The 60948-nt window shown below is 46.2% G+C and overlaps 3 protein-coding genes across 4 annotated transcripts; 1 reads left to right on the top strand and 2 right to left on the bottom strand.

Annotated features, from left to right (window-relative positions):
- The first annotated feature begins 4634 nt into the window (after positions 1-4634).
- On the top strand, positions 4635-32563 carry GABBR1 (gamma-aminobutyric acid type B receptor subunit 1). 2 transcript variants are annotated; one of them, XM_037519227.2, is made up of 23 exons: positions 4635-4948; positions 5348-5435; positions 6090-6293; positions 7032-7217; positions 8594-8614; positions 10064-10224; positions 13647-13781; positions 14170-14340; positions 15371-15472; positions 15904-15969; positions 16428-16619; positions 22280-22522; positions 23126-23189; positions 24486-24563; positions 25840-25990; positions 26480-26612; positions 27801-27917; positions 28007-28114; positions 28514-28607; positions 29299-29426; positions 29961-30089; positions 30286-30429; positions 31047-32563. In XM_037519227.2, the coding sequence occupies exons 2-23, from the start codon at positions 5348-5350 to the stop codon at positions 31218-31220; spliced, it is 2889 nt and encodes a 962-aa protein (XP_037375124.1). In that variant the 5' UTR covers positions 4635-4948; the 3' UTR covers positions 31221-32563. The 2 variants fall into 2 exon arrangements, with proteins under 2 accessions (XP_037375124.1, XP_054554429.1); XM_054698454.1 differs by lacking the exons at positions 4635-4948; positions 5348-5435 and having other exon boundaries at positions 5455-6293.
- A 6882-nt stretch (positions 32564-39445) lies between these two features.
- Positions 39446-40487, bottom strand: LOC119253146 (olfactory receptor 2H2). The gene has a single exon (XM_037520790.1). It carries the CDS (start codon positions 40463-40465, stop codon positions 39533-39535), a length of 933 nt encoding a protein of 310 aa, XP_037376687.1. The 5' UTR covers positions 40466-40487; the 3' UTR covers positions 39446-39532.
- Positions 40488-53720: 13233 nt separating this feature from the next.
- On the bottom strand, positions 53721-54659 carry LOC119253145 (olfactory receptor 2H1-like). The gene has a single exon (XM_037520788.1). It carries the CDS (start codon positions 54657-54659, stop codon positions 53721-53723), a length of 939 nt encoding a protein of 312 aa, XP_037376685.1.
- Positions 54660-60948: the final 6289 nt, after the last annotated feature.

Below are 60948 nucleotides of genomic sequence, written 5' to 3'. Positions count from 1 at the left end.
GCTCCCCTCAGCAGTGTACTTCGGTCCTTCTGCCTGCTCTGCTCCCGGCTCTGGCTCTGGTGAATTCTCTCACCCTCCTGCGCTTCTGACTGTACCCAGTGCTTGTATAAATAAAATAAATAAATCTTTAAAAATTATTGAATATTAAGTTATGAAAGAATGCTCATGATATGTTAAATAATAAGACACACCAGAAATTTATGCACACATAATTATTTTAAAATAAAACATGTCCATAGGCATTTTCATTCTTGAAGGAAACATCTTGAGTCTTAGTGGTTTTTAAAAATGTTCTTTACTTTTCTATAAGTTATCATATTCCAATGGTGAATATGTATAAGTTTATAATTAGCTAAAAGTTATTATAAATGGAATGTATCTACTTATATACTAGAAGCAATATATGCGTTCTCTCCCCCATAAAAAAAACCAAACAAAAAACCCCAGTGATATCACTCATATGTGGAATATAAGGAAACAAAGCAAAGGAACAGGTAAAACCAAATCAAAACAAATCCTTGAAATCTGACTGCAGAACTGAATCTAACTGAAAAGGAGGCCAAGGGGTAGGGAGTAAACATAGGAGGTGCCCAATGGGCTATGGTGGACTACAGTGGAGGGTTGTTAGTGCTTGTGTGGTAGGCAAGTTATGGTAACATACATTAGAACAGACCCCTAAAGCATATAGAACATTGCAAACTAACATTACCTCAATAAAAATAATTTAATTAAAAATGTCCTTTAGAATATGGGGTCAGCAATCTGGGAGGTGACATTGGAGAATGAAAAGGTGTGAAAGGAGCAAGTTGCAGTTACTGGTGGATAAGGGCTTGTGGTTTGTATAGTTGATGTGATTAGTGGGGGCCTCTCTGTCCATACCCTTAAATGTCTATATAAATGAATAACAGATTCTGGCTATGCTGTTTCAATTTAGGAATGTTAAAAACAATCTTAAGAAATGATAATAAAGATAAAGCTTGTAAGAAATTTCAACAAAAATTGAACAGCAAATATAAAAAAGAAAATCATCCAATAATTTATGCCTCCAGAGGAAATCAATTTACATTTTGGTGTGTCTTATTCCAGATTTTTAACACATGTACAGTCATCCTCAGTATCCGCTGAGGGACTGGTTCCAGGACCCCCACAGATACCCAAATCTGAGATTGCTCAAGCACCATATAAAAATGGTACAGTATTTGCCTATAACCCCAGCACATCCACCTGTATACTTTAGACTCTCTCTAGATAACTTGTAGTACATCTCACAGTTGCAAATGTTATGTAAATAGCTGTTATGTTGCATTGTTTAAGGAACAATGATAAGAAAAAAAAAGTTTGTTTATGCTCAGTACAGACTCAGCCACCATAGGTGGCTATATAGTACCCATTCACAGTTGGTGTGGAGTCAACTGAATACATATATCACAGTTGTACAAATTTTTTTTGAAGATTTATTTATTCATGCACACAAGAACTGGGGTACAGGCCAGATGTATGGGAGGGTGAGAGGATTCACCAGAGACAGAGCGGGGAACAGAACAGGCAGATTGACTGAAATAAACTGCCTAGAGGGGCAGTGGGCGAGACAGGAGAGGTCTGCTGCCCCATGTGGGAATCTCCCCGGCCGGCCAGGATCGAACTCATGCTGCAGAGGCTGGGGACAGTTTCACAGCACTGCGTTCAACTGCCTGCACCACCAGGGGAGGCCCAGTTGTACAAATTTTGTATGCTGCTTTTTCTTTTCTCAAACTCTCATTTTCCCATGTCAAAGTCCTTAGGTTCTCTTTTAAACTTATTTCATAACTATGCCTTTGAATGGATATATTCCAGCTTATTGGATCAATACTTATGATTTGGACCTTCCCTTTCTGACTTTGCATCAACAATGTGGCAATGAGTATCACCAAGGCAATGAATATCAATTTCATAGAATCATAGACTTCTCTATTCCAGGAAGGATTCCATCCTTCCACCCCCCTCATTTCAGGTAGAACTTAAGGGAGGAGAGAGACAAGTTGCCAGAATGAAAGGCTAGACATGACCTTGATGGCTTGTTATGCTCCCAAGAATGTACCTACTCAGATACCCCCCTGGGAATGGTCCTACTGGATCTGGGGTGTCTTCTGGGCACTCAGCCATGCCTGGATCACACAGGAACACAGAGGGAAGGTGTCTTCTTGCTCAGATAGCTGAACTAGCCCATAGACCAGACACAGAGTCAGGAAACTCTTTTTCCCAAAACAGTCTGGGAAACTTCTCATCCTTATAATGTTTTTGCTGATGTCAGTAACTTTATTTTAGTTGATCTCACAAGTTTTGGTTCTACCTGCTGAGGATAGGCCATTCCCAGGAAAGGCAATTGTCATTTTGAGTGGTAAGGAATCCTGTCTCCCTCTCTTCTACTTTTCTTCCCATTTTCTAGCTCAGTGGTTCTCAACCACTCTCTAGGGAACATTTTGAAAATTTGTAGGCTTTCTTTTTGTAATTATAATGATGGAGAGGGGCACTTGCCATTTATGGGCAGGGCAGGGGTATGAGAGATTCTTCAAAGCGCAGCCTGCACAAGGAAGAGCTGTCTCTCATCCAGATTCTCAAGTGTCCCCTAGGACACTCTTGTAGGTGAAAATCTGTGTTTAATTATCTGAGCCTAGAATTTAATACAGTTTTTTTTTTTTTTAAGAAACGTCTTTAATATATAATGAACTTTCTAGGAATACAATTACAGTTCTTTGTAAATTTAGGAAAGATTGACTTTGCTACCAAGAGTTGTTCAACATTTCATTAAATCACTTCTCTGATGGCAACATGCTGGAGGTAGTTGAGTCACCGACTCAGCACCTGTGTAAGTCTGTGTTTGTAGCAGCTCCATCCCCGCGATTCTCTGGATAAATGCAAGCATCTGCCTACTTCAGTGTGACTTTTAGAGTAGTCAGTCAGGACTCACACACACACATTAAAATATTGATGTTATTTTACTACAAATTACTTTTTTAAATTTCCCCTTTGTTACAGACAGGAAAGCGTGCTGGTTTTTAAAGAGTGTGTGTAGGACCTCCATTCTGGCACAGGGATTACAGTGTCAGTACTATCAAGCTATGGCCAGCCACTAAGGCATGAGGCATGAGTTCAATCCTAGCCAGAGAGCTAACCCACATGGCGCAGCAGACATCTCCTGTCTTGCTCACTGCTCCCCTCAGCAGAGTATTTTTCCTAAATACTCTGTATTTATTCATACAAGAACTGGGGTACAGGCCAGAGGTGTGGGGGGCAAGAGGATTCACCAGAGACAGGGTGGGGAACAGAACAGGCAGACTGACATAAATACACTGCTGAGGGGAGCAGAGGACCAGACAGGAGAAGTCTGCTGCACCATGTGTTTAGCTTCCTGGCCGGCCAGGGATGGAACTCATGTTGCAGAGGCTGAGGATAGCTTCACAGTGCTGTGCTGTTACCCCCTTGCACCACCAGGGAGGCCCACAGCAGTGTATTTCAGTAGATCTGCCTGTTCTGCTCCCCACTCTGTCTCTGGTGAATCCTCTCATCCCCCACACACCTGGCCTACACCCTAGTTTTTATATGAATAAATAATTAAAATAAATCTTAAAAAAATTAAAAAGTATGTGTAGTAGGTTACGTTATCCATGAATTTCAATGAGCACGGTAAAGGAGTCATTACAAAGTATTAATTATAAAAAGGGTTGGGGATTGAGAATCTCGGTTCTAATCAGTCTCCAGGAACTGGTTTTCTCCTCCACCTGTTTTCCAGGACCAGCCAGAAAAAAAGCTTTTTTCTTTTTTTTTTAACCCCGTCCCTTCAAAAGGAGCCTCTTTCTTCTCTAGCTCAAACTCACTATCGTGAACAACACACACATAGTCACACACCACACCACACCCACACACACACCTTCCACCGCCAGACAATAGCCAGGAGCTTCTGCAATTGTCAAGAGGCCGCACTTCTCCCGTCCCCAGAGCTGCCAGCTCTCCTTCAGTCAAAAAATATTGATTGCCAGACCCAGTAGGAGTATAGCAGAACATGTTGGCTCCAGTCCACTTGGAGGCTCTTCCCCGCCCCCCTTTTTTCCGCTACTACTTCAGTTTCTCCCCTGGATGCCCAGTTCCCAGTCTTTTGCTCCAACCCTGCTTCCCGCGGCCGGCAGCAGCCATGCCGCAGGGCCCACGGGGTCGCGCGCCGGCCCCGGCCCCCCTCCCCGCCCAACGCCCGCGGCGCTCAGGTGGCCCTGGGCCTTCATCCCGCCCCTCCCCGTCCTGCTCGTTCCGCCCGGGGCTTCTCCTCGCGCCCCCCCAGTCTCCTCCCGGCCCTCAGCCTCTGCCGCTCTCCTCTCACCCCGATCCGGGGCCGCCTCGCCCGTGCACCCGCCTCTCCGCACCTGCCCCCCGCCCCCCCGCGGCGCGGCCACTCCTCCGGCCGGCCCGGCCGCCCGCCCCACCCAGCGCCCCGGCGTCGAGCCGGGTCCGCGCCGGCGAGCGGGTGCCGGGCGCCCTGTCCTCGCGCGCGCCTCCCCGCCCCGTCCCTCCGCGGGCGCAGTGGGCGGTCCAGGGCGGGGCCGGGATCCGGGGCGGCTCCCGGGGCTCGGGTTGTGGGAGGCGCCCTCTCCCCGGTCTCCCCCCTTCTCGCCCCCCCGTCTTCTCCTGCACCCTCCTTCTTCCCTCCGCCCGGAGCTTTCCTGGCCCCGGCGCCGCCTCCTTCCCTCCCGACTCTCGGCTCCCGCGGCCGCCGCCGCCCCGGGGAAGGGGACACGGGTGGGGTTTGGGGGCGCGAGAAAGGAGGGCGAGACCCCGACGGGGCCGGAGCGCGGACTCCGGGGACGGGGGCGCGGGGGGAGGGGAAAGGTGGAGGAGAAAGGAGGGGGCAGCGGGCGGAGCGGCCGGGTCTGGGGCCTTGAGGCCCGGGAGAGCCGGGGAGCTGGGCCGGCGCGCCGAGGTAAGAGCCGGGGCCGGGGCGCGGGGTTCGGGGGGGCGCGCGGGGGAGGCCGGGCCGGGCCTCGGGCGGCGGGGCCGGGCGCGGGGCGCGACTCGGCGGCCGCTCCCGGGAGCGTGGGTAAGCGGGCGCCGAGCCGCGGGGGCCCGGGCGAGGAGGTGGTGAGAGGTGGAGTCCCGGGAGGGTGGGGGGCCGAGGGAGGCAGGAGGAGGGTGGGGACTGGCGCTCCCTCCTCCCCCCCACCCCGCCGGGCTCCGCCCCCGCCTCCTCCGCGGGGCGCTCCTGTGTCCCCTGTCGGAGCCGGGTCGCGCCTGGGAGGCACCCCGGGGAGGCCGGGCTGTCTCCCGGTCCGGCTCGCGCCAGCGGGCCTCGGGCCGGTGCTCATGGCCGCCTCTCACTCAGATGCTGCTGCTGCTGCTGCTGCTGGCGCCGCTCTTCCTCCGCCCCCCCGGGGCAGGCGGGGCGCAGACCCCCAACGCCACCTCAGAAGGTGCACCCTTCCCCGTTGACCTCGGGCACCCCTTCACCTCATTCTCCCTTTCTTTGCACCACCTCCATTCTGGTGTTCACATTATCCCGTCAGCCCTACAGAGCATCCCCGCCTGCTCAGCCCCACTTTACTACTCCTGACCTCCTTTTTGTTACCCCCACATTATAAACCAGCACCCCTTTTTCTCTGCCCCACATTGCTATACTAGGCCCCGCATTATTTCCTCCACCTCACCCCTCTTTCCTGGTCCCACATCACTACCTCAGTTCCTCCATTGCCTTGATCCCACGCTGCAGCCCAGGTAGCCTTGTAAGACCCCCTCCCCCCACGACCCTCCATTCTAATTCACCTCAGACCCCTCCCTTTAGCCTTTGTTGCCGGCCCCACTCACAAATCATACCCTTTCACGATTTCTTAATTACTTTTCTCCATTACCTGCAACCAACACTCCGATGGTGTCTCTCATTATTATTCTGAACCCTGGCTCATTACTCCGTCCTTCAGCCCAGGGTTCTGTCCCCATCCTCACTCTGACCATCTGGCATCCCGTCCCTTTCCTCTGTCCCCCACCTGCCCACTCCCCCTCTGTTGCTGACTCTGCCCTTTCTTTTCCCCACCGTTGCTCTCTTTCTGCCTGGGGGGCTGCCCCCTCAGGTTGCCAGATCATACACCCGCCCTGGGAAGGCGGCATCAGGTACCGGGGCCTGACCCGAGACCAGGTGAAGGCTATCAACTTTCTGCCGGTGGACTATGAGATTGAGTACGTGTGCCGGGGGGAGCGCGAGGTGGTGGGCCCCAAGGTCCGCAAGTGCCTGGCCAACGGCTCCTGGACAGACATGGACACACCCAGCCGTTGTGGTGAGTAGCCTCAGAAGCCCCTCCTCTCTTTAAAGTCATTCCTCTTCCGCTTCAAACTTAGCATGATTGCTTGCAAGTCAGCACTTTAAATCCAGTGTAACTAAATTCACAAATACATTTATTAAATGACTGCTATGTAAGAGGGACTGATGTGTGCAGTTGCACCCGCTAAATTTAGCAGCCTGTACATATCATCTTCCCTTCATTAGGCGGCTATTTGGTAAAATAACTTGATTATTCATCCCATGAGTTATTCTCTTGGAAGATCACTAGAGCAGATTTGCAAAAACATTCTAAAATGATTTCATCATCCATTCAAATACCCCTGTCTCCAACCCAGAGACCGTGTTCTCAAGGAAAAAAAAACACCCAATTTAATGTTAATCTAAGTCAATTATAATAAGAAAGGCACATTTGACTGTGCATTTCAAGTTCCATACATCGACTTGTCTCACTGGAGAACCGCCCACTGAGGCTGACTTTGAAGAGATCCCATTTTATGTGCTTATAGCTCCATCTTGGGTTCCTACACTGGAAATGCTTTTTCCTTTTTTCTTTTGGGAATATGTAGATGCTTACAGAGTTAAGGGAAGAATGGAAGCTGGCGAGACATTCCTTTTTACACCTAGTTTTCTGTAAAGTATATGTGGACCCAAACCCAAATTGAGCCCCCTGCTCCCTTAGAGGAAGGAACCTTCGCCAACTCACTTCTCATTTTATTTTCCTGTCTCTTCACAGTCCGAATCTGCTCCAAGTCTTATTTGACCCTGGAAAATGGGAAGGTTTTCCTGACGGGTGGGGACCTCCCCGCTCTGGACGGAGCCCGGGTGGATTTCCGATGTGACTCCGACTTCCATCTGGTGGGCAGCTCCCGGAGCATCTGTAGTCAGGGCCAGTGGAGCACCCCCAAGCCCCACTGCCAGGGTGAGGGGAACAGCTGCCTGCATGCAGCTGATGAGGACTCTTGTGAGAGGATGGGAGCGGGGTGGGGTTGGATGTGGGAAAGAACTGGGTGCTATACAAAATGTGGGTTTTGGCGAGGTGAAGGTGAGAACCCAACTCTTTCCTCCTTTAACCTGCCTCAAACTTCCGCCAGCAGTCCCCAGTGTCCCCTTTTTGTACTCTGGGCGCTTCCTTCCTTTACTTTTCTGATTTTTCATCTTCTCCCTGCTCCCAATTCTTGATTCTCATATTTTATCTTTTCCCTTATGAATTCCCTTAAGCCTTCCTAAGGCTCACTTACACCTTCTATTTCCCCCTAGCCTCAGTCACTTTCTCTAAATTCAGAGCTTTCTATGCATCATCCTCTTCTAGAATGGATCCCTCCCTATTCATTATATAATTGAATTATCATAAAGACTAAGAAATAAATCATATTTAGAAAAATACATCCTATTTAGAAAAAGTGATAAAATTGGAAAGAACACTGGGTGGGGGAGTATCAGTGTAAGAAGACTTAAAATTGGAGGCCAGAACTATCGTAGCATTAAGAATAACACAGCCCTGGGGGGTGGGGTGTGGAGGACAGTTCTTTCCTGTATTTCCAGACAATCTCCAACATTTCCCAGGGAATCAATCTTGTGTCCACCACCTATTCTGCCATCTGCAGGTCTGCACACCTCTCCCCTTCCTGGGCACCCACATTCTCCCTCTGCTGTCTTCTCTCCTGGCATGTAGGCGTACCTCCTCCTCTATCCTTGTAGACGCTTTCAAAATCCTCAGATCTGACTTTCCTCATATATTAAATTATTCTGCTTGTAGTTCACCATTCCATTCTAGAAGTTGGGAGCCCCACCCAGCCGAGGGTTTACAATGAAGCTAATGAAATTTAAGCCTCAGAGTTTCTTGCTTACACAGGCCACTTCCTGTGCTATAATGTAAAATTCTAACCATGTGTTCTCATGGTCATAAGTCTTTGGAAAAAATGCAAAAGTAAGATATTTTAACAGTAGTAGTTTGTAAAACCAATTGTATTCATAATTTGTAAATTTTTTCTCTTAAAGAGAGGCCTTCAAATTTTATATTTAGGTCTCATAAAACCAGAATCTGCCCTTGTCCTAGCTATTGGCACTCCTGTCTCAAATTCTGTTGTCCTATGAAAAATAAAAGAAGAAAACCACCAAGTCCTGACCCACAGCCCCACCTTGCTCTTATCCCCAGGCACCCTCCCCTCAGAAACGCAGGCATCCGCTGTCCCCGTTCTTCGGCATGGACAGGTGTGGGAGGGGGCTGGGGATCAGGCCCGGGAAGCTGGGCGCCCGTGGTAACTCTTCTCTGATCCCCGTCTTTCCTGCTGCCAGTGAACCGAACGCCGCACTCAGGTGAGACCAGAAACCCCAACCGCGTGCACTGCAACCCCCTCCCTTACCCCTCACTCTCCATCCTCCACCCCAGCGATCCTGGCCCTGGGCTCTGGGGTCTCGCCCTTCTCCCACCTTCTCCCCCACCCCTGTTTGCGGCCGACCTACCTGTTTCTGTCTCCGGTCCCGGTTTTCTGCGAGGCTGCGTCCCTCCCATCTCCCTGCTTGGCTGCACTTGCCTCAGCTCCGCCTCCTCCCAGACTCTACTTCTTCCAAATGGCAGAGCCCCAGCAGGGGGCGGCAGGGTGCTGGGAAGCTCCCTGAGCTTCCACCCCGGCCTCCCCTAGGGGGTTCCTCCCGACCTTCCTTTCCCTGCCTGCCCCCTTCCAGGGATTTCACCTGACCGTTCCCTCGGCTCAGCCCGCCCGCCTCTGCCCCGGGCTGCGCTACCCTCTCTCAGCCCTCCCAGCTGCTTCCTTTCCCTTCTGTAATAGCAGTTCCCTCTCCTGACACCCCTTCTCCTGACACCCCTTCTCCTGACACCCCTTTTTCTGACACCCCTTCTCCTGACACCCCTTCTCAGGCTTCTGCCTGCCCAGCCCCAGCTCCTTTCCTCTGCCCCTATCACTCTCCTTTAGAACAGTCTCCCCCTTTTCTCGCCCAACTTTCTCCAAAATTGTTTCCATCGCTGTCGCCTCGCCGCCCTCCGGCCCGTCCACCCCCGTCCCCGCGGGAGACCCTCCCTGGCCAGCCCCTTCTCGCGCGCCCCGCTCTCCTCCACCCCTTCTTGCTCCTCGTTGCGGGGTTCCGGCCTCGCGGCTCCCTCCGCCCACCCCGCCCTCGGGCACGCCCCTCCCTCCCCCCCTGCTGTCCTCAGACTGGGGACCCCTCCCTGGGTGGTGCGTTCCTCTCCTCCCCCACCCCGCCCCCTCCCTCCGCGCCTCTCCCTCCTCTTTGCCTCTCTTCCTCTCCCCTCCGGTTCCCACAGCGCCGCTCGCCGCCATCCCGCCCCCTTCTCCCTCCCCAACTCCTGCCGCCCCTCCCGTTGCCGCCCGTGACGTCAGAGCCCCCCCCCAGCCTCCTCTCCCTCCTCCCCTCGGTCGGTCGGTCAGTCCGCGAGGAGAGTCCGCGGTGGCCGGAGCCGGAGCCTAGGGGGCCGTAGGAAGCCAACCCCAGCCTTGCCTGCCTCCCCGGCCCTAGCCTCCCCCTCTCCACAAAACCAGGGATGGAGGCGTCTCCCCGACACCCCCTCAGCAGCCCTCCCCAGGAAAAGTGTCCCCCCTGAGCTACTGCTCCTCCCCAAGCAGCTACCCCCGCCCCCTGCCATGGGTCCGGCGGCCCCCTCGGCCCCGGTGTGGTGGCCGCTGCCGCTCCTGGTGGTGATGGCGGCGGGGGTGGCCTCGGTGTGGGCCTCCCACTCCCCTCATCTCCCGCGGCCTCACCCGCGGGTCCCCCCGCACCCCTCCTCAGAACGGCGCGCAGTGTACATCGGGGCGCTGTTTCCAATGAGCGGGGGCTGGCCAGGGGGCCAGGCCTGCCAGCCCGCGGTGGAGATGGCGCTGGAGGACGTGAATAGCCGCAGGGACATCCTGCCCGACTACGAGCTCAAGCTCATCCACCACGACAGCAAGGTAGCCCGGGACTTGGGAGTGGGTGGGAGGTGGGGACTTGGGGGGCAGGGGGCCAGCTGCTTGCGCCTCAGAGTTGCTTCTAAGATTGCTAGTTGGACCCCTCCCATGTGTGACTAGCAGGGGATGGACTGGGGTGTAGGAGCCTGGGGAGCTTTGCTGGGGCTGGAGGTTCAAGATGAGGGTCTCCCTTGTTCAACGTGAGGGTCTCTGGGGTTCCAGATGGTTGGTCGGTCTTTAAGGCAGATCCTAGTGCTCCTGAGACCCATGGAAGTGGAGGTGGGGTGGGGGTTGGGACACTGGTGGTGGGTTTAGGGTACCCGCTGATCCTGATCCTCCAGGGAGTAAACTAACCCTGGGAAGAGTTGGGGGATGGAGGGAATGTCAGAGGTGGGGACTGGATCAGGGGTTTACATTTACCATGTAACAAGGCAAATCTTGGCAGCAGGTTGAAGCTGGAAGGAATAGGGACAGAATGAAGAAAATTTTGAGGGACTTAAGTGGTCTAGTTTATCACAACAAATAACTAGGTAACTGTGAGTCCTACCTGACCCTTCATTTCTCCATCCCCAGCCCTGTTGAGAATTCGTGGACTGTGGGATGCACGGTACATGTTATGTTGTGGTTGGGAGGATTAGTGGCCAAGGCATGGGCAGAGGCACTGGGAAAATGAACTGGATTAGAGGCTCACACTGGAGCATCCCCTCCCCCTCCCCCACAAGAGCAGGGGGAGGGAGAGGAGTCAGGATATAAGGATGAGAAAGGAAACTGGAATGAATGGCGGTGGGAAGGGGACCCCAGATTTGTGTGCATGATGAGAGATCCTTGGGTAACATGTGGAAATGGGTCCTCTGAAGCATTGTGCCTCTCACATGGGGGAGGGGAAATGGGTATAGGGTTAGGGAGGTAGGAAGAGGGAGAAGGAGAAGGTAAGAAAATTTGGGCCCAGGGGTAGTAGAGGATGGTAGTAGAGGTAGTAGAGTAGAATAAGATTCTTCTCCCCTATTTGAATAATTGGGAACACGAGGAAAGATGTGGGACAGGGAAGGAAGGAGATTTGGGGCCTCAAATTTATCTTCTCTGACAAGTGGAAGTCTCTGACTGAGACTTAAGGGATTAGGGGCGAGTGAAAGAGAGTACAGAGGTGAGGGCTTGGTGATCTTACATCTAGAGTGAGGATTTATATTTATTCTTTAGAATAACAGTCGACACCTAGAAATAGGAATGTGAGGGAGTTGGGGGCAGAAGTTGAATTGAAAGAAGGGTGCTTGGGGAGAATAGAGCACAAGGACTGCTAGGAACTTGGAGAGGAACTTCAAGTCCCTTCTGACACTTCTACAGAAATTCTTAAACTTCAGTGTATTCAAGAATTACCAGAGGAGTTTGTTAAGACAGATTCTAACTCCTTGGTCAGGGATGAGTCCCACGTATCTGGATTTTACCAATAAAAACCGTGCCCGGGTGGATGCCCGTGTAGCTGATGCCCATGGGAAGAGCAGCAGGATACAGGAAAAGAATGAAGAATTCAGGTGGGAGAAATAGGAAGAAATAGAGGGTCAGATCTGATCGAGCAATCAAGCTCAGGAGAGTAAGAGGGGTAACAGGTTATGGCGTGTGGAAGTAATGGGGAGAGAGACAGGGAGGGATAGGTGCAGGCGTTTTGATTGGGATCAGAGGGAGCCAGCAGAGCCCTGTGTGTGAGCTCAAAATTATCCACCATGACAGGTGATTCCCTAGAGGTGTCATGGAGCAGATGGGGGGACCTGAGAGAAAAGAGATGGAGAGAAAATAGCAAAGGCAGCAAGGGGGAGATGGAAAGGCAGACAAATTGGAATGTGTCAACTGGAATGTGTTGTTTCCTGCCTGCAAATCCAGATCCTTTCAGAGCAGAGGAGAGGGAGGAGAAAGGAGGACTCTATTGGGAAGGGGGTGAGAATCCCATGGGGGGAATCTGCAGTGATGTCTGGGGTGTGGAAGGGGGCTGGGATGGAAGGAAGGGTAGAGGGGGAGTGAGGAAACAAGAGACTTTGGAGAGCATGGCTTGCCTAGATGTATATGTCTTATAGAATCTCGTATGTCCTTATTGCTCCTATGAAGCTTTTCTTCACACAAGAAGGGGGGCACTGAGGGGTCTTGGGAGAAGCTGGGGGTAGAACTGGTGTAATAGATGCTGGGCCAGGCCAGGGAGGTGGGGCTTGAGAATGGTAGAGATAAACAGAGATGCCCAGGTGGAAGCATGAAGAACCTTCAAAAAAACAGCACCAAACAGAATTTCAGTGCTGCCCTTAGCAGGGGGTGGGGGTGGGTGGGCACCAGAGAGTTCTGGGTGCGTGTTCATCAGACTCAGGCAGCCTCCCCGGCTCCCCCTTCTCCAACTTCCCACAGTGTCCCAAATGTCAGGCCTCAGTGGGAAGCAAGCACTAGAGCACGCTCTAGGGGAGGCTTCTTTATTTGCTGGCCACTTGCCCTCCCCATTTCACCCCCTTCAGTCTGCCTCTGCCCTGGTCTGTGTCGCCTCTGCCCTGGCTCCCCACTGGCTTCCATTTCTTCTCTACTTCCTTTAGGCTCCAGCAGCTTCTGAAATGTCATATTTCAGCAGGAGGGGAACAGGCAGTGGGAGACCCGGCTGGCTCTTCCTCCCCCACTTCCCCTCCTCCCTTCAATCCTTTTCTCTGTAGCTTTCTGTGTTGTTTACTTTCCAGGACTCTGTGCCTCTCTTTCAGGCACCCCTAAAAGCTTTTTGGCTTTTGAGAATCGCATTCTGTTTATTCTCCCTAATTCTTTCTGCATCTCATCTCTTCCCCCTTCCACTCCTGAGTGTCTTTTTCCCTAATGGACCCTTCAGATCTAAGGACCCAGCAGGAGCTTGCACAGGGCCAGCCACCCCCCAGTGGTCTTGTTTCTGCTCCCTCTTGTTTATTTATCACTAGCCCTAAAAAGAGAAGAGGGAGGAAAAATTGCAAGGTGTGGAGAGGGAGTTTGCAGAGGCGAGGGAGAAATTTTCATATCTTTGGGGAGGCTGTCTGGGATCTTGGGAAGGGTTTATTCATATTCCTGCCTTTTTTTCTACTCACAGCTATTTGGAGCATAGAAACCTGGGGTAAGAGTCAGGGGTGATAGAGGGAAGTTGGGCTAGGGAATGTCTGAGATGAACTGAGAGGTGGGAGAGCTTACAGGCATTCATACTGAGGGAGGGGTGTGCAGGAGAGTGCGTGGGTAAGTCTCCAGGTGGAAGGCACAGAAGGGTGTTTAGGGGACGAGGAGAAACAGGAGACTTGGCAAGAAGAGATGTCAGGAAGGAGGAGACAGAGGAAATCATGACAAAAGGGCTTCAGTAGAGAGATGGGTCATTGGAGGAAAAAAAGAGAGTTGCAGGGAGAGGAGTATAGGAGACCCTGCTGTCACCCCACTATCCCCCTATTTAGTGTGATCCTGGCCAAGCCACCAAGTACCTGTACGAGCTGCTCTACAATGACCCCATCAAGATCATCCTCATGCCCGGCTGCAGCTCTGTCTCCACGCTTGTGGCCGAGGCCGCCAGAATGTGGAACCTCATCGTGGTAAGCAGCCCATGGGGGTCTGTACTAAAGGACTGTACCAAAGAAGGTGGGGCTGTGCTAAAGAGGGGGTGTATCGCGGGTTTGGTTTGTGAGGATTGCGGAGGACTGGCTGCCAGGATGCCAGGTCCTTTGCAAACCTGGGCCTCCTAGCAACAGCGGCCTGAGCGCTGCAGCCGACCTTCACAAGTAGCTGGAGCTAGATCAGTGCAGAGCCCTCCTATTGTGAGGGCCTGTGTGGGCCTTTGAGAGCCTCTTTTCCTTTCCTAGAGCAGAAGTAGGGCTGGGAGAGAGTGGGAGACTGAACCCAGAGGGGAGAAGGGTCAGAGAAGCTCTCAGTGGTTTATATCTGTGATGAACATGCGCTGTGCCTCCTCCCTGTCCCTCTTAGCTTTCCTATGGCTCCAGCTCACCTGCTCTGTCAAACCGGCAACGTTTTCCTACATTCTTTCGAACTCATCCATCAGCCACACTGCACAATCCTACCCGTGTGAAACTGTTTGAAAAGTGGGGCTGGAAGAAGATCGCCACCATCCAGCAGACCACTGAGGTCTTCACTTCGGTGAGGAACGGGCGAAGGGTTAAAGGGGATGTCCCCAAATCCCAGTGACCCAGGTCATTTCGAGGGGAAGATCTTGATTCTTTGTCTAAAGAGAACATGGGTTAAGGGCATGCTCTTTTTGTAGTCAGAGAAATGAATGAGTTGACTTTTCAGAATTCTCTCCAACTTTTGGGTTTTCGAATTATTTTTCCTTCTTTGATGCTCTGTTTCCCAGTCAGATATGCCCCAAATGACCCAGATATATTAAAGTAGGTTCATTCCAAAGTTGAAATGAAATTTGGAGAGATTATGGGATAGGAAAGCAGGAAGGTAGCATATCCCAGAGGCACTCAAGGGGTTGGTGTGTGTATGTGCAAATGGGAACAGAGGGAATGGAGCAATAGAGCTGGATACAGGGACAGAGAGGGGGAGCGAGAGGGGGAAAGGAGTAAGAAGGGGAGAGGAGAGACAGACAGACACTTGGTGCAAGGATGATCTGGTGGTTGACTCAGAAATGCAACCAGCAAGAAGTGGAAGGAAAAAGGGAGATGGGAAGAGGGAGATGGAAGGAGTCAGGGAGGACATGAGCACCCTGCTCCTGAAGACACTGTTCTCTCTCTTATTCTGTTTGCATCCTCTCTCTGCAGTGTGCTTCTTCGTCTTCCCCCCACTCTCTCGGTGCTTCAGGCCCCCCCCACCCTGGCCCTTTTGTCTCTCACTTGCCTCTTGAGGTTGGCATCATCCTGTCTTTTCCAATCCTGCCTCCTTTTCTCCTCTGTTTTTCTTTCCCCCACTTCTGCTCTCTGGTAGGAGTGGGGTGAACGAGGTGACTTCCCTTGACACAGATCCTCAAGAGGGACTCACCATGCACTTCCCGCTTAGAAGCACATCACAAGAGTCCACATGCTTTCCTTTGAGCTCTGCCCTTCCCGGGCACGGAAGCTGTGAAGGAAGGTTCAGAACTGTTGCTCCCTTTGCTCTGAATATGCAACCAACAGGTAACAGCTCTGTCTTTGCCCCATGTTTTTTCTGTTTCTCATCCCTACTCAAGACTCTGGATGACCTGGAGGAGCGAGTGAAGGAGGCCGGGATTGAGATTACTTTCCGGCAGAGTTTCTTCTCAGATCCAGCTGTGCCTGTCAAAAACCTTAAGGTGGGATGGCCGGGAGTCATGGGCTCAGCCTATAGAGGGGCCGGGCTGGGGCCAGTGGTGGGTCGGAGAGAAGGACCAGGTGTGGGCAGGCTGGGTTTTTGTTTTTTTGTTTGTATTGAAGTATAATTGACCTAGAACATGGTGCAAGTCTAGTCATATGTGTTGATGTGATACATTTATATATCATAGTGTGGTAGCACAACAACATTAGCTAACACCTCTATCATGTCACATCACATCGAGTCTGAGGCAGTAGCATCTCCTGGGGAAGTTTAGCTTCCTTTTGCAGTTGCCATTTATCCACAACCCAGTGAACAGAACCCCGCACTAAGCACTTTGGGACAGGAAATCAAAGCCATGAAAGTGCTTTGCTTAGCTCCTTCGGTGTTTCCAGGTGTCCCTCAGGACCTCTCTTTCTCTCCATTCTGTAGCGCCAGGATGCCCGAATCATCGTGGGACTTTTCTATGAGACGGAAGCCCGGAAAGTTTTTTGTGAGGTGGAGTTGGAGTCTGAAGAGGGAGGGGACTGGGGTGGGGGCTCTTTCCCTTGGGAGTCTCGAGGGAGCTCCTCCCCAATCCCTGCTCAAGTAGAGAGCAAGTGATCTGGGGGATGGTTAATATTTTGACCCTGCCTGCCGGCTCTTGCTCCATCTCTTGCTGCTTGCACAAGTGACACTTTATCCAGACCTCATTTTCCTGCCAGTTTATATTTCCCGAGGAGCCCTCATGAATTCCATCTTTCTTTGCTGACCGGAAATGTCCACTCAGAAATAGACACTTAGAAAGGGAGGGACTTAGAAGGAGAAGTAGTTGAGCCTCTCCTATTACCCCTAAGATTTGTAGAATTTTTTTTGTAATTCTCTGCTCTTATCTGATTCCCATGAGGCTGTATAGTGTCAGGCCAGATAAGACAAAAAAAGAAGATAAAGACCCAGCTGTTTTCCTTTGCATGCAGGTGTACAAGGAGCGTCTCTTCGGGAAGAAGTACGTCTGGTTCCTCATTGGGTGGTATGCCGACAACTGGTTCAAGATCTATGACCCGTCCATCAACTGCACGGTGGACGAGATGACTGAGGCGGTGGAGGGCCACATCACCACTGAGATTGTCATGCTGAACCCTGCCAACACACGCAGCATTTCCAACATGGTGAGAGTGTGGACACGTAGAGGCTGGTGTCCGGGCAGGTGCAGAGGATGAAGTGGGCCTCACGGGGAGGGGAGCAGGCGTGGAGTTTGGAGGTCCAGGAAGAGAAGGGGTTTCTGCCCACCTTGCGCTTGCTTGCATTGTTTCCTGTGAATTCCACCTCTGCTGTGACTTCCTTGGGCAGGAAAGAGAAAGAAATGAAAGTGGTATCTTTAGTCAGTTCCTGATGAGTGGAAAGGCTGTTGCCATGGAAACAAGGAGCAGCTGGCAAGGAGTCAAATGAGGGAGAGGCTTTAATGATCAGACAGATGCTGCGTGTGCAAGCACACCTTTACAGAAACGCTGTTCGTGGGCTGAGATGCATTTTGTTTTCTTGGTGACTTCAGAGTACTTTAGAGTTGCTTAATATTCACTCCTGAGTGATCTTCAATTAGCTTGTCTGCCGATGATTTTTAAAATGATTCTCTTTTAGACTTTTAGATGTAAAATGGACTTTTGAAATTGGTTAGCACTGGAGAGCTAGTTAGTGACAGACCTGAGCTAAAAGACACCTTCTCTGATTTGGGGAGACTGGGGTAGCCCTGCAGGTAAGGGGTATGAATGAGTAGGGCATGGAGCTTGGTGGGGGGCTCCTTTTTTTGCTCAGCAGTATCTTTTGAGGAGTACAAGAATCTTGGGTGAACTTGGTAAGGCAGCCTGTGTGTCTGCCTTTTATGCTCAGGGTAGCCCCAGGTATCAAATACTTGCTTTGGAGAGCATGCTGAGGGAGAGTTAATGGTTGTAAAACCCCTGATTATCTTATTTTAAAAGATAGCTTGCTTTTATGTCATAAACTAGCAGCTTAGGTGTATGCTTTCAGTGATCTTCACAGCATTGCTCTGAAGTAGATTTGTCATTTTCACTTTATGAATCAGGAAATGGAGACTTGTCCCAGGCCTTGCATTCAAGCTGGAACTGAATCATAGCTGACTCTAACTCCAAACCATTCTTCTCCAACCATGAAGTCTGACTGAAAAGTTTGTACACCTATTGGCTAACACTATTTTTAGACAGTGGCAGTTTTTGAGCAAAGGAGAGAAGATTTAGTAGGTTGTGATGAAAGTGTCTGTTGTCATGTAGGTTCTGAACATGGACTCTGTCCTGGGACATCTTAAGGGACCCTGTGTTTAAGGTATCTTGGTTGAAAAATGTGGTGGGAAAATTCTGGACGGTCATGTCCTTGTAGAGCACCTGAAAGGTGAACATTCCCAAGAACCTGGAGAAATAGAGGAGCTGGTATGAGGCTGGAATGGCTTGTTGCTGCTGAGTCCTGGTCCTGGCCCTTGGGACTTCTGCCCAATAGCCAGAAGCTAACAGAGCCCCTGACAAGAGGCAGGGGTTTGGTTGGAGGTATAAAAGGTCATCAGAGATTTGGAGCAGGATAGTTGGAGGAATTTTTTGACACTTGGTCTCTAGAGAATGATGATGCCTGCCTTTAAGGTCTGGAGTTATCACTAGGCTGCTTGGTTGATTAATACATCAGGTGAAGCAGCCACGGTTTTTCAGAGAATAGAAGCAGCTTTCACAACTGACTAGGGAAGAGATTATAGATGATTTAGATAGGGCCAGAGAAGTGGGTCAGACATGAGGGGTTGGACTGAGGGCCCAGAGCTGTGGAGATTTAGAAGAGATCAGAGTTGTCTTTAATCTGCATGGATGACCTTACATTTACTCAGCAGTTCTGAAACTTTCGCTTCTATTAGAACTTACTAGAAAGGTTAATTAGTACACAGATTACTGGGTTCTTCCCCTGATTTGGTAGGAATGGGGCTAGGCCTCAGAATTTACGTTTCTATGAAGTTCCCTGGGAATATTGATACTGTGGTCTGAGGACCACGTTTTGAGGACTATTAGTTATTGAAGGTTTTCAAATAGAGGTTGTAATGTCTAGGGGCAATTTTGGCTGTCACAACCATGGGTAGCAGGAGGGATAGATGCTCCTGATGTCTAATGGATAGAGGCCAGGAGTGCTTCTAAACATCCTACAAATGCACGGCAACAAAAAATTATCCTGCTCCCAATGCCAATAGTACCCAGATCGAGAAACCCTGGTATAGAAAGCATCTTTAAGAGTTAGAGATGAGAGAGTAGGTTAGAGTAGTTTTGGAGAAATGTTATAGCTCTGGACTGGAGGAGAAGGTGGGGGTGGCATACCTGGGGATAAGAATGTGAGTGAATTCTGGTATAACGCCAAAAGTTCCCTTGGATGTACATTTTAGATCACTGTTTGAGTGTCTTTGCCACACATAGAGACAACCAGACAGGGCTGTTAAAAAATAGGATCATAACTTTATACTTGGTTACTTCACTAATTTTTATAGGTTGTGAAATTTTTGTCCAGTTTTTCTTAACTGCCTGGTAACATTTGCATTTGAAAATTTACAACCATATCTTTGGTGACCCAGGGGGAAGTTTTTTTGTATCTTGATTTGGGGGTGCAGTGGTTTCTCCAGTGGCCAAGATTGTAGTGACCTGGAGCCAGCAGAGAGCTTAAGGGTCTAGGCAGGGGACAGTGTTATGCAGAACAAGTGACTCCCTTTCCATATGGGTGACTTCCTGAAGCAGTATTCACTTTTTTTTTAAGATTTATTTATTTATGCATATAAGATAGGGGTATAGGCCAGAGGTGCAGAGGGTGAGAGGATTCACCAGATACAGAGTGGGGAACAGAACAGACTGACTGAAATACACTGCTGAGGGGAGCAGCGGGCAAGACAGGAGAGGTCTGCTGTGCCATGTGCGTAACTCCCTGGCTGGCTGGGGATTGAACTCATGCTGCAGAAGCTTCACAGTGCTGTGCTTAACCTGTTGTGTCACCAGGGAGCCCCAAGCAGTGTTTACTTTGAACTGAAGGCCAGATAGACTTGAGGTTGAAAGCCTACTCAGAAATTCTTAACCTAGCTGCTCTCTCCATAGCAGGTGCTCTTAGAGAGAGAGAGGCTTTCCAGTTTACAGAGGCGGTGTAGGGTAGTTGGGAAGAGTACGGACTTTGTCTGGGTTTGAATCTTCCATGCATTAGCAATGTAACTAAAGGCAAATTAGACTTTTCTGTGCCTCAATTTCCTTATCTCTAGAATGCCATGATAATAGTATCTACTCTATTGGATTATTTAAGGATAAATTAATTGACATATGTACCTTAGAAAAGTACCTGACATACAGTAAGGACAATATAAATGTTAGATATTTTTGTTATTAAGTGTTAATATTATTATTACTAACATTATTCTGTGTAGGAAGGGATGATATTAACAAACATTTCAGTAATAGAATTAAGAAGAATTCTGTTTGATTTGAGAAGCTAAGGTGATTCCAAGATTTCAGTCACATGTACTGGGGAATATTGAGAGTAAAGAAAGATTGAGTTTTATGTTAGATATTTTGAACTTGAGATTGTTTTTCGTATAGTCATAAATGCCTTAGAAATAGTTGGAGATACAGGATTTCAAATGCTGAGCTGGAATTACAAATTTTAGTATCAGTTACAGAGAGAGACATATTTACAAAGAGAAAATGTAACTTATTTTGTAGCTAGCATTTTATATGTTATTTCATCTTCATACTAACTCTAAGGTAGTAAGTATTATTTCCATTTTAAAGCTGAGTGACCAAGTAATCAGGTTTAATTTGTTAGAGATTATGTAGCAGTATGTAGATGAACTAGAGGTGGAATCCATTTATCTATTAATACATCCAATGGATATTGTTTTTTAAAAATATTACTGAGGTAACTTTGGTTTTTAGTACTCTGCATGATTCAGAGGAATAGGTTCACCTCTCCTTAGATATGCATTACCCCATACCCCACGCACTATCCCAGCACCCATATTCCTTTATCATATGCCATTGGGCCCCTTCCCTGCCTTGAGCCCATCCCCACTCTCCTTCTTTATTAACCTCAGTTCTGTCATTGTATTTCTAGGGTTTGTCATTTCTTTTGTTTTGTTTTGTTACATTCCACATTTGAGTGAAATCATCCAGTATTTGTCTTTTTCCTGCTGGCTTATTTCACTTAGCACAGTCTTGTAGTTCTATTCACTGTCACAAATGGCAAGAATTTACCTTTTTTTTTTATAGCTGAATATTATTCTGTGTACATGTATCACATCTTCCTAATCCAGTCACCTGTCGTTGACCCGGACATTACTTTTTAAAAACTTAATCTGTTATAATGGTTTTAGGTTCACAGCAAACTTAAGAGGAAGGTATAATGATTGTCCATATGACCCTACCCCAAAATGTGCATGAAACACCATTCTCACCATCCCCCACCAGAGCGATTACAATTGATGAACATACACTTATCATCCACAATCCATAGTTGAGGACTCACTCCATAGTATGAGGGCTCACTCTTGTTATACGTTCTATGAATTCGAACACATGTGTGATGACATGCATTCACCATTATAGTATTCTACAGAGTATTTCACTGCCCTAATCCAATGGAAATTTGTGGTTTATACATTATGGGCTGGGCCCAGTGCTGGATACTGAGGATAAAGAGAGGAACTTGGTCTGGAGAGAGCCCAGGCCTGTCTGCCTCAATGCCCAGGTTGTTCCCACTGTACCACACTGCCTATGTCCTTTGCATTTTTCACTCTCCCACTCTGTCTCCAGAAAGTTGAATAGAAAGAAAAGCTGGCAGGATGAGGGAAATAAAGATAATCATTTATTCTTTATCCACTTATTCATTCCTTCACTAGAGTGTGTGCATATTAATACATCCCAAATCTAAGGAGTTGTGCAGTGCCCCTGTGTGTTACTTGTGCCTTGCCAAGAGATGGTCATTGAGTTTGATGGTTTCTGGGGGGCCAGATGTGATTTACTCCTTATGCATTTCCATTATATGGGAGACATTTCCAAAACTGAAGCAATATACCCACAGTTATTTAGCCAAATGAATTTATTACCAGGTATAGAAATTAACCTATATGAACCTATATAATCTATATGAACCATCATGAACCTATTTCATGATAAAGTTAAAGGAACTGTCATACATTTTAGCTTTTTTGAAAAAAGAAGACTGAGGGTTAGAAAGGGTTTGTGGAGGGATTGAATAATGGATTTCAAAAGTGCGAAGGGTATTTCTGCAGTCCTCAGTCTTCTGAAAGCCCTCTGAGAGACAGTGAACTGAAAAAACACAAGGTTGGCAAGACGTACTAAAAGTCTTCCTGGTTGTCAAGCAGAATGAGGAAGGTTATGTCGCACCTTTTCTAGATCTTTCAGCTGTGGAGGCGCTGTTAGGTCTTGCGTCAGCTCTAGTGAAGTCTGAAGATGAGAGGGCATCAGTGTAGCGATTCTTCATTGAAATAGCTGTGATTCTTGTGCTCTCTCTAATTTCTATCCATTGTCATTTGTTATGCTGAATATTCATTAAACTTCCCTATTTATAGTGCTGAGCTAGCTGTTGTACTCATTAAGACCGGTGGATGCAGCTAATCCCTGCTGTAGTCTAGTAGTTTTCTATCTAAGACATGGGAATGAAGATATTGAACGTATGTATGCTCAACACAAACATGAACCAGCTGTTCAAGCTGAAGTGTTGGAGTCAGAATTCAGTGTGCCTCTCCCCTCCGCACAACCGCTCCGATCTTTCCCTCCTTTTCTCTCTTCTGTAGACATCACAGGAGTTTGTGGAGAAGCTGACCAAACGACTAAAAAGACACCCTGAGGAAACAGGGGGCTTCCAGGAGGCACCGCTGGCCTATGATGCCATCTGGGCCTTGGCATTGGCTCTGAACAAGACATCTGGAGGGGGTGGCCATTCAGGCGTGCGCCTGGAAGACTTCAATTACAACAACCAGACCATCACTGACCAGATATACAGGGCAATGAACTCCTCGTCCTTTGAGGGGGTCTCCGTGAGTTACAGCAACTTTCTTCACACTCCCCTGCTCTCCCATCGAGAGAGAGACCCTTTCTTCTTTTGGAAACAAGCATTCCATCTCTTTAATAATTGCCCTCAGACCAAGGAAGTAGGGACCTGTAAGCCAGACAGCCCCATAAAAGATCAGAAGGGGAAAATGGTATATTTCATTTCTTTCAGCCCTCTCCTGTCCTTTCTTTTCACTGTAGACATTTTTGAGTCAGATGACTATCATAGGATTTTAAGAGGAAATAGAATGAAAGATCAACTCCTATTCCTTTCAGAAGGGAAAAGTAGTGTCTTGAGGGATTTGGTGACTTGCCCAGGTCACGCAGCCAGAAGCCAGGTCTCCTGATGCTCTCTCTGGAGAATTTTTCCCATTCAAATCTCATGGGTGATGCAGCTTTTCAGAAGAATGTTTCTGAAATCTAGGGTATGGACATCTGGGGTATGTCCTATATGCAAGCAAAGCCATAAATAGAATTCATTCAGAAGCTCAATTACATCAAAAACATAAGGATTCAAAGAGTCCCTGATGTTCCTTTTCACTCTCGCTTTTTATCTCCTTTGCTTTTCTCCACATCTTCCTCTCCCTAAGGGCCATGTGGTGTTTGATGCTAGCGGCTCCCGGATGGCGTGGACACTGATCGAGCAGCTCCAGGGTGAGCAAAGGGGTGTGAGGTGATGGGGGTGAGGGGGGGTGGGACCTTCTGGGAGAAGAGCGCCAGCCAGGATTGCCTCAGTGTCTCCCACCTCATGCCCTTCTCTATAAACTGTATTCATCAAGCTTTTAAATAATCATGTGGGCGGGTTTTCTTTCTTTCTTTTTAACATTTTACAAGGGCCAATTGATTAGGAAAAAGAGAAAGGGAAAACGAGACACCTGCATAGATACAGGCAGAGAGCTGCTGGGTGGGTTTTTAAAGTTGCAACGGTTGTGTTCTTGAAAAGCACACTGAAAACAGTCACTCTTTTTTCCTGGTGGCTTGCATTTTAATTTCAGAAATTTTCCCTAGTGGCTTGGTATAACTTGTCAGTTGCAGACTCATGGACTCAAGGAAAGTGGAGTCTAGGAAACCTGCTATTTTTAAAGGGACTCCATTGCATATCCTTGCTGTGTAAACAATCATTGATAATTTTTTGGTGATACGTATAGCTTGGCTTTTCTAGACTGTATTTTCTTATAACTTAGCAAACTTAAGGATTTGTAAAATTTCTATGAATTAATTTTTCAATTCTACTTCACTCTCAGGCTCTTATAGCATGGCCAAGAGCCATTTTTTTGGCCTCTTGTGAAAAGCTTCTTTCTTTCCGTCTCCCCACCTCCCACATCCGTTCAGATCTTCTTTGTGTCCAGGACAAGAGGGAATGGACTTCAGCCACGGTGAAAGGGACATGAGTTGGCTTTTGAAGGAAAAGTTATGGTAACTGGGACAGTTTTGGAACAGAAACTTTAGGAGTGATTGAATTTTACTTTGTGGCTGTTGAAGAGGCAGCTGCAACTTGTCTAAGGAATTAGAACCCAAGCCAACAGAAGAGAAATTTCTAAAATTAAAATGAAAGCCGCTGGGAAAAGAGAGCCTGTGATTCTGTCTATCATGAGAGGGAGAATAAGTAGAAATGTGTTTAAAGCTTCAGAAGCCAGATTCAAAGTGAGAGTCATCTTGCCAAGAGAGGTGTGAGACTGTGCAATGGGTGTTGGACGTACTATGGAGCCTCTTCACTGAAGGGCTTTAAACCTATAAAATATTCTTCATATTTTCATTGCCTTGGGTCCACCTTATATTGCTTTTAAGTCAGAGTATGGATTCAAGTGACCCCTGAGGGCCTTCCAAGTATTCTTCAGGGGCTCAGGTTGAAGGAAAAATCAGGTTGAACCCTGGACGACTACTCGGGGAAGCCGGAAGTTTGATGGGCTCTTCACCTACCTGTAGTCACTCCTGTTGTCACCTGCTTAGGTGGCAGCTACAAGAAGATTGGCTACTATGACAGCACCAAGGATGATCTTTCCTGGTCCAAAACAGATAAATGGATTGGTAAGTGGGTCTCATTTCTATTTTCCTTCAACCTCTCTCTGCAGTCAAGGAAAAGGGTCGTCATGTGTTTAATGAGGGCGGGTTGGTAGGGGCCAGTAGGTTGAAATGCACCAAGGGCTGGTTAAGAGAAAGGAAATAAAATCTCCAAGGCATGGACAGGGGACATTAGTGTTTGCAGAGGGAATAAGTGGCTGGTGGCAATCGCTATTAAAAATAGTGCAATTCTGGGGTAATTGGGGATTAGAGACAGGGTGGGCAGGGGTGGGAAATGGAAAGTCTGTTTGGGTTTTCTAGCTTTGCTCATGCTTCGATGTAATGAGCTGGCTGTGTTTAGCCTAGATTTGCCTCTTCATCTCAGTCAGGAAAGCAGTAGCATAGCCATAGGAGGGGATGTAAAACCTCATATGACTGTCTGCTAACATGCACTTTTAAGAGAGAAAAAGTACGTGGTTGTTCTTTGTGTACTTGGTGGCCTAAATAATAGGAAATGAAGAAATACGGAAGGTGGGCAAAAAGAAGATCAACTGATAAAGGCTGGGTATCTTAAGGATGGAGGGACACAGCTATGACTGGAGCTGCCATCTGCCCTGCTCCACTAAAGTCGAGTCATTCCTGACACAGCTGGAGTTATGAAATTTTTTTATAATTTGAATTTAGGACGGTGTTCTGTACTGCTATAAATGCTGCATGGCCTAAATTACACTTTTTTTTTTATATATATAATCGAGTGATTGGAATTAGTGGGTTTTTTTTTTTGTCAACTCTGAGAAATTTGAGCTTACCCTTAATAATAATTGGAAAATACCTTTAGGACTATCATCCTGCCAGGTTAAAATCACAGATTAGTTTTTTCCCAGGGTTAGGAGGCCAGACTAGACACTTTGAGGCTTTTTAGCTTTATGATTTTACAGCTGTCTTTTGCACTTTGGATTTGAGTTCTGAGAACTCATAATATTATTTCTCAGTTACCCATTCTTTCCCCTGCCATTTTCCTTTGCTGTAAAAGGAGAGAAACAGAAAGACAAACAATTGCAAAAAACAAAAAGACTTTAAACTTTGGTGATAAACCTCAGCCTGTACGTCCTCTAGCTCCATTTCCTCACCCTATTTCTGCTCAACGTGTGTTCCACCTGCACACGCCCTATGGGGCACTTAGGGTCTCACATCCTCAGAGCCAAAGACATGAGTGTCTGTCTTTCTGCCCCTTTCTCCTGTCCCGTCTTCCTTCCTTTGTGCTCCTTCCTCTCCTACCCTCACCCGCCCCTGTGCCATGCAGGAGGGTCTCCCCCAGCTGACCAGACCATGGTCATCAAGACGTTCCGTTTCCTGTCACAGAAACTCTTTATCTCCGTCTCGGTTCTCTCCAGCCTGGGCATTGTCTTAGCTGTTGTCTGTCTGTCCTTTAACATCTACAACTCCCATGTCCGGTAAGTTTCTCTTCTGACATTTTCCTTGTCTGGCTGCCTCCCCAAGATAACTATATGCCCCTTGGAGGGTGTTAAAATAAAACCTGCATAACTCTTGGGGTCAGAGGTTTTCACTCTGGCTTCCTGTTTTCCCAGTGACCACTGAGAGTGATGGGGGGAGAACCAGATATAACTCTCCTCCCTGCTCCAGAGCAGCTAACTGAAAAGTGGAAAGCCTGTGGGACTGGGTAGCAGTGCAGAACTCTGGACAGCAGCTCCGGCTCCGAGCCCATCTCCAGCCCTCTGGCCCCATCTCCAGGCTGTGGCCCTATCTCCAGCCCTGTGGCCCAGCTGGCTTTGTCTCTCGTGGCTGCTGCCTGCTCCAAGCTTGTCTTCCCTTGACCCCGAGGCCGGGTCACGCTTTTGTGTGGCCTTCGGAGAGCTGGACCTCTCTGGGGGAGAGGGTAATTCTGCTCTTCTCCCTCTGCCCTCCGCCTGCCCCTGCCCTAGTTACATCCAGAACTCGCAGCCCAACCTGAACAACCTGACTGCTGTGGGCTGCTCACTGGCTCTGGCTGCTGTCTTCCCCCTCGGACTGGACGGCCACCACATCGGGAGAAACCAGTTCCCCTTCGTCTGTCAGGTGAGGAGAGGGTGGGCGAGTCCCCTCCTGCCGGCTCAGCAGCTTGATGGTTCCTTGCTTTTCCTTCTCATCTCTCCTCTCACCCCTCTGGCCTCTGTCTGCCTCGTCCCTTTTTTCTGTGCCTCTGGACTTGTTTCAGTTCCAAGGTTGCCATGGCATGCCTTGCAGAGAAGAGGAGGGAGATATTGAAGGCCGAGGAAGGGGGTCTGCACAAAGAGCCCTGAACAATGGCTTGTGCGTGGGTGGGGGCTGAGAACAAGAACTGTGGACTTCCTGTGGGAGCCTGAGTCAGGGTTTAGAAGACTGGAGGCAGAGATCTGAACTAACAGCTGGGAGAGTTGGGGGGAGGGACCATGGTAACATAGCGGGGGGAGGACCATGGTAACACTGCAGAACTCTTGGTGCATGGAAGGTTCTGGAGCTATGGGGAAAGATGGCATCAAATTGTGATATTGTGTGGTTCTCTGTTGTGTTCAGCTGGTGGGAGCTTCCTCCCTTTCCTCTTGCCCATCTTTACTCCTCTTTCCTGGGTGCTGGATCTGTCCTGATCATGCATCTATGCAAATGATATTTGTACACAAATGCACAGACATTTCATCAGAGACTATCTGTCCCCAGCGAGACCAGAATGCAGTGGGAGAAGCACATAATTAAATGTAGTGCAATATGAGAAGTCTCAGCGCAAAGTGATGTGGGAGCAAAGAGGAAGCAGCTCCCCCTCAGAATAGTTGGCATACTTCAAAAAAAAGATGTGGCATTGGAGTATTGGAGTATTACACCGCGTGTTCAGCAAAGACACGGAAGAGATTAGACCAGGGAGAGTGAGCAGTTCAGCCTGGCTGGGGTGTGGGGTAGTGAGGTGAGCCCCTGTTGTGAAGGTTCTTGTACCACATCTGGAGGTGTTCAGGCTGCAACCTGTAGACATTGGCGGATGGTCATAGGTGTTTAGTCATTCAAACCCAGAAGTTTTAGCAAGATCACCCTAGTGGAAAAGCAGATAATGAATGGGAGAAATCTGTGGAAAGGGGGAGCCTGCCTACTGGCCCGTCCTATCCTCCTCGTCTTGTGGTGTAGCCCTAGTCCGTCTGCATAGTCATATGTTCACTTCTGCAGCCCCGCCCACCCTTGACACAGCCCCAGCTACTCCTACTGACCCACCTACCTGCCCTGCCCTCTCTCCTCTCCTAGGCCCGCCTCTGGCTCCTGGGTTTGGGCTTTAGTCTGGGCTACGGCTCCATGTTTACCAAGATCTGGTGGGTCCACACGGTCTTCACAAAGAAGGAGGAAAAAAAGGAGTGGAGAAAGGTGAGCTGCGCTGACCCCTCAGCCCCTAGCTCCTTGGCTCTCGGGGGTTAGAAGAGTCCCAACATGCCTGTGCTCCTGTGTTTGCCCAGACCCTGGAGCCCTGGAAGCTGTATGCCACTGTGGGCCTGCTGGTGGGCATGGATATCCTGACTCTTGCTATCTGGCAGATTGTGGATCCCTTGCACCGGACCATTGAGGTATTGCTTGCGAGGATACAGGGGTGTCAGGAGGCCCAGCAGGGCTCTCTGTGGTCAGGGGCTCCAGGGCTGTGGTGGCCTCGAGAAGTATAGCCTTCTCGCCTTCTACTGTCAGCAGCTTCCCTGATCATTCCTAGAATGATCTCCATCAGAGGCCTCTGGACACATCTGGAGAAAGGAAGGGGTGGGGACCTGGGAAAGATCCAGGCATCATGGAAAGTAGAGGAACAAACACTTCCCAGGTGTTCAAGAAAATGCTTCCAGCTAAAGTGGGACTTGACCTCATTATTGAGTCTCAGAGGAAAGCGGGCGCAGAGCTGGGAGTTGGGGACTTAGCAGAGGTGGGGAGGGTAGCGGGGGGTGGTAACCATCTTTCATGTGGCCCTAATTCTCCCTTAGACTTTTGCCAAGGAGGAACCAAAGGAAGATATCGACGTGTCTATTCTGCCTCAACTGGAGCACTGCAGCTCCAAGAAGATGAATACGTGGCTTGGTGTGTGGGACGTGGGGGCCGGGGTGCAGGCTGCAGCAGATTGAGGGGCAAGGGTCTTTGGAAAGAGAGTCAGAGAGCTTGTGTCAGTCAGTTTCAAGTCCTCCTGTATTACTGCTCTGATCTTTTCCAAGAATGGAGGGCAGTTAGTGTTTTGCTGTGAGGAGCTCAGAGCCCAAGGCAGGGATGAGCAGCACTTGCACTCAGCAGAGGGGCGGTCTCACCTCATCTCTGGCCTGGCACTCTCTGTGGTCAGCTCCCTACAGTAAGACCGGGGCTGGGAGGACCTGGGCTTAGGCCCCCTTGGCCTGCTCTGTATCGCTGTCATTGATGACCACAGTGCCAGACTACCCTCAAACTGGTAAGCTGTCTTCCCACCTAGGGAAGGTCAGGGGGTCAGATGCTGTGTCACCCAGGCCTTTGCCTTATGGACAGTTGCTCATGACCAGTGTCTTCCTGTGTGACTTGGTTCCAGTTCAGGAGGAAGCGGTGAGGTCTGGGTAGGATGGGTGGATTTGAAGGGGGGGGGGTAAACAGGAAGGGTGTGTGAGTCAGAGGGGCTGGGTGGAGAAGGGGTCCCCTTTTCATTGTGGAGGTATAAGGAGGAGCAGTAGCAGGTCAGGGCACAGAGGATGGGGAGTGGATGAGTGCACGAAGGTCTTGTTGCCCAGGTGACATTTTCCTGCCATTCTAGGCATTTTCTATGGATACAAGGGGCTGCTGCTACTGCTGGGCATCTTTCTTGCTTATGAGACCAAGAGTGTGTCCACTGAGAAGATTAATGACCACCGGGCTGTGGGCATGGCCATCTACAACGTGGCGGTGAGCTCCCTGGACACTTGGGTTGGCCGTGGGCTGACTGCAGCTCAGATTCGGTGACCTGGGAAGAATCGGGCACCATGCCTGGGATCAGCTGGGTGAAAGTTTTAAAACGTTTTTTAATGCCTCAGACCTTTAAAGCACTTTATAGCTGATAAAGCACAATATCGACACTATCTTCACACAACCACCCAATGAATTGACTATTAGTAACCCTTCTGTGTAGGGTCTGATTCACAAGCGAAATTTCCCGCCTGCTGGCCCAGGGACTTTTGAGAGCCTGGATATGTCCAGAGATCAAGGGAGTTCCTGCCTTGAGGGAGGTGACCCCCTACCTTGACCTAGAGCAGGAACTGGTTTGGGATAATTCGTTTGGGATTCTTCTCAGTCTAGAGTGGAGGATGAACCCCAGTTTAAGTCCTTTCAAGTGGGAAGTTCACCGGGGACCAGTCTTCAGACTCTCAGGGAAAGAAAACCCTGCTTGCTGTCTGAGCCTGCAGATTAGGCTGAGGCTCCCCAAACACGCTGTGTCCCCAGGTCCTGTGCCTCATCACTGCCCCGGTCACCATGATCCTGTCCAGCCAGCAGGACGCGGCCTTTGCCTTTGCCTCTCTCGCCATAGTTTTCTCCTCCTACATCACTCTGGTTGTGCTCTTTGTGCCCAAGGTGAGCCTGGTGTTCTTCCATCCTCTCCAGCTCACACCCCGCTTCTCTGCCCTCCCCTGTCCCTCCTCCCTCTTTCTCCCTTGTTTGGGTCCCAGCTGGTCCCTCTCATTTTCATTCTGACTCCAACCCTCCACCCACTCAGCTAATGGCTGACAGCTCCTGCTCAGCACCCCATGCCCCAAATGTTCGCCCCCAGATGCGCAGGCTGATCACCCGAGGGGAATGGCAGTCTGAGGCACAGGACACTATGAAGACAGGGTCATCAACCAACAACAACGAGGAGGAGAAGTCCCGGCTGTTGGAAAAGGAGAACCGAGAATTGGAGAAGATCATTGCTGAGGTGAGTGGTGATGGGGTGAGGGGGGGGTGGTCCCTGGGGTCCCACAGCTCAGGTGGGGTTTTCTGAGGCAGGGCCTGAGATAGTGGTTCAGGTGTGTAATCTATTGAGAGAGGGTCTCAGGAGAAAACTGCCAGGGAGAGGGTGAGGACAGGAAGGGGAAATGACTGAGCTTCATCAGGTGGGAGGGGGCTCTGGAGCGTGGACTATACTGTTGACTTGAGCCCTGGAGGCAGCAAGGGGGTGGCCTTGGGCTGTGGGGGACATCAGGGAGCTGAGTGTTGAGTGAATTTTTCCTGTGAGGGGAACGTGGGCAGATCCCGAGGTATTCTCTGTGCCTGGGGCATATTCAGGCTGGGTTGGCACAGATCTCTGCGTGAGTTATTGGAAGCCGCATCCTCTGACCTTTCTTTCCTGTTTTCTTTTTTCTCTCTTTTTTTTTTTTTGTTCTCTTTTTTCAACTGATGTCCCCACTATGTTCCTTTGGCTTTCCTTGTTCTTTTAATTTCTCTGTCCAGCTACCCTTATATCTCCTCCAGGTTTCCTCTGCTGTTCCTCCGGTACCTCCTCCCGACCCCGTCATGACTTCTTTTGCTCACATTCTGCTTTCCTTCCTCCAGAAAGAAGAGCGTGTCTCTGAATTGCGCCATCAGCTCCAGTCTCGGCAGCAGCTCCGTTCGCGGCGTCACCCTCCGACACCCCCAGACCCCTCCGGGAGTCTGCCTAGGGGGCCTCCAGAGCCTCCTGACCGGCTTAGCTGTGATGGGAGTCGAGTCCATTTGCTGTACAAGTGAGGGAGTTGTGAGGGAGGACAGGCCAGTCAAGGGAGAAGGGGAGGGGGTGGGGAGCCAGCAGAGGACCCATGTTCCGGTGGGAGGAACATGTTACCCCAACCCACCTCTTGTAAATACAGACCCCTCTGTGAGTCCTGGGGTTATCCGGGCCTCTAGAACGCTGGGAAACAGACTGTGTTCTCTCTTCCTCCTCCATATAATGTTATATCACTACTTCCTATTTAGTTTGTACCTCGCTTGAAGCATCTCAGTGACTCGCTGCATATGTCCTCTCTTGTGAAACACCGCCTGCATGTTGCCATGGCACCCCCAGCTCCCTCTGCCTTTGTGTTCTGTTTTCATCCAGCAGGGGCCTCCCCAAAGTGCTCTTTCTGTCCCAACAGGTACTTCTCCATTTCTCTCGCCATCATATTCTCCTTTCATCCCACTTGCCCCTCAACACATCCCCAACTTTTGTCTCCCTTACATTTTGCTTCTTTGGGCCTTCTTCTTGCCAGTGTTCACACATGCCTCGCCTCTGCTCTGTGTTACGCTGCCCCCACACCATGGCCTCCCCTCCCCTGCATGTTCTCATGGCACCTGCTCAAGTTCATGCTCGCTTCCCACATGTGCCTTCTGCACCTCCCTATGGCCACATGTGTTCCCTTCACTCATAGCTGAGGGTGCCCTCTCGCCCAGTCATGCGTGTGCCCTGGCACGCTTGAGCAGGTGTGTGCCCTGTTTCTGGCGTGCTGAGTTTCGTCTTTCCCAATTGCCTGATTCATATTTCACCCATTCATTTCCCCTGTGTGCTCTCACGGGTCCATCTGTACCTTCTTTTTGCACCTTAAACTCATTGTGCTCGTCCATCAGAGCCGTAGGTGTCCACCCTGCACATTGTTAAGCACTTTTCCCCCCTTAATGTCCATGGGGCCAGTCACCCCCTCTCTTGGCATACTTGGTTTCTGCTAGAACTTTCCCCACTCTCCTTTGCACTCATGAGCCACCCTCAGTCCACTCATAGTCACCCTGTGCCAAGATTGTCTCCTTTGCTTTTTTGTTTTTTTTCTGAGGGGATTAAGGAAGAAATGGGGACAGGTTTGGGGAACTGCTTCTAGTAGACGGTGAGAATCCTGGCCGAACGAAGGCACTCCTCACTATTGAGATGGACAAACGGACCTATGGGGCCGGGGGCATCCCTTTCACAATGTAGTGTCTCTTGGGGAAGGATCTTTTCAAATCTCAATAAATCAGTGAACAGTGTGACTCAGCACCTGGTCCCATACTGTGAACGCAGCGGGTTGAGTCGGAGAAGGGAGACGTGGAGGTCTCCATGTTAAAATACGTTGAAGTGGAGGGGTGGGAAGAGGTGTTTTATTGATCCATTGAGGGCTTAGCAGACAACGCAGGACACAAGGCTGAGATTAGTGATGACATTAGTGGTTAAAAATGTGGGCTTTGGAGTCAAATTCACCACATGGGAAAAAGTTCCTCAATCTCTCTCTTCCCTGCACTCTGTGGAAGAGAATAATACCGTCTTGTCACCATCATCATCACCACCTCACATTCCTCCATGCAGTGAAGACTAGGCTTAGATTGGCTCTTGGTCCAGAGCATGTTGGGTGCATGCTTGCCACCGTCAGTGCCGCGTGCCAAGTCTCTGACAGCGATGGCCAGCCCTGGGTGCCTAGAGCATGGCACTGAACAAATACAAGGACTGTCTAGGAACAGAAAAAAAAATGCTGGCAGCTAGGAGATAGTGGAGGAGATGGCCCCTGAGGGCTTCCAACCTTAAAAGCCTTTTCTAAGAATGCTGAACATCTCGGAAGGAGTTTGCTAGCCAAATGAAAGTATTGACTGCCTAACAGAAAAAGAAATGTGTCTGGGACTTCTATAGTTCTAATTGTCCTCTTGGAGAAGTGCTTTTTTTGAAGCTCAGCTTTTCTTTTCCTTTGGTACTGATTTTTTAAGCAATTCTCACGTTTTTGCAAAAGAGTCCCAAGGGCTGAGTAGGCCCTGTCAATTCATCATCTTGTTTAAGTCCGATTTCTGGAATTCCATGCAAGCACAGACCGGCTAAAATCTTAGACCAGTACCTGAAAACCATTCTACTGTGAACATCTACTTTGAACCATTTGAGTTCCCTCTTCTCACAGTGGAATAGTCTTAAGGAGAAGAAGACTGGAGGAGGTAAGCCTGCAGTGTGCAAAATGAGTAGCTGGCTTCAGAGGTGGTTGCAGGAGCATATTCTGATTTTGGGTAGAACATAAACCCCAGAATGACCACCTCAAACTTTCTGACAAATGGACAGGGTGTGAATTATGAATAAAGGGTCAGAAGTTCTACTGTGGCCAGGGTGAGCTGGACATTCTTGTCTAGTAGGAGCACAGAAACCAAGTCCGTGCCCCCACCACTTGGCCATCTCGGGCCTGGCTCCTGGGCTTCTCTAACCCTCCCTGCCTCTGGCCAGGTGCTGTGCACTCAGCTTCAGATCTCCGACTTTGGAGCACTGGGATCTGGACTGCCTGCCTGTGGCCCCTGCATGCCCCTGACGGCCTGTGGCCTCCCTATTTTAGTCACTTACTAAAGTGCATTTTAAAAAATAGTATTTGTTTTACATGGTTCATTTTTGTATAATGTTTGTTTTCTGCTCAGGTGTAGTCCTCATAAAATTCCCACCACCAGATCACCGGGGAACCATAGTCCCTTGTGCTCTTCCCTCCCCCTTTTCATCTCAGTTCTATCGTTAACCTGCTAGTTTTGTCTTTTTTTTTTTTTCTTGACCCCGTGTTAGGGTCCCTATATTCCTCCTATAAGTGAAACCACTGATATTTTTCTTTTTCTTTTGACTTATTTCACTGAGCATAAGCTCCATCCATGTTGCTGCAAGTAGTGTGAGTTTTATCTTTTTTGATTGCTGAGTAGTAGTGTGTACTACTAGTACACAATAGATGACCCAGTCATCTAAAAAGCATTTTGTGAGCACTTTGTTATCTTTTCAGTCAAGTTCTGATTGGGGAATTGCTGTGGTAGGCACGGGGAGTAGGGAGGGTAGAGCTGTGAGCAGGATGGGCTTTCACTGGATATACATCCTCAGGGTGGAAAGATGAAATAAGATCGCTTAAGAGAGCAACCGGGAGTGCTGGGCATCTTGCAGTCTAGTTTTTATGCTCAAATGACGCCTTAAGTAAGGTGCTGTGTACTTACATCTGCTGTCTGGGAAGAGGAAGGCTTGTGCGGAGTCTCACAGGTTAATGAGGAGAGCCACCATTCACATTGTGTGTTTTGTTTTAAACCAATCATCATCTCATGTTTCTGTGGATCAGGAACTCAAAAGGGACCGTGGGGAGACCCCTGGAGATTTGAAGCCTGGGGCCTGAAGGCTCTAGTGGCAGGAGATGATTGTCAGTGGCAGCACTCCCCTGCACAAGTCTTTTCCAAGTGGCTTGGGATCCCGCATGACACGGTGACCAGATTCCAAAGGTGAGGGCCCTGAGGTGGAGATGATCGGAGGGAGCTGGCTGGGTTGAAGCTGCATCTGTTATTTTGCCAGACTTGCAAGTCCCATAGCATTACTTCTGTTCTAGCTCATCGGTCTTGGTGACCAGAAAGCCACGTCCAAATTCAAGGGAGGAAACAAGCTTCATGTCTTGGTGGGATGAGCATAGTCCCACATCAGATGGGATAAGTATATTATCACATGTTGCAGTTGGGCAACCACACTGATAAAGAAACGGAAGTTGTGGAGCAGGCTACATAATGCAGGATGCTGCTGAAGAGCAAGATCCTGGCCTTTTTATGGATGGAAGAATTATACAGCATCAATTGTAAGGGGAAGACTGAGAAAAAAGGGGAAGAAGGTGAAAGGAAAAGGGGAAGACCAGGCACTCATCTGCTTGATGGCTTGGTATTGTAATTGAGATCAAGCTCTAGTTCCCCAGAGCTAGATTGAAACGTAGCCACACATTTCAATCTTATCAACAAGACTTTCCACTGATCAGCTTATACATGGGTCGTTGGCTTCCCTGCCCACCCCCCCAGGTTGTTGGTCATACCTTGTGATGTTTTAAGTCAGGGGGAATACGTTTTATGCATGGGTCATCAGCCCCCTGGGGGGGTTCTTGGTCATGCCTTGTGATGCATATCCTTCCCAGTGTGATCCAGCTTTGGGATTTAGAACTGTAGGTAACAAAATGGTGGCCGAATAGGCTGTTTCAGATTAGCAGACTCATAGACTTTTTCGGAAAAAAATGATCCACTGCATCTGGTCTGCCTACTCCAAAGGAAGTGTTCACCTTGCCACACACCTTGCTCCCCTCCCATATGGATCACCCATTCTTGTCTGTTTGCTGGCTTCCCGCCTGGCACCAGGCCTTTGGGTCCTTCTGCATAATTCTGGGCCAGCTGTTATCCCACACGTAGTCCTATTTGCCAGTTGTCGCTCCTCCCACTCTCTTGTAATCTTTGGTTACTCTGGTGAGAGTTTTTTCACTCTGGCTTTAGAAGCAGAGATTTCTTTACTCTGTCCTTTATGGTCCTTTAGCCTGAGGGGAGTCAGAAGATGGGCTCCATATCAGGTGACATCTTCCCCCCCAAATGAGGGTTAATATTTAAAATTCTTAACCCATATGGCATCCACTTACATGGTCCCCCAGAGCAAGGAAGGATACGCTAGGAGCTCTCAGGGAAGATGAGCCCCTGCACCAGTGGGCTCCGCGCGGGGATGGGGTGGGGGTCTCCAATGCAGTAGAGGGAGGGAGATTAGAGAGAGGAGGAAAAATTATCTTTTCTCTCTCTCCAGCTTAGGTTCTCTAGCTAGGGGTCTCGAAGGTTGGCAAAGACTGATTGTGAGAGGAAAACAAGTTTCTGCCATGTGCACTGTGCACAGACATGGACTGCTCGGTGATGAGGACCCCCACATGGGTGGTTAGAACTGGGTTTATATGCCATTTTAGGCTAAACAAGGGAAAAATGGTTTGGGATTCTGGGTGATGGGGACAGATTGGGGAGAGTGTTAGATGAGCCAGGGTTGTTTAGTTGCTGTGCAGATTTAGGACTTAGTGCCTTCCCAGTTGCTCAGAGTGAGAGAGGTGTGAGTCCTCTTCCAGGTACCGGAGAGGGAGACACCTTTACAAATGTAAATTTCCTTGGCAAAAGTATAACGTGTGCACTGTTTTTAGAATGCTCATGCACCTACTGGTTCTCAGTCACCTTCAGCCCAAAATAGTCCACATGCCAAAGAAGCGTATTTTGGAATGACAAATTCTGGTAACTTTACACTAGTCAGTGATTAGGGGAAACCAGGAGGACTGGTTTTTGGGAGCTGGAGGGATGCAGCAGGCCTGGGCCTGTCCATCAGGACCTATTTATGACCCAAAGAGCTCTTTGAAGTGAATGGCAACCATACTTGAGTAGGCAACCCACACTGTGAGGTGCTTGAATAATGTCCCTTAAATACTTCCAACTCAAGTGTTAGGTGCATAGGTCATCCTCACAAGACTTAAATCTTACAGCTTTTAAGTATACATAAGGTAAGGGATTCTTTTTTCCAATTGTCACTGATTCAGTAGCTTCTCCATATTTCAAAAATAATATATACCTACCTCCTTAAACATTTACCTTCCTAGTATAACTCCTTTCACACCTTTCCATCTTAAAACATGGCATACTTCAGTTTCCACGTGGTAAAGTGACAACTTTTTATATTAATTTTGTTCTTTCTGCTGTGGTTCAAACCACTAGGAGGAATTCTCTGAGGTCCACACCACCCAAGCACTAATGTACTTTATTCTTTTATTCTGATTCCTTTGAATCAGTTTACCACGTGGAAATTGAAGTATGCCATGTTTTAAGATGGAAAGGTGTGGAAGGAGTTACATTAGGAAGGTAAATGTTTAAGGAGGTAGGTACATATTATTTTAGAAATACAGAGAAGCTACTGAATAAGTGACAACTGGAAAAAAGAATCCTTTTATTCCTTTTATTCTGATTCTTTTATCTGATTCCTTTTATTCTGATTACCTTGATTCCAAGATAAGTGTTTAATCTAGGTCACTTTGGTTTGGTACTACAATAAAACTAAGAATTTTCTCTTTCTTATTTTGCTAGAATGTCCTCAAAGAGAAATTGGTATTGTCATTGACATGGAAAAGTTGGGAGATAACATTTGTGGGATTGGGATTTATAGAACCCGTTAACCATTCTTGGGAGAGATTTATTCATTTGATCATTCATTTACCCATTTATTCATTTGTCCATTTATAAAATCAATTAGGGGCTAATTTCTGCAACAGCTGGTTCTTGCCTTCTGGGAGTCTGCAGTTTAGTGGGACACTGAGTCAGGAACACACACCATAAGCTGTAAGGAGATTCTTTTGAGGGCAGCATTGATTCTTAGTCCCATGCAGTACTTTGAAGCACTTGATCAACTCCTACTCCCAGGAAGCAAATATCCTTCAGTTGGAGGAATCAAATTAGATGTATTTCTAGACATGGATGATTTCCTCAAAGTGCATTGAGAAGTTGAGACTTTTCACCCGGACTGGTCAGACATTATTTGTATCAAGAGGGGCGGGGCTAATAGAATGGAGACTTGAGCTAATCCTCCTGGGTCTAAATCTTCGACATTTCTAAGTTGCCTTAATTTGTACTGGGAAAGGAGAATGATATTATCTGTTTCATAGTGTTGTAACAGGGATTAAATGAGTCAACGTGCATAAATTAAGTGACAAATGGAATATCATGTTCATTCTACAAATACTTAATTATGACATTACAGTAGCTGTCATCTTTCTGAGCAGGGTACAGGATTTATGATGGTAGAACCATCCTAGGTCAAACCTGGGGTGCTAGGTGAAATACCACATCATAACAGTAGATGGCACCAAAGTCCGCATTGCCAAAATTGTCCTGCCGTTAACATAAAGATGTTTCCTTTTGTGAGCTGTGGTTTACCTGGGATTGTGGATACTGTAAAAGAAGAAAACTAGATCCAAAAAAGTTAAGCTTTCTCTCTAAGGCCCTCTTCTGGCTTCAAGTCTAAGGATATTGATTACATTATGAAAGAAACAGCTTGCATTTGAGAGGTTGTCTGAGTAGAAGTCATAGGGCTTGGATTTTAGTTCTAATGTTACAGGGCAGAAGGAGAGGAGTACCCCGGGCCCCCCAAACCTATCTGCTCTAAATGGGTTCTATCATATGCCGCATCAAGACAAAGATACTGTAGTGCATAAGACCTTCAATAGAAAAGAACTTAATACAGTTAGTGTGCAATAATTAGTGCGCAAAAGAGAGAAGAGAAAGAGAAAGAACAAGTTTCCAAGTCAAGCACCCGGAGTTACCCATCCTCTCATAGGCTGTCCCTAAGCAGGGCTGCTGAGATCCAATAGCTTGCCATAAGCCTCAGGCAACCATAGGGTGGGGACCCATAGGAAAGGAGCAGAAGAGGCCAGGCAAGTCTGGAAGGAAAAGAGCAAAATCAAAATCAAGATAAAGTCTGCCATCGTCAGCCTCCCCATGGGTCTCTCACTCATGTCTGTTTCGGGTGTCTCCTTATGGCTCCCAAGTCCCTGGTACAAATCCAAGGCAGAGAAGCAAGCTCAGCTTCTTCACGTTTTTCTCCTTCACATGCCTCCTCCAGTCCTCTTTTTCCATCTCTTTCCACCTCTACTCCCTCTCCTGTCCTTTTCCGGTCTTTATTCTCCCTTCTCCCTGCCGAGCTCCACCCTTCCTTAGGACAGGGCAGGAAAGTTACACTGTTACACTAATATGCATGTTCCTGGGTCAGTTTATAAAGTTACCTGATCATCAGCTTCCTCTCTCCCTGCTGTCATTTGCTGGATAAAATATAACAAGAATTCAAATCAGATACATAAGGAAGGGAAAATAAACTTGAGGAAGAAGCAAAGAAAATGTGGTAGGTAGGGAGTAGACAGTGAAGAAATTAGGATGATATGACAAAGGAAATCATTTAGAAGTGAAAATGATAAAACTAGGCACATCACTGTATAGGTGAGGGCTGGTAAACATAAAATGGAGAAAAGAGAAAGTATTAGATTTGATTGATATAATCTTTGATACAGAGAGGCATACCTCCCCTCACCACACTTCTATTTTCTCTCTCTCACACACATACCAGATATACTCACACCTGCACACAACCCACATTCAGACACACAACATACACACTCACATACTCACACACGTGGCTATGATCCATTGCTGTGACCTAATGGTGTGAGGAAGATGGAGGGGTGGGGAACACACACTTCCTGACAAAAGCATAAAGAATCTTCTCTCACTTAGAAAGCACATCAAGCAGCTCTCCCTCAGCTCTACCCGGAGTTCTTGTCCTTCCCCAGCAACCTCCTGAAAGCATTCTTTACCTCCTTGTTCCTCAGGGTATAGATGAGGGGGTTAAGAGAAGGAGTGCCCACTGCATAGAAAAGACCAAAGAACTTGCCCCTCTCTTGGGCATAGGGGTTTTTGGGCTGGAGGTACACAGTGATGACTGAGCTGTAGAAGAGAGTGACCACAAGGAGATGGGAGGAGCATGTCCCAAAAGCCTTCCTTCTCCCTGTTGCAGATTTAATCCTCAGCACTGCACGGGCAATGGCACCATAAGAGATCAGAATGAGGGTGAGGGGCACAACCAAGATGATGACACTGGCAACAGCCATCTGGATCTCGTTGTAGGTGGTGTCCCCACAGGCGAGTCGAATGAGAGCCGGGACTTCACACACAAAATCATCCACCTGCCGGTGGGGGCAGAACGGCAGGCGGAGGGTGGATGGTGTCTGGACCATTGATTCGACCAGCCCAATGACCCAAGCCACAGCGGCCAGCTGCCAGCACAGGCGGGGGTGGATGATGGTGGCATAGTGGAGGGGCTGGCAGACAGCCACATAGCGGTCAAAGGCCATCACTGTCAGAAGGATGCACTCAGTGGTCCCCAAAGACAGGAAGATGAAGAGCTGGACAAAGCAGCCAAGGAAGCTGATGGTCTTATTGGGGCCCCAGAGGTTGATCAGCATCTGGGGAACACAGCTTGTGGTGAAGCAGAGGTCCAAGAAGGAGAGGTTGGAGAGGAAAAAGTACATTGGAGAGCGGAGTCTGGGATCCAGCAGAGACAGCAGGATGATGCATGTGTTGCCCACCAGGGTCAGGAGGTAAGAAATCAAGACCACCACGAAGAGGATCCTTTCAAGTCCTGGGTGTGCAGAGAAGCCCAAAAGAATGAAGCCTGCTGGGGAGCTTTGGTTGACCATGGCCTGTTCCCGTGTGGACCTAGAGGGAGAGAGCCGTGAGGCAGGGGCCCAGGCTGTCTTCTGAAATTCAGCCTGAGTGCTTGTACCAGGTGCAAGTTTCTTTTTCTGCTGTTCTCAGGCAACACCTTTCTGTGCGCACTACCTTCCAGCAGCTCCGTGTTCCTCTAAGGTCCAGTGGGAATGAGGAAACCATGTGCTGAAAACACATTTGTATCTCAGGATTACTAGGTAGATGCTAAGGAGGCTTATGTAAAAATTAATTAATTCAGCATGCATTTATTACATACATTATATGCCAGTGCTGGTCTAAGTGTTGTATTGTCCCTTATATATTTGTTGGAAGAACTGGCACAGTACAGTATTTTTTTTTTAAAGATTTATTTATTTCTGCATACAAGAACTGGGGTGTAGACCAGAGGTGTGGGGAGGTGAGAGGATTTACCAGACAGAGAGGGGAGCAGACCAGGCAGATCTACTGAAATAAACTGTTGAGGGGAGCAGTAGGCGCGACAGGGGAGGCCTGCTGTGCCATGTGGGTTGTTCCCTGGCTGGCTGGAGATTGAACTAGTGCTGTAGTGGCTGGCGATACCTTGATAGCACTGTGTCTTTAACCCCTGTGACACCAGGGAAGCCCCAAAGTGCAGTATTTTGAATGAATTTTCTGAATATAAATTTTCTCTGTGCGGTTGCTCTTTCTCTAGCCATTGATGATTTTTTAGTTATTCACATTCCATTTATGTTTCTTTATTTGTAAAGTATATCAATGATGGACTGTTTTATCTGTGAGAGAGAGTTTCATGTCTAGAGACCCTGTTCTTAGATCTTTTTTACTCTCTCAGTCACTGAACGGGCAGTGTTCACTGGTTGTGAAATTGATGCACATGCTCAGTCCCTGCTATGAGAAGCTTCAGGGCAGAAAGCAAGGGAGCCCTTAAGAATGTTAAAGTCATGGAGGAGTTCATAGGGGCATGCTCAAAGACTGAAAGGTGAGCAACGCCATCACACTGAGTGAAGGAGAGAAAAGGGTCTGCAGAGTGAAGGGAGGGCATATTAGGGAAAGCTTCCTGGAGGAGGGGAGTGAGTTGTATTCTACAAAAGAGAGAATTGTTGGGACATAGGCGGCCAACTTGGATGTGGGGTGGGAACCTGTGGACACTGGGAGTTGAGACAAAAGGACTCAGTGTCCTCTCTTCTTAGTGGACATAGGGAGGCCACTGGGGGCCAGTTGACAGTAGTGGTGGGGGACAGCTGCCAAAGTGCCCTGGGGGCCTTAAGGTGGCATGAACACCTCCAGTCAGAGGGATTCCATCTTTAACATTTAAGCTTCGTTGTATCTCCTTGTTTCCTGAGATAACTATTTTTGCATCTTTTTTGATTGGTTCTTTCTTTTCTGCCACTGTCCTTTTCTCCCTTACAGGACATATCAAACAGTTTTTATATTCTTACATACTCAAACTGAAGTGTGAGTAAAGCATAAAGTGAGTCCCTGGTATGGCCACCAATGAGGATAAGTAACTGAACAAATATTTCAAGTATTTTTGTAGTATTCCTTATTTTTCAATTTTTTGAAAGAGTTTGTGTAGGATAGGACTAATTGCCTGCTGAATGTTTGGTAGAATTCATTTGTGAAGCCATCTGGACCTATTTCAAGTATTCTGAAGCTCCAGTTTCCCATTACCCCCCCACTCCAAAGTCCAAATATTAACTTTTTCATTAATCATTTCTCTGTTTTCTATTTTTGGCGTATAGCACACATAGTATAAAATTCATCCTCAAATGGGTTTGAGTATATTCTCAAGTTATGTGACCAATACTATCAACTTCTGAACGTCATCACCCCCAAAAGAAACCTCATACCATGGGCTATAGAGAAATCAAACAAAGGGTCAAAGACAAACATTAAAACCAACCCTGGAAAACAACCATGGATCTGAGGCATCCAGGAGAGGGGGAGGGCTGAAGAGGGGGCACATTGTGGAGGACTAAGGGTTCTGTGGTGGAGGGAGAGATGATGAACACACCTGAGGGGAGAAATCCCATACTGTCAAAATGTTACAAGTATGGTACTTTATGAAAAACAACAATGGTACTTCATTAAAAAGACTGGACCCATTAGCACTCCCTCTCTCCTTTGTTTTCTGTATAATATATACTTTGTTACCCTAAATAATATCCCAACCATTGTTTTATACTGCATTTTTATCTAAACTTTTTACACTTATAAAGTAAGGCACTTTGCTAATGCCCAAGAGAAAAAGCAGTTCACCCCCTTTCTCTGCCTTATTTCTGAATCTCTCTCGATTATTTCTTAGTGACTCTCCCTTCTTTTTTTTTTTTAAGATTTATTTATTTATTTATACAAGCACTGGGTACAGTCAGAAGTGTGGGAGGGTGAGAGAATTCACCAGAGTCAGAGCGGGAAACAGAACAGGCAGACAGACTAAATACACTGGACTAAATACACTGGACTAAATACACTGCTGAGGGGAGCAGCGGGCACGGCAGGAGAGGTCTGCATGCCATGTGGGACCCTCACCAGGGGCCAGGGATCGAACCGGCGCTGCCTAGGCTTCGGGCAGCTTCTCAGCCCAGTGCTCAACCACTGCGCCACCAGGGGAGGCCCGACTCTCTCCCTTCTTTTGTGATCACTGTCTTTTCCACTCTTCCTTTTTGTCATTTTTACTCCTAGGCCCTTTCTCTCTGACATCTTCATTCATAAGCTTATGCATTTATTCGGTTTTCAGCACGTAAATTACCATGATTGTACAAATATCTGAGACAGACAGTGATTGTTACCTGCTATTGCTGTCAGCAGCTGCCATTAGTTGAGTGCTTGCTATGTGGGGAGCACGGTGCCAAGCAGCTCTCTGGACAGGGGATCCTCACAGCAATCCTGCAGAGAAGACATCATTATCCTAATTTTACCCAGAAGTGAACAGTCTCAGAAAGGTTAAATAATTTGTCTAAGGTCATTCAGCCAGAAGGTACCAAAGCCAAGATTCTATACTCTGTTTAATTCTAATCTGGTGTTCCATTATTGAGGAAACTAATGTCTCATAGGAGAGGAACAAACTTTCGACTCACTCCCGGTCAAATAAAAATCTATTCTGTCAGTGATGACAAAACTCTTAATGGGTGCCTGGCTCCACTTATATATCAAGAGGAAAACTTAACAAAATAAAGAAGAATGAGCATCCTTGAGTTGTCTGTTAGGTCTTGATCATAATAGGGTTGCTAATGCCTCTAATGAGGCACCTTTCTAAGAACAGGGATGTGGGATGTGCTGGAGCGGGCTCATATGAGCTCTTGGTTATCACATTTTCAGGATTTTTTTTTCAGATAAATATTAAACCACTGTATCAGCCATGGCAGGAATATTTATACTATGGAAATTGGTGAACATTCCAATAAGGCTCTGATGCTCCACAACTGCTCGTTTAAAATTTCCCAGCATACTTTCAGCCTTCACAACACAATGTACTATGACCTTTCTTTGACTATGAAGAAATTGAGGCAAGGAAAGTTTAAAAAATCTTCAAGCTTACTATCTAGTTAAGGAGGCCTGCAGCTGATGTTTGAGCCCACACAGGCTGGTGCAGAGACTGTGCAAATATCAGTCCATCAGGGAAGGTGAGGCCAGGGGGTCAGGTACCTCTTGGTGATGGAGCACTTTGACTTTGTTGACAGGCTTTGCTCCTGGTCTGGTGAGAGGTTAACCTCTGCTCAGGTGACACTGGAGGTGGAAAGGCTGACATGGCATGGCGGGGGTGGGGAGGGTTCCCAGGACTCCCATCCCATGGAGAGGAAGTTCTCATTAACTCTCTTTAGGCCCTGGGGTTCCACAGTCTACAGACAATTAATCAGTCTTTAATTTTTGTGGAGGGAGCAGGGGACTATCTAGAGGAATAATGCCAGAAATAGCATCACCCTGGAAGGCAAAAAGTTTACCCACAGCCTTTCTTTGTCAGTGGGAAGAAGGGGTGATCTCTCCTTCCAGCATTGCCAGCAATCCCCCAGGCGTCCAGCTATTTCTCTCAAACTTCTGATTCATCCATTCAGCTTCCATTTGTTAAAAGTTCTAAACTTCCTTTTTTGCATTTAGTTCTTTTTGAGTTGGACCACACTGTATTAATGTGGTATTATAGTACCTGGGGTGGGAAGATGACGTGGGACACTAAGTCAATACTCATGATGTAGCTGAATTGTTATCATGCCTCTCCCTGCTTAGAGTGGGGGCCGTGGGGTCAGTTATTAAATGGCATCCTGGCCCTCATCCAGATCCTGGAATCCATGGGCCTACCCAGTAGTCATTTCTGTAGTTCCCAAATGTAATTGAAGGCACATGCTTGGTAGCTGGCAGAATCTCCACCTTGGGTCTTTGGTCTGTGGACTGAAATGAGGTAGTTAGTGGGGGCTGGCCCAGTGGAAGCCCTGGATCTGCACAGTTTCTCTACAAAGGCAATAAGCCAAGAAAATATCACAGTCCAAAGGAAATGACAGGTCACTGCCACCTAGGGTGCAGGGTCGGGTCCTTATTTAATTCAGTTACATATTTAATTCAGTTACTGTCAGGTCCTTATTTAATTCAGCAGTCTGGTCACTGCAAAAGCCAGGTGAACCACGGAGGATGACAAAGGACGAGCACAAATTCAACCACTTGGTAACCGGGCTGTAGCTATTGTGCCTGATTAACATGGCTTCAGGTCCATGCTATGTGCTTATTGGCTGCTGGGGAAATGTGTTCTTTTCAAATACAAGAAGCAAACCAGAAGCAGTTTACCGTTACATGGTGTATGTTACAGCTTTGGACCGGGACTATGTTCTAACTCTTGTGTCATAATATGGTCCAAAGGGATGTGGTCAGTGATATGCTGGAACTTAAGACAAAAAAGCCTTGATTTATGGCATTTGCTGGTATCTGCAGTGTACATATCCCCTCCCAGCCAATTGTAACCTGTCAATGTGACATCTCTGAAAATGCAGAATTGGAAAGAAGCGAATAGGAAATACTACTATCCATACATTATATATAGGTCTATGAATGCACTATATGTTTATATTTATCCTGCAGACACAGTAGACATAAACAAGAACAGAGCTGAATGAACATAAAACAGAATAAAAAACCCACTGTTTTTAATCTACTTTATTTAAGTTTGGTTATATTATTTATAAGTTTAGCTTGTTTTTAATAATGGCTATAATTAACAACTGATTTGAAAATTCATGAAAAAATTAAAAAAACATTTTTATTGACATATTTCTAAAAAATTAATTACCTTCTTACATCATTGTTCTTCCTTCAGGTTAGTCCCTCAAGCTCTCCCACACCATACACCCCTGATCTGTCACCATAGGCCCTTGTGCTCTCCCCCCTCCCCGTTTTGACTTCTCTTCTTCTCCCTCCCTTGCTGCTTACCTAAAATCTGCTGAGCTTACAAGTTTTGTCTTTTCCTTCACCCTGTGTTAGGTTTTGCTATGTTCTACCTATAAGTGAAACCATTTGATATTTCTCTTTTTCCTTCTGTGTTATTTTGCTTAGCATAATCCTTCCCAACTCTGTCCACATTGCTGCAAATGGCATGAGTTTATCTTTTTTGATTGCTGAGTAGTATTCTATCATGTATATATACCACATCTTCTTGAGTCAGTCATCATTTTTAGGGCATTTAGCTTGTTTCCATTATCTTGACTATTGTAAACAGTGCTGCAATAAACATAGGGGTGGAGGTTTCCTTTTAAATTAGTGGTTTTGTGTCCTTTGGGTAGATTCCTCTAGTGGAATCTCTGGATCATATGGTAGATCCATTTTTAATGTTTTGAGGGTCCTCCACACAGCTTTCCATAGTGGCTGGACCAGTTTGTATTCTCACCAGCAGTGTAAAGGTTTCCTTTTTCTCCACATCTTTGCTAGCATGTGTTGTTTCCAATTTTTAAGTATGGCCCATTCTTACTGGTGTAACGTGGTAATTCATTGTGGTTTTGATTTGCATTTCCCTCATAATAAGTAATGCTGAACATTTTTTCATATGCCTGTTGGCCATTTGCATTTCTTCTTTGGAGAAGTGTCTTTCCAGCTCTTCTACCCACTTTTTGTTTTTGTTTTTTTGTTTTGCTTTGTTTTTGTTGAGTTGCTTAAGCTCTCTGTAGACCTTTGATATTTGCCTCTTATTGGTTTTATGGTGTCAACTATTTTCTCCCATTCTGTAGGATGCCTCTGGTTTGGTTACTATCTCTTTTGCTGTACAGAAACTTTTTAGTTCATCTGAAATCACAAAGCCTTGAATAGCTAAAGTTCTCTTGACTAAAAGGGGAAAGAATGGAGATATCACAATCCCAAACCTCAGATTATACTACAAAGCCATAGTAATAAAAACAGCTTGGTATTCAAACAAAAGCAGACGTACAATTCAGTAGAACTGAATTGAAAACCCAGAAATAAAGCCACATATATATGGTCAACTAATCTATGATGAAGGAGTAAGGAATTTACACTGAAATAAGAAAAGTTTTTCAATAATTGGTACTGGGAAAAATGGAGTGACATTGCAAAAGACTGAAACTGCACTCTCATACCATACACATCAAACAACAAAAATGATTAAAATAGTTGAATGTAAGACCTGAGACCATAAAATACATAGAAATATATAGGCAAAATATGTCACATACATGTCAGAAACATTTTTGGGGATTCATCTGTAGACGCAAGGAAAACAGGTGAAGATAAACACTGGGACAACATTAATATCACTGGCATTTTAAAAAGAAATTAGCACAAACACTACAGAAATTCATATGGAATAACAAAAGTAATCTTGACAAAGAAGAAAGAGATATGGTGGTATCACATTTCCAGGCCTCAAATTTATAAAGCAATAATTATAAAATATAAAGCAATAATTATTTATTTATATTTCAAAAATATTTATATATGTTTTACAGCATTGTTCATTTTTGTACAATGTTTGATTTCTCCTGTCAGCTGTTGTCTGCACAAAATTCCCACCATGCAGTCACCTATGGCATTACCATAGTGTCTTGTGCTCTTCCTGCCACTGTTTTAAATTCTCTCCACCCCTTCCCCTGCTGAATGTCTCCAATTTATAGTTGTGTGCTAGTTTTGTCTTCTTTTTTTACTTTGATGATCCCTTATTTGGTTTTCTGTATTCCTCCTATAAGTGAAACCATCTGATATCTTTCTTTTTCTTTCTGACTTTTTTCACTGATCATAATTCTTTCTAGCTCCATCCATGTTGCTGCGAATGGCATGGGTTTATCTTTTAATTGCTGAATAGTATTCCATCATGTATATATACCACATCTTCTTGATCCAGTCATCTATTTTTGGGCATTTATCTTGTTTCCATATCTTATCTGTTATAAATAGTACTGTGATAAACCTCAGAGTACAGGTTTCCTTTTGATTTAGTGTTTTTGTGTCCTTTGGGTAGAGTCCTAGGAGGGGAATTTGCTGAGTCATATGGTAGCTCCATTTTTAGTGATTTGAGGAAACCCCATGCAGCTTTCCATAGTGGTTGGACCACAAGCAGTGTAGGTGAATTCCTTTTCCTCCACATCCTCACCAACATTTGTTGCTGGCAGTTTTTTTTTTTTTTTTTAAATATGTGCCATTCTCACTGGTGTGAGGTAGTATCTTATTGTGGTTTTAACTTGCATATTCCTGATTATAAGTGATGTTGATCATTTTTTCATATACCTGTTGGCCATTTGCATTTCCTCTTGGAAGAAGTGTCTTTTTAGCTCTTCTGCTCATCTTTTTACTGGTTTGTTTGCTTTACTTGGTTGCATTATATGAATTCTTTGTAGATCTTTGAAATCAGTCCCTTATCAGTTGTGTGGAGTACAAATATTTTCTCCCAATCAGTAGGATGTTTCTTTGCTTTGGTTTTTGTCTCTTTTGCTTTTTAGTTTGATGTAATCCCAGCTGTTTATCATTGCTTCACTTCCTTTGCTTCAGGGGAAAAAGTCTTTAAAGATGTTCCTAAGATGTATGTCATGGAGTGTTTTGCCTATGTTTCTTCTCTATATTTTAGGGTTTCAGATCTTATGTTTAAGTCTTTAATCCATTTTGAGTTGGTTTTTGTGCATAGCATGAGGCAGTAATCAGGTTTCATTCTTTTGCATGTGGTGGTCCAGTTTTACCAGCACCATTAATTGATCAAACTATCATTGTTTCTGTGCATATTATTTGCTCCTTTATAATAGATTAATTGTCCATGTATGTGTGACTTTATTTATGGTTTTTAAAAAAGATTTATTTCTTTATGCATACAAGATCTGGGTACAGGTCAGAGGTGTGGGGGATGAGATGATTTACCAGAGATAGAGTGGGGAACAGAGCAGGCAGATATACTGAAATACACTAGTGAGGGGAGCAGCAGGTGAGACAGGAGAGGTCTGCTGCCTTATGTGTGTCACCTCCCTGGTTGGGTATTGAACTCCTGTTGCAATGGCTGTGGATAGCTTCATGGTGTTGTGTCTTAACCCCATGCGCCACCAGGGAGGCCCTATTTCTGGGTTTTTGATTTGATTCTCTGGTCTGTGATTTTCTTTATATCAGCAATGACTACTTGATACTACTTCATTCTCTGTCCATTACTTATTTATTATTTTGTTATACAGATTGTATGATATTTGACATTCAGAGCTCCTTTAAGTTGATTTCTCTGGATTTTTGATATGCTCCCCATTTTTTGAGCATTTCCTTCCTTCATGTTATCACACTATAATCAAGAATTATCATGTATTTTCTCTTTCCTATTCTTTTATCAGTTGATGAACTTTGTGGTTATTTCCACATTTTTGGCTATTGTGAATAATCGTGCTATGAACATTCAGGCACAAATTTTGTATCAACACACATTCTTAATTCTCTTGGGTGTAAACACAAGAGAGTGGAATTGCTGGGTCATAAGGTTACACTATGTTTAACCTTTAGGGAACTGCCCAACTGCTTTCTAAGAAGCTGTGTCATTTTTCATCCCCCACATCTTGACAAAACTTTCTTTTTCCAACTCCTTTTTGTTGTTTCTTCTTTCTCTTGATATTTGATCCTCCCTTCCACTTTCTCTTCTTTTACCTCCCTTCCTTCTTTCTTTCCTTTCTTCTTTCTTTTTTAAAATAGTGGTATAACTGGCATCCTACTGTGATTTTGATTTGCACTTCCCGGTGACTAACCATATTGAGTATCATTCTTATACTTATTGGCCATTTAAAATTTTGCTTGCCTTTTTATCATTGAGTTATAAGAGGGATTTATATATTTTATTTTTTTAATTTTTATTATTTAAAAAAGATTTATTTATTTATGCATACAAGAACTGGAGTAGAGGCCAGAGGTGCGGGGGGTGAGAGGATTCACCAGAGACAGTGGGGAGCAGAACAGGTGCATTACTGAAATACTCTGCTGAGGGGAGCAGTGGGCAAGTCAGGAGAGGTCTGCTGTGCCATGTGGGTCAGCTCCCTGAATGGCCAAGGGATTGCACTTGTGCTGCAGTAGTTGCGGATAGCTTCATAGTGCTGATGCTTAACCCCTTGCACCACCAGGGAGGTCCTATATATTTTATTTTAATTAATTACTTAATTTTTATTAATTTATTTAATAAAAAGTGTTTATTGAAGTAACATTGGTTTATAGCTCCATATATTTTAAGGCTATAGATTCATACCTCTCTAAAAGCATGTTATACTATGTCTACCACTAAACAGCTAATAATCCTCTGTTATGGTTCACTGAGACCCTCCCCCCCTTATTCACAATTTCCCCATCTTGCCTTTGGTAGCATTAGTTCTGTTGTCAGATTTCAAGGGTTTTCTTTGCTTTATCTTAATCTGTTCCTTTGCTTTGTTTCTTTATATACCACATACCAGTGAAATCATCTGGTGTTTGACTTTAATCTGACTTATTTTGCTTAGCATAATCCTCCAGTTTCATCCATGTTATCACAAATGGCAAGATCTTATCTTTTGTATTACTAACTGAATGGTGTTGCACTGTGTAAATATGCCACATCTTCTTTATCCACTCATCTATCTTTGGGCACTGAGGCTGTCTTCATAGCTTGTCTATTGTAAACAGTGCTGGAATGAATACAGGAGTGCATATATCAATTCAAATTAGTGTTTATATATATTTATTGTTTTTTAAAAAGATTTATTTATTTATGCATACAAGAACTGGGGTACAGGTCAGAGGTGTGGGGGGTGAGAGGACTCACCAGGGACAGAGTGGGGAGCAGAACAGGCATCTACTGAAATAAACTGCTGAGGGGAGCAGCGGGCGAGACAGAAGAGGTCTGCTGTGCCATGTGGGTGGCTCCCTGGCCAGGGATGGAACTCGTGCTGCAGTTGCTGTGGACAGCTTCATAGGTTTGTCTCAACCCTTTGCGCAAACAGGGAGGTCCTGTTTTTATATTTTGGGATAGATACTGAGGAGTGGAGTTGCTGGATCTTATGGTAGATGTATTTTCAGTGTTTGGAGAAATCTCATACTATTTTTTATGACTAGTCTACATTACACCCAACAGCATACCAGGGCTCCTGTTCCTCCACACCCTCACCAACACTTGTTTCTTTCCTTTTCTTTTTTCCGTTTTTGGTATGGTCCTTCTCATGGGCGTGAGGTTTAGATACAAGTACCTTATCAGTGTTTGACTTGGCACATTTTCTTGGTGGTACACTTTTTGTTTTTTGTAAAGATTTATTGATTTATACATATAAGAGTTGGGGCACAGGCCAGAGATGCGGGGAGTGAGAGGACCCACCAGAGACAGAGTGGGGAACAAAACAGGCAGACTGACCGAAATCCACTGCTGAGGGGAGCAGTGCGTGACAGGAGAGGACTTCCCCATGTAGGTTGCTCCCTGGTCGGCTGGGTTCGAACTCGTCCTGCAGAGGCTGCAGACCTCTTTACAGTGCCTAAGCCCTTGTGCCACCAGGGAGGCCCTGGTGGTACACTTTCTTGATGACTTTCTTAGTGTAAAACTTTTAAATTTGATGAAGTCTGATTTATGATTTTTTCTTTGTTGCACATGATTTTGGTGTCATATCTAATAATCATTTGCAAATTTCATGTGATTAGTATTTATTCTTATGTTTTTTTTCCCTTAGAATTTTATATTTTTATTCTTCTATTTACATCTTCGATCTGTTTTAGTTATTTTTTATATGGTGTTTGGTGTCTAACTTCATTCTTTTGCGTATGTCTATTTAGTTGTCCCAGCACCATTTGTTGAAGACACTTTTTTCCCCCAACAAACAGTCTTGCACCTTTGTTGAAAATCATTGGTCCTTATATACATGTGCTTATTTCCAAACTCTCAATTTTATTCCACTAACAGTTATGCTTATCCTTGTGCCACTACCACATTGCACGTCTTACTGCTGGTGTGTAGGTAAGCTTTGAAATTGGGTAGTGTGAATCTTACATTCTTCCAGAGGATCTCTTGTAATTCTATATGAAATTTGGAATCGGCTTTTCAATTGTACAAAGAAGTCTGCAAGTTTTCTTTTCTTTTTTTAAAGATTTATTTATTTATAGAAGAACAAGGGTACAGGCCAGATGTGTGGGAGGGTGAGAGGATTTACCAGAGACAGAGTGGGGAACAGAACAGGCAGACTGACGAAATACACTGCTGAGGGGAGCAGCGGGCTAGACAGGAGAGGTCTGCAGTGCCAGGTGGGACCCTGCTGGCCGGCCAGGATCGAACCGGTGCTGTAGAGACTGTGGACAGCTTCACAAGATTGTGCTCAACCTCGTGCACCACCAGGGGAGGCCTGTCTTCTAGTTTTCTGATAGAGATTTTATTGAATCTATAGACCTATGTAGTCAATGAGAAACTTTTTTAAAGATTTATTTATTTATTTTTCACTTTTTAAATTTTTATATTCCCCATAGATTGCAACCCCCTGATTTTGACCCTAATTCCTCCTCCCCCCCCCCCCGCCAAGTGTGTCTCTGCTTCATAGTTGTTTGTTGATTTTTTTTTCTTATAGCTATTCTTTTTTCTGGTCCCTTATTTAAGTTTTCTAGATTCCTGCTATGAGTGAGACCACCCGGTATTTTTCTTTTTCTTTCTGGCTTATTTCGCTGAGCATGATCCCTTCCAGCTCCATCCATGTTGCTGCAAATTGCATGTGTTTATCTTTTTTGAATGCTGAGTAATAATCTACTGTGTATATGTACTATATCTTCTTGATCCAGTCATCTATTTTTGGGCTTTTGGGTTGTTTCCAAAGCTTAGCTATTGTAAATTGTGCTGCTATAAACATAGGGGTGCAGGTGTTCTTTGGGATTAATGTTTCTCTGTCCTTTAGGTAAATACCTAGGAGTGGAATTGCTGGATCATATGGAAGCTCTATCTTTAGTAGGTTGAGGAATCAATGAGAAACATTATATCATAAATTGTGCCTTTTATCATAAAAGAGTATTGAATTTTGACAAATGCTTTCTTTTCTATTGAAGCAATCATAAAATTTTTGAGTTTTATTCTATTGATATGATAAATTATATTAATTAATTTACAGATTTTAAACCAATATTGCATCCCTGGGATAAATCCTACTTGACCATGTTGTATAACATGTTTTTCATGTTCCTGTTTCCAGTGTATTTTGCAGCTATAGACTAAAGGATGTAGGGAAGTCATATAACATGGAAGACATTAAGGAACTGTCTCATGATAGTTTCTCAGAAGATACAGGGAGAGTTGAAGATAATTTTAGAGGTCTTAACAAGTCTCCCATTCTTTCATGATCCAGAAAGATCAGAAGATATCCTACCAAGTCTCAGATTAGCTGTGTTTCAAGACTATGCTTGTGTGATATTTATGGACATGTATAAGTTCTCCAGGGTGCATGTTAGCTATCTCTGCATATTGCCATAACAATTGGAGGGAGATAATATAGCTAATGGTGGGCATGGCAAAGTTATGTAACCTCTAGTAGGGCAAATAGGACAAACAGGAAGGAGAAGAGTAAAAATATTAATAATTAGCTGGATGACAGTATTTACGTTTACGGAGTCAGAGATACCTACCTTAACCCAGTTCTTTCTTCCCTACTTCCCTCCCTTTTCCTCCCCACTTTTTATTTTCGCTTAAGTGACACATGGTCAGTGAAACACTGCAGTATTTGGGGGTGTGTGTGGAGAAAGTAGCATACTGGGGATCTCAAAATTCTCACTAATCACAGAGAAGCTTTCATAACTTAGAAAGCCACAAGCAGTTCTCCTTCAGCTCTCCCTGGAGTTCTCATCCTTCCCCAGCAACCTCTTGAATGCCCTCTTTATCTCCTTGTTCCTCAGAGTGTAGATGAGGGGGTTAAGAGAAGGAGTGCCCACTGCGTAGAAGAGACCAAAGAACTTGCCCCTCTCTTGGGCGTGGGGGTTTTTGGGCTGGAGGTACACAGCAGTGACTGAGCTGTAGAAGAGGGTGACCACAAGGAGATGGGAGGAGCATGTCCCAAAAGCCTTCTTTCGTCCTTTTGCAGATTTAATCTTCAGTACCGCACGGGCAATAGCACCATAAGAAACAAGGATTAGGCTGAAGGGCACAACGACAATGATCACACTGGACACAACTAATTGGATCTCATTGTAGCTGGTGTTTCCACAGGCAATTCGAATTAGAGAAGGGACTTCACATAAAAAGTTATCTATCTCCTGGTGGGAGCAAAAGGACAGGCGGAGGGTGGGTGGTGTCTGGACAAGTGATTGAACTAAGCCAGAAACCCAGGCCACAGCGGCCAGCTGCCAGCACAGGCGGGGGTGGATGATGGTGGCATAGTGGAGGGGCTGGCAGACAGCCACATAGCGGTCAAAGGCCATCACCGTCAGAAGGATGCACTCAGTGGTCCCCAAAGACATAAAGATGAAGAGCTGGATGAAGCAACCAAAGTAGCTGATGGTCTTATTGGGGCCCCAGAGGTTGATCAGCATCTGGGGAACACAGCTTGTGGTGAAGCAGAGGTCCAAGAAGGAGAGGTTGGAGAGAAAAAAGTACATTGGGGAGTGGAGTCTGGGATCCAGCAGAGACAGCAGGATGATGCATGTGTTGCCCACCAGGGTCAGGAGGTAAGAAATCAAGACCACCACGAAGAGGATCCTTTCAAGTCCTGGGTGTGCAGAGAAGCCCAGAAGAATGAAGCCTGCTGGGGAGCTTTGGTTGACCATGGCCTGTTCCTGTGTGGACCTAGAGGGAGAGAGCTGTGAGGCAGGGGCCCAACTGTCTCTAAAACTCAGCTTGAGTGCTTGTTGGGCGGTACCAGGCACAAGTCCCTCTTTCTGCAGTTCTCAGGTAGCACCTTTTCATGCGCACCACCTTCTAACAGCTCCCTGTTCCTCCAAGGTTCAGTGGGAATGAGGAAACCATGTGCTGGAAACAGAGGGAACCTCACATTTGTATCTCAGGATTACTAGGTAGATGCTAAGGAGGCTTATGTTAAAATTAATTAATTCAACATGCATTTATTACATACATTATATGCAAGTGCTGGTCTAAGTGTTGTATTATCTCTTATATATTTGTTGGAAGAACTGGAAAAGTACAGTTTTTTTTTTAAAGATTAATTTATTTAAGCATACATGAAGTGAGGTGTAGACCCGAGGTGTGGGGAGGTGAGAGGATTTACCAGACAGATTGGGGAGCAGACCAGGAAGATCTACTGAAATATACTTTGAGGGGAGCAGTAGGCACGACAGGGGAGGCCTGCTGCACCATGTGGGTTGTTCCCTGGCTGGCTGGAGATTGAACTAGTGCTGTAGTGGCTGGCAATAGCTTGATAGCACTGTGTCTTTAACCCCTGTGACACCAGGGAAGCCCCAAAGTGCAGTATTTTGAATGAATTTTCTGAATATAAATTTTCTCTGTGCGGTTGCTCTTTCTCTAGCCATTGATGATTTTTTAGTTATTCACATTCCATTTATGTTTCTTTATTTGTAAAGTATATCAATGATGGACTGTTTTATCTGTGAGAGAGAGTTTCATGTCTAGAGACCCCGTTCTTAGATCTTTTTTACTCTCTCAGTCATTGAATGGGCAGTGTTCACTGGTTGTGAAATTGATGCACATGCTCGGTCCCTGCTTTGAGAAGCTTCAGGGCAGAAAGCAAGGGAGCCCTTAAGAATGTTAAAGTCGGGCCTCCCAGGTGGCGCAGCGGTTGAGCGCTGGGTTGCGAAGCTGCCCGCGGCCTCTGCGGCGCCGGTTCGATCCCCGGCTGCTCCCCGGCCACCGGAGGAGGGTCCCACATGGCGTGCAGACCTCTCCTGCCGCCCGCTGCTCCCCTCAGCAGTGTACTTCGGTCCTTCTGCCTGTTCTGCTCCCCGCTCTGGCTCTGGTGAATTCTCTCGCCCTCCCGGCTTCTGACTGTACCCAGTGCATGTATAAACCAAAACAAACAAACAAATAGATAAATAAGACATGCCTCTAGAAAATTAAAAAAAAAAAAAAAAAAAAAAAGAATGTTAAAGTCATGGAGGAGTTCATAGGGGCATGCTCAAAGACTGAGAGGTGAGCAACGCCATCACACTGAATGAGGAGAGAAAAGGGTCTGCAGAGTGAAGGGAGGGCATATAAGGGAAAGCTTCCTGGAGGAGGGAAGTGAGTTGTTTTCTTCAACAGAGAGAAGTGTTGGGACATAGGCGGCCAACTTGGATGTGGGGCGAGAGCCTGTGGACACTGGGAGTTGAGACAAAAGGACTCAGTGTCCTCTCTTCTTAGTGGACATAGGGAGGCCACTGGGGGCCAGTTGACAGTAGTGGTGGGGGACAGCTGCCAAAGTGCCCTGGGGGCCTTAAGGTGGCATGAACACCTCCAGTCAGAGGGTCTCCATCTTTAATGTTTAAGCTTCGTTGTATCTCCTTGTTTCCTGAGATAACTATTTTTCATCTTTTTTGATTGGTTCTTTCTTTTCTCCCACTTTTCTTTTCTCCCTTGTAGGACATATCTAAACAGTTTTTATATTCTTACATATTTAAACTGAGGTGTGAGTAAAGCATAAAGTGAGTCCTTGGTATGGCCACCAATGAGGATATGTAACTGAACAAATATTTCAAGTATTTTTGTAGTATTCCTTCTTTTTCTATTTTTTGAAAGCGGTTGTGTAGGATAGGACTAATTGCCTGCTGAATGTTTGGTAGAATTCATTTGTGAAGCCATCTGGACCTATTTCAAGTATTCTGAAGCTCCAGTTTCCCATTACCCCCCCACTCCAAAGTCCAAATATTAACTTTTTCATTAATCATTTCTCTGTTTTCTATTTTTGGCGTATAGCACACATAGTATAAAATTCATCCTCAAATGGGTTTGAGTATATTCTCAAGTTATGTGACCAATACTATCAACTTCTGAACGTCATCACCCCCAAAAGAAACCTCATACCATGGGCTATAGAGAAATCAAACAAAGGGTCAAAGACAAACATTAAAACCAACCCTGGAAAGCAACCATAGATCTGAGGCATCCAGGAGAGGGGGAGGGCTGAAGAGGGGGGACCTAGTGGAGGACTAAGGGTGCTTTGATGGAGTGAGAGATGATGAATACACCTGAGGGGAGAAATCCCATACTGTCAAAATGTTACAAGTACGGTAATTTATGAAAAACAACAATGGTATATTTCATTAAAAAGACCCAACCCGGGCCTCCCCTGGTGGCGCAGCGGTTGAGCGCTGGGCTGAGAAGCTGCCCGCAGCCTCTGCAGCACAGGTTCAATCCCCGGCCACCGGTGAGGGTCCCACATGGCGTGCAGACCTCTCCTGCCGCCCGCTGCTCCCCTCAGCAGTGTCTTCGGACTTTCTGCCTGTTCTTCTCTCCGCTCTGGCTCTGGTGAATTCTCTCGCCCTCCCGCGCTTCTGACTGTGCCCAGTGCTTGTATAAATCAATCAATCAATCAATCAATCAATCAATCAATCTTTAAAAAAAAAAAAAAAACCGGACCCATTAGCACTCCCTCTCTCATTTGTTTTCTGTATAACATAAACTTTATTACTCTAACTAATATCCAACCATTGTTTTATCCATGCATTTTTATCTAAACAACTTTTTACACTTATAAGGTAAGGCACTTTGCTAATGCCCAAGAGAAAAAGCAGTTCACCCCCTTTCTCTGCCTTATTTCTGAATCTCTCTAGATTATTTCTTAGTGACTCTTTCCCTTCTTTTGTGATCACTGTCTTTTCCATGCTTCCTTTTTGTCATTTTTACTCCTAGACCCTTTGTCTCTGACATCTTCATTCATAAGCTTATGCATTTATTCGGTTTTCAGCACGTAAATTGCCATTACTGTACAAATATCTGAGGCAGACAGTGATTGTTACCTGCTATTGCTGTCAGCAGATGCTATTAGTTGAGTGCTTGCTATGTGGGGAGCACGGTGCCAAGCAGCTCCCTGGACAGGGGATCCTCACAGCAATCCTGCAGAGAGAAGACATCATGATCCTAATTTTACCCAGAAGCAAACAGTCTCAGAAAGGTTAAATAACTTGTCCAAAGTCATTTAGCCAGAAGGTACAAAAGCCAAGATTCTATACTCTGTTTTATTCTAATCTGGTGCTCCCTTTTTGAGGAAACTAATGTCTCATAGGAGAACGAACTTTTGACTCACTCCCAGTCAAATACAAATCTATTCTGTCAGTGATGACAAAACTCTTAATGGGTGCCTATCCTCCACTTAGATATCAAGAGGAAAACTTAACAAAATAAAGAAGAATGAGCATCCTTGAGTTGTCAGTTAGGTCTTGATCATACTAGGGTTGCTAATGCTTCAGATGAGGCACCTTTTTAAGAGCAAGGACGTGTGATGTGCTGGAGTGGGCTCATACGAGCTCTTGGTTATCTCATTTTCAGGATTTTTTTTTCAGATAAATATTAAACCACTGTATCAGCCATGGCAGGAATATTTATATTATGGAAATGGTGAACATTCCAATAGGGCTCTGATGCCCCACAACTGCTCATTTAAAATTTCCCAGCATAAAAACTGGGTCGCTACATGCCAAAGAATGAAGCTTGACTACTACCTCACACCATGCACAAAAATCAACTCAAAATGGATTAAAGAATTAAACATAAGACCTGAAACCATAAAATACATAAAAGGAAATATAGGCGAAACACTACATGACATTCACCTCAAAGACATCTTTACAGGCACATCACCCAAAGCAGAGATAGTGAAGGCAAAGATAAACAGCTAGGACTACATCAAATTAAAGAGCTTCTGCACAGCAAAAGAGACAATAACCAAAATAAAGAGAAACCCCACCAACTGGGAGAACATTTTTGCACCCAACATTAATGATAAAGGACTGATCACAAAAATCTACAAAGAGCTGATGATACTCAACAAAAACAAAGAAAATAATCCAGTCAAAAAATGGGCAGAAGAGCTAAAAAGAAACTTCTCCAAAGAGGAAATGCAAATGGCCAACAGGCATATGAAAAAAATGTTCAACATCACTTGTAATCAGGGAAATGCAAATCAAAACTACCATGAGATACCATCTCATACCAGTGAGAATGGCACATACTTAAACAACTAGCAACAACAAATGTTGGCGACGATATGGAGCAAAAGGAACTCTCCTAAACTGCTGGTGGGAGTGCAAACTGGCCCAACCCACTATGGAGAGCTGTGTGGAGATTTCTTGACCTACTAAAGATAGAGCTTCCATATGATCCAGCAATTCTACTCCTAGGTATTTACCCAAGTGACACAGAAACATCAATTCCAAAGGGCACCTGAATCCCTATGTTTATAGCAGCATTATTTACAATAGGTAAGCTATTGAAACAACCCACATGCCCAAAAATAGATGACTGGATCAAGAAGATGTGGTACATATACACCATGGAATATTGCTCAGCATTCAAAAAAGATAAACACATGCAGTTTGCAGCAACATGTGAGGAGCTAGAAGGGATCATGCTCAGCGAAATAAGCCAGAAAGAAAAAGAAAAATACCGGATGGTCTCACTCATAGCAGGAATTTAGAAAACCTAAATAAGGGACTAGGAAAAAGACTAATTAATAGAAAGTAAAAATCATAATCAACAAGCAACTATAAACCAGAGACACACTTCCGGGGGGAGGGGCACAGAGAGGAAGGATTAGGGTCAAAATAAGTGGAGGGTGCAATTGTATGCAGAATATAACCAAAATGAAAATGCATACATTGTGCAAAAATGAAAAATGATGTAAGAATTATATAAAATAAAATATTAAAAAAAATAAAATTTCCCAGCATACTTTCAGCTCTTCACAACACAATGTACTATGACCTTTCTTTGACTACGAAGAAATTGAGGCAAGGAAAGTTTAAAAATCTTCAAGCTTACTATCTAGTTAAGAAGGCCTGCAGCTGATGTTTGAGCCCACACAGGCTGGTGCAGAGACTGTGCAAATATCAGTCCATCAGGGAAGGTGAGGCCAAGGGGGTCAGGTACCTCTTGGTGATGGAGCGCTTTGACTTTGTTGACAGGCTTTGCTCCTGGTCTGGTGAGAGGTTAACCTCTGCTCAGGTGACACTGGAGGTGGAAAGGCTGACATGGCATGGCGGGGGTGGGGAGGGTTCCCAGGACTCCCATTCCATGGAGAGGAAGTTCTCATTAACTCTCTTTAGGCCCTGGGGTTCCACAGTCTACAGACAATTAATCAGTCTTTAATTTTTGTGGAGGGAGCAGGGGACTATCTAGAGGAATAATGCCAGAAATAGCATCACCCTGGAAGGCAAAAAGTTTACCCACAGCCTTTCTTTGTCAGTGGGAAGAAGGGGTGATCTCTCCTTCCAGCATTGCCAGCAATCCCCCAGGCGTCCAGCTATTTCTCTCAAACTTTGATTCATCCGTTCAGGTTCCATTTTTTAAAAGTTCTAAGCTTCCTTTTTTTTGCATTTAGTTCTTTTTGAGTTGGACCACACTGTATTAATGTGGTACTATAGTACCTAGGGTGGGAAGATGACGTGGGACACTAAGTCAATACTCATGATGTAGCTGAATCATTATCATGCCTTTCCCTGCTTAGAGTGGGGGCCTGTGGGGTCAGTTATTAAATGGTATCCTGGCCCTCGTCCAGATCCTGATGAATCCATGGGCCTGCAGATGTGGTTGTTACTGTTGGGTCCTTATTTAATTCAGCAGTCTAGTCACTGCAAAAGCCAGGTGAACCATGGAGGATGACAAAGGACGAGCACAAATTCAACCACGGGGTAACCGGGTTGTAGCTTTTGTGCCTGATTAACATGGCTTCATGTCCATGCTATGTGCTTATTGGCTGCTGGTGAAATGTGTTCTTTTGAAATACAAGAAGCAAACCAGAAGCAATTTACCTTTACATGGTGTATGTTACAGCTTTGGCCTGGGACTGTGTTCTAACTCTCATGTCATAATATGGTCCAAAGGGATGTGGACAGTGGTATGCTGGAACTTAAGACAAAAAAGCCTTGATTTATAGCATTTGCTGATTTC

This window comes from Talpa occidentalis, unplaced genomic scaffold (assembly GCF_014898055.3).
Source record: "Talpa occidentalis isolate TD23 unplaced genomic scaffold, MPIMG_talOcc4v2.1 talOcc4.2, whole genome shotgun sequence".
NCBI lineage: Eukaryota > Metazoa > Chordata > Mammalia > Eulipotyphla > Talpidae > Talpa > Talpa occidentalis.
Note: the sequence above shows the minus strand (reverse complement) of the source record. Positions and strands in the feature narration are given on the sequence as shown.

Excerpts from the sequence above, each read along its gene's own strand:
- GABBR1 (XM_054698454.1), top strand. The coding sequence starts at position 5,888 with ATGGTGTCTCTCATTATTATTCTGAACCCTGGCTCATTACTCCGTCCT. Across the intron at positions 15,473-15,903 it reads TGCCTGTCAAAAACCTTAAG|CGCCAGGATGCCCGAATCAT; the intron begins GTGGGATGGCCG and ends TCCATTCTGTAG. Across the intron at positions 22,523-23,125 it reads CGTCCTTTGAGGGGGTCTCC|GGCCATGTGGTGTTTGATGC; the intron begins GTGAGTTACAGC and ends CCTCTCCCTAAG.
- LOC119253146 (XM_037520790.1), bottom strand. The coding sequence starts at position 40,465 with ATGGTCAACCAAAGCTCCCCAGCAGGCTTCATTCTTTTGGGCTTCTCT.
- LOC119253145 (XM_037520788.1), bottom strand. The coding sequence starts at position 54,659 with ATGGTCAACCAAAGCTCCCCAGCAGGCTTCATTCTTCTGGGCTTCTCT.